The 72,089-nt window shown below is 33.5% G+C and overlaps 1 protein-coding gene and 1 non-coding gene across 4 annotated transcripts; both read right to left on the minus strand.

Moving 5' to 3' along the window:
* Nucleotides 1–23,027: 23,027 nt before the first annotated feature.
* Nucleotides 23,028–29,421, minus strand: LOC105768011 (TSL-kinase interacting protein 1). 3 transcript variants are annotated; one of them, XM_012587695.2, is made up of 13 exons: nucleotides 29,244–29,421; nucleotides 27,772–27,964; nucleotides 27,569–27,651; nucleotides 27,446–27,493; nucleotides 27,233–27,342; nucleotides 26,737–26,821; nucleotides 26,357–26,636; nucleotides 25,887–26,018; nucleotides 25,646–25,797; nucleotides 25,313–25,551; nucleotides 24,856–25,228; nucleotides 23,772–24,326; nucleotides 23,028–23,646 (listed from the first exon to the last, which is right to left on the minus strand). In XM_012587695.2, exons 2-13 carry the CDS (start codon nucleotides 27,896–27,898, stop codon nucleotides 23,422–23,424), a joined length of 2,409 nt encoding a protein of 802 aa, XP_012443149.1. In that variant the 5' UTR covers nucleotides 27,899–27,964; nucleotides 29,244–29,421; the 3' UTR covers nucleotides 23,028–23,421. The 3 variants fall into 3 exon arrangements, with proteins under 3 accessions (XP_012443149.1, XP_012443152.1, XP_052485374.1); XM_012587698.2 differs by having other exon boundaries at nucleotides 25,911–26,018; nucleotides 29,244–29,420; XM_052629414.1 differs by lacking the exon at nucleotides 29,244–29,421 and adding an exon at nucleotides 28,068–28,201.
* A 22,249-nt stretch (nucleotides 29,422–51,670) lies between these two features.
* On the minus strand, nucleotides 51,671–51,777 carry LOC128040740 (small nucleolar RNA R71). Its single transcript, XR_008195546.1, has one exon. It is a non-coding gene; the product is annotated as a small nucleolar RNA R71 (small nucleolar RNA).
* Nucleotides 51,778–72,089: the final 20,312 nt, after the last annotated feature.

Genomic DNA, 72,089 nt, shown 5'->3' on the forward strand with positions numbered 1-72,089 from the left:
CTGTACAATTGTAAGTTCAGATGAATTTAGTGAGATTCTATATCGTATAAATCAAAGACTCAATTTTTGGGTAAATAAGAATAATAGCACAAAATTAATCCATTCATTCCATATCAAACTTAATATAGACTTATTATAATACCCTAGAAATTTTCTTATGAATTAGCCTGTGATTATAAGACTCATTTGCTGTATTGAATTTGAGATTTGGCTGATACTTAATCACCTTGTTCTTTGTAGTCTTGTACTCATAAAATAGTCTCGCAGGACTTTTCCACTCTATACCATTTTACTAAGATACTTCCAGTACCAAATAGTTCCCGGCGGACTACCTCTTTCTTAGGTTTCCCTTAGTGACTTCCACATTTGATAGTCCCAAGTGGACTTCCTCACGCTATATAATCTTAACAAACTATCGTTTCTTTCGTTATTTCTTGGCAGACTTCCTAACCAAGATAGTCCTTGGCGGACTTCCCTTTTTAAAGAGTCTTCAGCTAACTTCAACTTTTTTGGCGACCTCTTTATCAACATCACTTAGGATTTCAAATCTAATAAACCATTATGTAAGCATTTAGCCTGTGATGGTTCTACATCAAATATTGCGGACTCTTAATAACAGATGCATATTAAAAATTCCTTGAAAAAAAATACCCTTTCCTTTCACATATATCGTGTTTTAAACATTTCTACCGGTTCTTCTTATATTTGCATTTTGGCGGATCCTGTAATTAGCATGCTTAGTCATTTTTTAGACGCACCATGATCATCTTGTCAAACTACTCGTCGCGCGAGTCATACAATAACCTCCCTTTTTATGCCCTGGCAGTCTTCTTTGTTCACTATCCTAGTAGACTCTATCTTTGCCATACTATGTACCTATTTGCTATTGGATCATGCCATAACTAACCATGGAATTTTGATTCCGAAGAATTAGTAAACCCCTTTCAAGCTATCACCCAGTAGACCTATATACTGTTTACACGGTGTCACCCTGAAGAACCTATATACCGTCATCATGGTGTCGCCCCGAAGGACCAGTAGATAACTATTTACACGTTGCCACCAAACTCCCTTAAATCCCATAACAATCTGCTTATTCCTCTATTACACCAAATTTTCTTTCTTTATTTACCATGTCAAAGTAACTCCTTCTGTGCACTGCATTTTATTAACATATGTTTCATGCAAAGCATTGTACTTATTACTATAACATACAATACACCATTTATCAATATTTCAATACATAACCACATTTGGCATCCAGAAACATACTTGCAAACATCCATATATTTCACAACTTTATGCATGCATGACATATTCATTCACCATGATCATACACAACCATGGAATTCAGATTGAGCTCATATCAGACTCACGAGCAGAACATTCCAACTCATCAACAATAAACACCCAAATGGAGTACAAAAACTCACCTTAAATCCATCATCCTCGTCAGCTTAGCTTATCCAAAATGCTAGAGCCTCCTTTGTCTTGGGAGCTAAGCATGACAATCATCTATATTGATTAAATCGAAGGTATTCAAACCTTAAAAACCCAAAATCCATTATTATATAGAAACTTTTTAGGAGTCCTTACTTCTCTCTTCTTCTAATTCACGAGTATAAAAAGACTTAGGAGTTTACCAACTTATTGGATTCTTTACTTTCTAGTCTCGAGTTTCATATCCACTGCCCCATGTAGAGCTTTCCTTAGCTTTTTCTTCTTTGGAGCAACTGAAGAAATTAGTGTCGATGAGAAGAAAAATATAAACAGAATTGAGAAGAATTTCTTTGCAGAAATATCCCTTCTCACACTCGCATATATATGCACCCCTATTTTGCATGGTCTCCAAGCCTCAATTAAGCCATCCATCAACAATCATTTTGTTTCCCACTATGGAACCAGTCGGGTCCAACTTAACCAAACCATAATTAAAACTCAACTGATTACCAATCAACTACCAAAATTTCCAAGTTTCCTAGTTGAGCCCGCCGGTTTACTATTTTATTCAATTAACTCCCAATTTTCCTTTAACTTAGGGACTTTACTAAAAATCGAGTGTGACAAAATTCTTATTTCTAATCCCTAATCATGATTTTAAAAACATCCTAAATAACATATCATAACAGATCTAAGCCATCATAATCATCTAATTTCTCGAATCTAAATTTTTGAAAAATTGATCATGTATGAACATTAAAAGAGGAAAACTCTCAATTCTTCAAAATTCTTTAACGGTTTATTAAATTGAGTCTACAAACCTTTTATTTAGATCAAAACAAGTTGAAAACCATTTAAAAACATTTGATTTAACTTAAAGATTTAGATTTCAACATTTTTAGCTAAATTTCATTTCAAAACTTTCGATATATGTAATTCTCAATATTGTTGATTAAATCTTGAATTGTAAAAACAAAAGCTTAGTTTTGATCATTAGAAATTAGAATATTACCTCAATTTGGGAAGAATGATGAATTGTAGATCTAATTCGATGAAGAATGTTTGAAAAGAAATGAAGAAATTGATGATGAAAACGAGGATTTTCTTTAAAATGGAAGGATGATTTGGTGTTTGGAAGGCTAGAAAGTTAGATTTGTTTGGGTAATTTGAGAGAAAAAGCTCTGATTTGTATTTGAGAAATTTTTTTTGCATGAAAGATGATAAAAGAGGGAAGAGACATCGGTTGTTTAAATAGGCAAAAGGGGAAAACAAATTTTAAATTTAGGGGAAATTGCCTTTTTAAAACTCAGTTTTGTCCCTTTTTCAAATCAATTCATTTTTTGTAAATTAAAACACATTTTCCTAATTAATTTCAAATTCAGTTTCATTTTATTCGTTTTAAGTTATTTAATAACCAAACACTTGATCCGAATTTCTCAACCTAATTTTTAGGCTTGATAATCATTATAATATTTTATTTTATTTATTAAAAACTTCTAACCTAATTCTAGTATCCAGATCAGATATCTGGTCCACTAACCCGATTCTACTAACTCAATTTTTGGGATGTGACAAAGTGTTTATTACCTAGATTAAAAATTTTGAATCATTCTTTTAAACCCCTAAAACCCAAAAGAACTTGAGAAACTAAAAATCACAATATTTAGGTTGGTTAAATTGCAAACCCAAAATCTAAGTCAATTGAGTTGCTGATAAAGATTTTTGGGGTTAGGATTAACTAAATTAGCCAACAAAAATTATGCCATCATACTATGCTACATAATCATCTGAGCAACTACAATCAAGTATACATTATACAACCATTTACACATACAAATAAGTATATTATGCCATCATACTATGCTACATAATCATTTCCAATTCTCATATGAACTTACAAAAGCTTTTTTGCTAACCCGAGGTTGAATTAGAACCAAATTGTAAAGTTTTCAAAATTTTGGGTCGACGTCATAACATCATCAATCCGTGAGTTACGTCACAACCTCAAACATCTCAACGTTGTAACCCTACTAACTGTTGATCTATGTCGCAACGTCGAGGACTCGTGGTCACGGCATTTCCCCTATTTTGGCAATGAACATATTGGAACATTTTTCATGCTTTTAATCAAACACCTATATATTTTCATACATCTTTTCACAATCAAGACACCACCATTCCATACCAATCAATACCAAATCAAGCCTATAAACATTCAAAATTAAACATTCAATTTAGTCCAAAATAAATATTCATCATCTAGACATATTCAACCCTTTATCGAACTAGCTATACAAAATTATTTCATTTCCAAATTCAAACATATCATACTTATGCAATTTGGGAGCCAAGCACTTAAATGAACTTAACATGAATCAAACAAAGAACACACAAAGTTATATTTCATGCTTAACATTCAAACATACCATTTCCAAACCATTCATCAACTTAGCTACCTTAACTACACTTTGTGACCTTTAACATGCTAAAGTCATGCAAGTTTAAGACCATTACTCATGCTAGCATTAAACATGACGAGCATCATGTATCAAATAAGTCATATGGCAAGCTTATCACACAAGATCAACCATAGCCACAATTGCCACATAACTATCCACCCGAAAATGACCATTTTCAGACCAAGGTGCCCTTATACATGCCATAATATTTAGACTCAAAACGAATATATTTCTACCATCTTTTTGATAATGTGTGCTTCGTGTTGATTCGACTTATCAAATTCTAAAAAGTGATGATCTATAAGTAGGGAAAACAACTAGAGTAAGCATACAAATTCTTAGTAAGTGCAAACGGAAAATATTATGCTTACCTTGTTCACATTTAAGCATATTAACTACAAAAGTTTTGGAATACATTTGGCTAACCTTGCCATATAATGTCAGAGCTAAACACATGCCAACATTGAAATTCAAATAGGTTAGACATATTACATATCAAGAATATCATCAATTCATACCAATTACTTACGTACAACTTATCAAGTTACCGAAATCATACCATTTCAATTTGAATCACAAATCATAACAACATATCAAATCAGTTCCTTTCCCTTTTTCAAATCTAACATCCAATTACACATTGTTCATTTCAATGTTACATTTTATTATTAATCTATATAATTACACCATTTACACATTATTCATTTCAATACATTTTCAAGTTTCCAATTTCAATTATAACGTTTTGCCCGATGGAACATTAGTAAAATGGAATTGAATACATAGGTTAACTACACCACACCAGGTAGCTCGTAAGAACTTAAACTACACCACACCAGGGCACTGAAGTGTAAATCCTGTAGGCATCATATGCAAATACATCCCTCGACCACACCAGGATCTCCGTAGAGGCATATAATGTTCGATGATCCGCAACAGATGCTGGATCTCGAGATAACCTTTAATAATCTTCGTACAATCACATATCTTGTATAAGCGTGCATAAGACCTTATTAGCATACTAATCGTATCCTAACATTTTAGTAAGTTCACATAGGCGTCAATTATACATATATACATTACCATTTCCTGTAAACAATCCTTTTCACATGAGTATACCCTATAATTATCAATATTTACAATCACACCCCTATAAATGATCACATTTTTCATTGCCATACCATGTATTTATTCAAATTTTCACATTTATATTGAGTATTATCTCATAATAGTCAATTAATATAACAACCCAATTTTAGATAAATCGAAATAGCGATTTTGGGACCACAAATCTAAGGTCCTAAAATTATTTTAATATTCTTTTGGTGTTTACAGCATATTATTTGATATGTGTGAAAATTTCGTGATTTAATTTTACCGCTTGTGTGCTTAATTTGATAAAAGGACTTAATCACGTAAAATGTAAAAGTGACTTTCTATTTGTTAAAGTACTTATTTGCTATGGTTTATTAATTTTAAAGTCCTTAAAATAGAATTAGGCCACTATTAAGGTTAGTGGATGGTAATGGACAAAATGACCTTATATTATATGATTTGCATGTTATATCATTAAGGCAATTAAGTAATTTGGTATTTAAGTTAGTCTTAATTTTTGAAATTTTGGATGATTGTGTGAAATGCCAATGATGAATATTCAATATTTTTATTGTTTGATGATGAAAATAAATATTTGATGTTAGATTATCATGTTTTGTAAAGTGATTTTGACAAAAAATAACAAATAGGGATTAAATTGAGAAATGTGTAAATTGAGTGGTTGAAATGTGAATTAAATTAAATTTTTGGGCTGCTAGGGACCTCTAATAAATTCGGCTAAGCATGGGTGTATTGAAATTTTGTGTAATTTGTGATTTTGTGAAATAGGGACTAAATTGAATAAATGTGAAACTTTAGGGGATAAAGTGAAAAAGTCCAAATAGGTTTTTGTGGATGAAATTGAATAAATAGGTGATTAAATAAGCTAAATTTGAATTTATTTAGATCAAGGAAGGAAGAAATCGAATTTGGATCGGAGAAAGTCGAAAGTTGTTGAATAGTTGTTCCGATCTATTCGTTTCCGTGGAGGTAAGTTCATAAGTAACTAAATGTATTTGAATTCAAAAATATATATTTTATGCATTGCTGAATTGAATTGTAAATGTATACTTATATTGCCGAATTGAATTGTATAGGTATACACCTATTGCCGAATTGAATTGTATATGTATACTTATATTGTCGAATTGAATTGTATAGGTATACACCTATTGTCGAATTGAATTGTATATGTACTTGTATTGTTGAATTGAATTGTATAGGTATAAACCTATTGCGAATTGAATTGTATATGTATACTTATATTGTTGAATTGAATTGTATACGTATACTTATATTCCGAATTGAATTGTATAGGTATACACCTATTGTCGAATTGAATTGTATATGTATACTTATATTGTCGAATTGAATTGTATATGTATACTTATATTGTCTAATTGAATTGTATAGGTATGCACCTATTTTTGAATTGAATTGTATATGTATACTTATATTGTCGAATTGAATTGTATAGGTATACACCTATTGTCCACTTGAATTGTATATGTATACTTATATTGTCGAATTGAATTGTATATGTATACTTATATTGCCAAATTGAATTGTATAGGTATAAACCTATTACCGAATTGAATTGTATATGTATACTTATATTGTCAATTGAATTGTATATGTATACTTATATTGCCGAATTGAATTGTGTAGGTATACACCTATTGTCGAATTTAATTGTATATGTATACTTATATTGCCAAATTGAATTGTATATATATACTTATGTTGTCGAATTGATTTGTATATTTATTTATATATTGCTGATTTGATTTGAGCATTGGATGACTGATTTCGTGCATGAATTGATTTAATTATTAAGTCGAAAGCCCCGAATGAACCTTAGGAAAAGTATAGGATACTGATGTCATGCCATTATGACTTCCGAGTTGTAATTTCATGTAAGATCATGTCTGGGACATTGGCATCGAAGTGAGAAAATGTGTAAGACCATGTTTGGGACATTAGCATCGTATATGATTCGTATAAGACCCTGTCTAGGACAGTGGCACTGGTATGTGTTAACATGTAAGACCATATCCGAGATATGGCATTGTACGAGCTTTACATGATTTACGAGTATCCTTAACAATTTCGAATGGTTCAACGGGCAATGTCAAATCGAAATCGAAGGTGAATTTGAGCTAAATGGTTCAGGTATGTGTGAAGTTTATATGTTCATGAAATATTAAGGTAAGTTTAATGCTTAATGTGGTAGTATAAATTTACATGAGTTAGTTGAATGTATATGTGTTTGAGATTTATTTAAATTCAATCTAGTTGAATTGAATTATAAATATCATTGAGATGATTTATTTGCTTATGGCTTACTAAGCTTCCAAAGCTTACTTTATGCATTCTTTCATTGTTTTATAGATTATCGAAGCTAGATCAGACTCAGTGATCGTTGGGAAACGTCATCACACTATCGAACATCTTGTTGGTACTTTTGAAGCTTTGTAAATATGGTATGTGGCATGTATAGGCTAGTGCACTTTTGCTACATTTTAAATTGTAAATTCTAGCTATGTGAGTTGGCTTGGTAATTGATGTGTACATATAATGGCTAAGTGTTTAGCATGCTTTTTATGATAGGTGATGCCCTTGAATTTGTTCAATTTGGTTTGGATGTCTTGATGATTAAATGATGCAATTGGTATGATATTGAGATGATAGATTGGTATGTAGTTGAGATATGAGTTGGTTGTTTAAGTATTGAGAAAATGCATGTTTGAACTTAAGATGAATTGATGATTATAGTAAGTTAAATTGATATACTTTTGAGTTAGTTTGTGGACATGAAATGAGTGGTAAATGAATGGTTATAAAATAGTATGAAATGTGCATAGAATGAGTGGTTTCGGCTGCCTATTATTATGTGAAGAAAAAAACTTTTAAGTTTTTTAGAAATTTTTATATGTGATCGGTTTAGTACGAAACCACTTTTAAAGCATGTTTAAGGTCTCGTAGACCTATTTAAGGGACATTGTGTATTTAATCAAATGTTATGTTTGATTGGTAATACTTTTTAACCCTAATTCGATGACGGACACGGGTTAGGGGTGTTATATTTTATTGGTATCAGAGTTATGGTTTAGTCAGTTCTAGGACTAACGTAGCCTGTGTAAGTCTAGCTATACATATTATATATATATAATCTGTGATAGTATGATGATTCCTAACAATTAAAATGTGTTTTCGTATAGCAAATGGATCCCGATTGAGCTGTAGCTGATGATATGGAATGTAATGCACCCGCTCCCACTCAAGGGGATGTGCAATCAGATTTTAAAGTTGTTGCTAGTAGCCACGAGGGAGAGGCTAAGCAAGCCTTCTTCCAGATGATGAACTAATGGTTCACACAGTATATCCAGATGAATCCAACTGCTTAACAACCTCCACCTTCACCTAATCCTCCTCAAATACCTGTGATACCTCAAGTTACTGATCCAATACGATTGAATAAGCCTTCGGCTGATAAAATTAGAAAATATGAGGTTGAAGAATTCAGAGCTACTATTGATGATGATGCCGAGCGAGCTGAATTCTCGCTTAATAATATGATTCAGGTATTCGATGAATTATCTTGTACTCCTGATGAATGTATCAAATGTGTTGTATCTTTCTTAAGGGACACTACATATCACTAGTGGAATACACTAGTATTAGTGGTTCTAAAAGAACGGGTTACCTGGGAGTTCTTTCAGACTGAGTTCCGGAAGAAATATATCAGTCAGAGATTCATAGATCAAAACGCAAAGAATTTCTCGAGTTAAAACAGGGTCGAATGACAGTGACAGAATATGAGCGGAAATTTGTGAGACTCAGCAAATATGCGTGGGGATGTGTTTCAACTGAAGCTATAATGTGTAAAAGATTTGAAGACGGTTTGAATGAAGATATTAAGCTATTAGTTGGGATTCTGAAAATAAAAGAGTTTGTGATACTCGTTGAACGAGCATGCAAAGTTGAGGAACTTGGGAAAGAGAAAAGAAAAGCTAACTTTGAAGCTAGAGATTCGCGAAAAAGATCATCGAGTAAGTCATTTCAGTCAGCATCAAAGAAGTTCCGAGATGATTTTAGTTGTTCAAAGGCTACTGTGGGTTATTTTAGACGAGATAGAGACAGACCACCTGTGAGTTCGAAAGCTACTTCAATGGCTAGTGTTGGAAATGTCAGATCAAATCATCCTGAGTGCAAACATTGCAGTAAACGACATCTAGAAAATTGTAGATTGAATAAGCGGGCTTGTTTCAAATGTGGATCATTAGATCATTTCATCTGTGAATGTCCTGAGTTGGCCGAGCAAGATATAGTGCAGAATATGAGGCCGAGTAACACTGCAGCTAGAGGTAGACCACCCAGAAACACGGGTAATGTGAGTGGTAGTCAGAGGGGAACTAAAGACACTGTTGTTAGATCTGAAGCCTGCGCATCTGCCAAAGCTTATGTTATTCACGCTCACGAAGAAAGTTCGTCTCCAGATGTTATTACTGGTACTTTCACTCTCTATGATACTAGTGTTGCTGCATTGATTGATCCAAGGTCAACTCATTCTTATGTATGTGAGACTTTAGTATCTAGTAAGACTTTGCCTGTAGAGTCTACTGAATTTGTGATTAGAGTATCGAACCCCTTAGGCAGGTGTGTTTTGGTTGATAAATTATGCAAGAACTGTCCGTTGATGACTCGAGATTTCTCTTTTTCGGCTGATCTGATGTTGTTGCCATTCGACGAATTCGATATAATTTTGGGTATGGATTGGTTAACACTACACGATGCTATTGTAAACTGCAAACAGAAGATAATTGATTTGAAATGTTAGAATAATGAGATTATTTGGATTGAATCAGATGATTTGAATGGTTTACCGGCTGTGATTTCTTCGATGTTAGCTTCAAAAATATATGAGAAAGGGTTGTGAAGCTTACTTTGCCTATGTACTCAACTCTAAAGTGACTGAAAAAAAGATTGAATCAGTACCAGTTGTGTGTGAATACCTGGATGTGTTTCCTGAAGAGTTACCTGGTTTGCCACCGATCAGAGAAGTTGAATTTGGTATTGAGTTAGTGCGGGGAACAACTCTGATATCGATAGCTCCATACAGAATGGCACTGACCAAATTAAAAAAGTTTAAAGCTCAGTTCCAGGAATTGACAAATAGAGGTTTCACATGGCCGAGTTATTCTCCCTAGGGTGCACTGGTTTTGTTTGTGAAAAAGAAAGACGGAAATATGAGAATGTGCATTGATTATCGATAGCTCAATAAAGCGACCATCAACAATAAATACCCTCTGCCACGAATAGACGATTTTTTCTATCAGCTGAAAGGGGCTACAGTGTTTTCTAAAATAGATTTGAGATCGGGTTATTATCAGCTGCGAGTTAAAGACTCAGATGTGTCGAAAACTGCTTTCCGAATGAGGTATGGGCATTATGAGTTTCTAGTTATGCCTTTCGGACTAACGAATGCACCTGCTATTTTTATGGACCTAATAAATCTGATCTTCAGACCGTATTTGGATAGATTTGTTGTTGTGTTTATAGATCACATCTTGATCTATTCCCGAGATGAATCTGAGCATGCTGAACATTTGAGAATAGTGTTACAGACTTTGCGAGATAAATAACTATTTGCAAAGTTCAGTAAATGTGAGTTCTAGTTACGAGAAGTTGGTTTTCTGGGCATATTATGTCAACATCGGGTATTCGAGTCGATCCGAGTAAAATTTCGACAATATTGGATTGAGAGTCTCCAAAAAATGTATCCGAAGTCTGAATTTTTCTAGGACTCACTGGTTATTACAGACAATTCATAAAAGGTTGCTCACTGATTGCAACTCCGTTGACGAGACTACTTCAGAAGGATGTTAAGTTCGAGTGGTCGGACAAGTGTTGGAAAAGTTTTGATCAGCTGAAAGCTCTTTTGACTGAAGCTCCAATGTCATTATAGCCAGAAACGGGTAAAGAATTCGTAATCTATAGTGATGCATTGTTGAATGGTTTGGGCGGTGTTTTGATGTAGGAAGGCAAAGTCATAGCTTATGCCTCGAGACAATTAAAGCCGCATGAAAAGAATTACCCGACACAATATTTGGAATTACCAGCTATTGTGTTTGCGTTGAAAATTTGGCGTCACTATTTGTTCGGTGAGAAATGTCATGTTTATTCTGTCACAAGAGGTTAAAATATTTGATGACTCAGAAAGATCTAAATCTGCGACAGCGAAGATGGTTCGAATTGTTAAAAGGTTACGAGCTAGTGATTGACTACCATCCGGGAAAGACCAATGTTGTTGCTGATGCTTTAAGTCAGAAATCTTTGTTTACTTTACGTACAATAAATACTCAGTTGGCTCTATCTGATGACGGCTCGATTATAGCTGAGTTGAAAGCAAGACTGTTATTTATATAGCAGATTTTCGAAGCTCAGAAGTTGATAATTAATTGTTAGCAAAACGAGCTCAATGTGATTTGAATTCTGATTTAGAATTTCAAGTTGATGCTGATAATTGTTTGAGATTCAGAGGTCGAATATGTTTGCCTAGAAATTCAGAGTTGATTCAGATGATTTTGAATAAAGCTCATAGTAGTCGTTTGTCTGTTCATCCGGGAAGTACGAAAATGTGTAACGATCTGAAATAGCTTTACTAGTGGTCTGGTATGAAACGTGACATCCCATAATTCGTTTCTAAATGTTTGATCTATCAGCAAGTTAAAGCTGAGCATCAGGTACCGTTTGGTTTATTGTAGCCGATTATGATACCCGAGTGGAAATGGGATACAGTGACTATGGATTTTGTGTCGGGATTGCCCCTATCCCCAAGAAAGAAAGATGCGATCTGGGTTATAGTTGACAGATTGACGAAATCAACTCATTTCATTCCAGTACAAACGGACTACTCACTTGATAAGTTAGCTGAGTTGTATATTTCCGAGGTTGTGAGATTGCATGGAGTACCTATTTCTATTATTTCGAATAGAGATCCGAGGTTCACATTGCGGTTTTGGAAGAAACTACAAGATGCACTAGGTACAAAGTTACACTTCAGTACCGCTTTTCACCCACAGACGAATGTACAATCCGAGTGAGTTATACAAATACTCGAGGATATGTTACAATGTTGCATTCTTGAGTTTGAAGGTACGTGGGAAAAGTATTTTCCGTTGCTTGAATTTGCGTATAATAATAGCTATCAATCGAGTATAAAATGGCACCTTACGAAGCTTTATACAGTCGCAAATGCCGAACACCTTTGTACTGGACCGAAATTAGTGAGAATTAGATTCACGGGGTCGATTTGATTAAAGAAACTGAATAGAAAGTGAAAGTGATTCGTGACAGTCTGAAAGCAGCGTTAGATCTTAAGAAATTGTACGCAGACTTGAAATGAAAAGATATTGAGTTTTAGATTGGGGATCAAGTATTTTTAAAAGTATCTTCGTGGAAGAAAATACAGATTTGGCAGAAAAGGCAGATTAAGTCCGAGATTCATCAAGCCGTATGAAATTATCGAGCGATCGGGCCAGTTGCTTATAGATTATTATTGCCACCTGAATTAGAAAAGATTCATAATGTATTTCATGTATCGATTCGATCCCTCACATGTAATTTCCTCGTCTGAGATTGAGATTCAGTCTGATATGACATACGAAGAAGAACCGATCTGAGTTATAGATCGCGAGGTTAAAGAATTGAAAAATAAGAAAATTTCATTTGTGAAAGTCTTATGGCATCGACATGGGGTTGAAGAAGCTACGTGGGAGCCCGAGGATGATATGAGTGAGCAATATCCAAACCTATTCACTAGTAAGACTTGCGGGGATGAAAATCCCTAAGGGGGGAGAGTTATAACAACCCGATTTTAGATAAATCAAAACAGTAGTTTTGAGACCACAAATCCGATGTCATAAAATTATTTTAATATTATTTTTAGTGTTTACAGCATGTTATTTGATATATGTGAAAATTTCGTGATTTAATTTTACCGTTTGTGTGCTTAATTTGATAAAAAAAGACTTAATTGCGTAAAATGCAAAAGTGGCTTTCTATTTGTTAAAGTACTTATTTTCTATGGTTTATTAATTGTAAAGTCCTTAAAATGGAATTAGGCCACTATTAAGGTTAGTGGACGAAAATGGACATAAATGACCTTATATTATATGATTTTCATGTTATATCATTAGGGCAATTATGTAATTTGGTATTTAAGTTAATAAAATTAAAACAAACAAATGATATTCATTTGTTCATCTTAGTTGGCCGAAATTGAAGAAGGATATGCCATTAAAATACCTTGAAGCATTCGACCATTGCATGATTCATTAGTAAGTTCGTTTTTGCTCGATTTTTGATGATTTTTACGTTTTTGAGGTCGTTGCTTCGTATACTAGCCAGCACGTGTCTTCATTTTTGAAATTTTTGATGATTGTGTGAAATGCCATTGATGAATATTCAAGCTTTTTGTTATTTGATGATGAAAAATAAATATTTGATGTTAGATTATCATGTTTTGTAAAGTGATTTTTGACAAAAAAATGTCAAATAGGGATTAAATTTAGAAATGTGTAAATTGAGTGGTTGAAATGTGAATTAAATTTAAGTTTTGGGCTGCTAGGGACCTCTAATAAATTCGGCTAAGCATGGGTGTATTGAAATTTTGTGTAATTTGTGCTTTTGTGAAATAGGGACTAAATTGAATAAATGTGAAACTTTAGGGGCTAAAGTTCAAAAATGTCCAAATAGGTATTTTTGGAAGAAATTGAATAAATAGGTGATTAAATAAGCTAAATTTGAATTTATTTAGATCAAGGAAGGAAGAAATCAGATTTGGATCGGGGAAAGTCGAAAGTTGTTGAATAGTCGTTCCAATCCGTTCGTTTCCGTACGAGGTAAGCTCATAAGTAAATAAATGTATTTGAATTCAAATATATATATTTTATGTATTGTCGAATTGAATTGTATATGTATACTTATATATCCGAATTGAATTGTATAGGTATAAACCTATTGGCGAATTAAATTGTATATGTATACTTATATTGCCGAATTGAATTTTATATTTATACTTATATTGTCTAATTGAATTGTATAGGTATGCACCTATTTCGAATTGCATTGTATATGTATACTTATATTGTCGAATTGAATTGTATAGGTATACACCTATTGTCGAATTGAATTGTATATGTATACTTATATTGTCGAATTGAATTGTATATGTATACTTATATTGTCGAATTGAATTGTATAGGTATAAACCTATTTCCAATTGAATTGTATATGTATACTTATATTGTCGAATTGAATTGTATATGTACACTTATATTGCGAATTGAATTGTATAGGTATACACCTATTGTCGAATTGAATTGTATATGTATACTTATATTGCCAAATTGAATTGTATATGTATGCTTATGTTGTCGAATTGATTTGTATATGTATTTATATATTGTTGATTTGATTTGAGCATTGGATGACTGATTTCGTGCATGAATTGATTTAATTATTAAGTCGAAAGCCCCGAATGAACCTTAGGAAAAGTATAGGATACTGATGTCATGACATTATGACTTCCGAGTTGCAATTTCATGTAAGACCATGTCTGGGACATTGGCGTCGAAGTGAGAAAATGTGTAAGACCATGTCTGGGACATTGGCATCGTATATGATCCGTATAACACCCTATCTGGGACAGTGGCATTAATATGTGTTAACATGTAAGACCATATCTGAGATATGGCATTGTACGAGCTTTACATAATTTACGAGTATCCTTAACAATTTTGAATGGTTCAACGGGCAATGTCAAGTCGAGACCGAAGGTGAGTTTGAGCTAAATGGTTCAGGTATGTGTGAAGTTTATATGTTCATGAAATATTAAGGTAAGTTTAATGCTTAATGTGGTAGTATGAATTTACATGAGTTAGTTGAATGTATATGTGTTTGAGATTTATTTAAATTCAATCTAGTTGAATTGAATTATAAATATCATTGAGATGATTTATTTGCTTATGGCTTACTAAGCTTCCAAAGCTTACTTTATGCATTCTTTCATTGTTTTATAGATTATCGAAGCTAGCTCAGACTCGGTGATCGTCGGAAAACGTCATCACACTATCGAACATCTTGTTGGTACTTTTGAAGCTTTGTAAATATGGTATATGGCATGTATAAGCTAGTGCATTTTTGGTACATTTTGAATTGTAAATTCTAGCCATGTAAGTTGGCTTGGTAATTGATGTGTATGTATAATGGCTAAGTGTTTAGCATGCTCTTTATGATAGGTGATGCCTTTGAATTTGTTCAGTTTGGTTTGGATGTCTTGATGATTAAATGATGTAATTGGTATGATTTTGAGATGATAGATTGGTATGTAGTTGAGATATGAGTTGGTTGTTTAACTGTTGAGAAAATGCATGTTTGAACTTAGGATGAATTGATGATTATAGTAAGCTAAATTGATATACTTTTGAGTTAGTTTGTGGACATGAAATGAGTGATAAATGAATAGTTATAAAATAGTATGAAATGTGCATAGAATGAGTGGTTTCAGTTGCCTATTATTATGTGAATTTTTTTTTAAGTTTTCTGAAAATTTTTATATGTGATCAGTTTAGTCCGAAACCACTTTTAAAGCATGTTCAAGGTCTTGTAGACCTATTTAAGGGACATTGTGTATGTTAATTAAATGTTGTGTTTGATTGATAATACTTCTTAACCCTAATTCGGCGACGGACACGGGTTAGGGGTGTTACAATTGTCACATAATATTTCAGTTCACTCCATTACTAGCCATATATACCAAATTCATTAATATTTCAAATTATACTAAAAAATATATATCAAATTAAACACAAGCATACATATCATACAAGATGAAATAGTATGTTCCTTATGAACTTACCTTTTCAAAGTACAAAATGAGTGGATCATTTAGGGACTAATTTTAGTTTTTCCCTTATTAGCTCCACCTTTGATCCAACTCTTTATCTATACAATTATTGCATATACCAAATCAATACCAAAAACTTGCACACATTATCATGAGATGCATGATCGTAGTAAATCTATTTTTTAATTTTTCCTACATATTTTACATTTTATTAAATTTAGCCCCTAAAGTCGGGATAGGCATAACTTTCAATTTTAATGCATGCATAGTAGCATCATGTTATTAAACGCTAAGTGGGCCTCTTGTTGGGCCAAGATCCAATCGTACATTACAATGGGCAAAGTTTTATTGGTTTTAATTGGGTTTTTGTCTCATTGGATCTTAGTGGGTCTTTAATGAAAGTAAAAAATGATGGGCTTAAAGAATCCAACCATGAAAATTGGCTCAAGTGTGGGGAGAACAAGTGCAAGAAGAGGAATGTCTTTGCTATCATATCAATTGGACCTTTGTTCAGAATTGGAAGCGTTGGAATTAAAGAAATCAACCATGGGCCAAATCCAGATATTGGGCTCCAACGTGTGAAGCCCAAATGTAAAATGAAACATTCAAATTTCAGTTTGAATTTTATGGACTCACTAATGATCCTATGCTCTATTTCTTATGTGTTACATTTTATGCGTTGAGTCATGTTTGTCATATATTTATTTTGCTTCCACAGTTTTTATGTCTTCATATCGTTTATGCTTAGTTCATTATTTCCATGCGTTATTTTGTTATGTGTGTTATTATAATAATTTTGTGATTATATTGTTGTGTGGTCGTAATGCTCATGTGTTGTGTCACACATCAATGTTGTTCATGCACATTAGGTTTATACATGTTTGTTTCATTTGTTTTGTTTATCATGATGTTTGTTTTTGTTTCATATAATGAGTCATATATGTTTTCCTAGTTGTTTCACTATTTATGTTCATGTGTCATTTGTGTTTCGTATTGTTGATGTCTAGTAAATTCTATGTGTTCATCTTTTCCTCAAGTGATACGTTACGTCTTTGATTTATTTTGAATTGAGACAATTATGATTATGTTTATTTATAATATTGTCAGGTACATTCGGTTGGCTATATGAGCAACAAAGCCCCTATGACCTTTCATATTACAACCAAAATTCATGCATTTGAATATCCAATTCACCTTTGGATTCATGTACTCAACCAAGGCCATGTGGTTCTTCATATTCCATCACCAATTCAAGGATTCTATACATGCATGCATGGCCGGTTTTAATGTATGAACTTACCATGAGTGGACAGTGTAATAAATGGGGCTAATGTAACTTATTGGCTCATGAACCTGACAAATTTCATGTACATACAAAGGGGTTGTATGGAATAAAATAAGGACATTGAACACACAAATGGATGCATGTTCAAGGGCCATGTATTTGACCATTCATGATTTCATGCACCGAAGGATACATGCACATACATTTAAGGAGAGTGCACTTTAAGATACATAATGGTAAAGAGGGATGCACTTGTCAAGGAGAAAGTAATGTGACTCTTCATGCATGCAAAGATACATGAACGTCCAAGAGAGATGAATATGACCTTTCGGTCATTCATTAAACATGGAGATGCATGTACTTATTTTGGTTCATGTACAGTTTGATACATGTATCACATTAATGGTCGGTTGTGGCTATTAGACTACCTAGCTAGTTCTATAAATAAGACTTCAATTGTAAGCCTTTCAGAACTTTTGATGAAATATATACATTTGAGAGTTTATTCTCTTTCGTACTTTGAGAACATATCTTAACTTATCAAGACACGAGTCTTGCGGCGTTCAACCAATCGATCTTATCACTTTCATTCTTATCCCTTTATGGAGTGAGGCGATCAACCATACCGTAGGTTCCTATCTCTATAGATAGCGAGTCTTGGTTCCTCTTCTTTGTTGATACTTCTGATTCCTTAACAAATTTTATAGAAAATGAGTCGGGTTCTTAATAACTTCAATTTTTTTCTGGGTTTGGCTAACGATTCGAAAGTCCGAATTGTACCTATTTTTTATTTATCTTTGTTTAATAACTTCTATTTCTATATTCTTACTTGTTTAGAATGATCGGGTAAACTTAGCGTTTTTGTAATTCATAACTTGATTACGAGCAAGCATTAAATTCCTAGCTTCAGATTAAAATCCAATTTCAAATCTTCTCATTAGGGACATTTTATTTTCTATTTCTAACATAATTTCATGACATGTTTTACATTTATTCAATTTGGCCCTTAATGTAACAAAATTAGCAAATAAGCTAAATTATATTTACAATTTAGTCCTTTTCATAATCTAAGATCAAAATATATCAATTTCAAGTATGATTCATCTATTAATCGTCAACGGTAACTTCTTAAAATTTCAAAAATTTATCAAATTGATATATGGACTAGCTAAATCAAGCTCCCATGATTACAAATCCATAAAAAATACAAGAAAAGGACTTAATTTTCAAACCTAACAATTGGCCGAGTGTAAAAGAGCAGCTTCAGAGTTTTCTTCAATTTTTGGTTATGGAGGACAATGACTTAATAAGGATGATGAAAAAATGCCACTAAGTTATGCTTTCATACCTTAATTAGTTACTAATTAACTTAGTTTAATTAATTTAACTATGATTTAATTAACATAATTATTTTTTAAACATATATAATGGAGGATGTCATCATCCTCCACTAGCTCCCTATAGAAAATGCTTTAATTACCATTTTGAACATTTAGTTAATTGTTATTCAGATCCCCAATGTAACACCTTATAACCGATCCGGCCACCAAATCCCGATACTGAGTGCCATAATTACCCGAATTTCTTAATAAGTTCCTAATTGATTATTTGCAAACCTAGCCAAATTATATACCCTTATCCGTTATACCTCTGCTACTCAATTTCATAAGTAATAATAATAACTTCTCATTTTAAACATTGAAATAACTATTCCATAATGTACTAAGCTCGTGTCGCCATTCCATATTAAGAGACTCGAACAATTATTATAGCTTAATAAGACTTATGACTTTGTTACAGTTTAGACGAACTTAGTGAGATTCCATTCAGTACTGTAGTGGTGGTCTATCGAATGATCCATCCCAATTGGCAGATTCTTACCGCGTTACCCTTACTATGTCCTTCTTGTGATTCGGCACGTGCTTGAACCTTCTTTTGGGGTAAAACCCCCTTTTCAATCATTCTCATCGGCCATCCTGCTTATGAGATTTAACGAATATGCAAACTCCCCATTCCTTGCGATTTCGTACTCGCATAATGACCCTATAGGACTTTTCCCAATTCTAGTTATCCTTTCATTACATTCTCGAGGTGTCAGACAATACCTAATGGCTAAATTTTCCTCAAGTTTTCCTTGGCAAACTTATTTGAAGTGCTCATGGCCCCATTCCATATTACCTTCGGCGAGTTCCCTTATTGTCTCGGTGGTCTATGCCTTTCGATCACTCGCTCATATACTTCTGACTTATTGCGCCAATCACGCTGCTCTTACAGATTCAGTTCCTGGTGTACCTCTTGAATGGAAAACTTCCCCATTGGGATTCCCATGACTTACATCTTGGCGGACTTCTCCGCTTTTACTGTCCATGCAGACTACCTATGATATCCTAGTGTCATACAGCCATGGTCATACTCTACCTAACCCCATGTTTATTGTCCTAGCAGGCTATCTATGCTTATGCCTCTATGGACTCTTTTGGTTGCCTAAGCCGAGCTAAGGTCTTACACCCTTCTCACCACGTATTCCCTTAGTCCTAGCGGACCACCCCGTGTTTATTATCTCGGTGGACTATCTGTTCTGTGTTTACTGTCTCAACGAACTATCTCTGTGGATGCCATGTAGTCTTTCATCCATGGTCTTACTCATTATACCTGGCTGCCATAGCATCTTTCATCTATGTTCTTACACCGTATACCTTATACTAGACTGCCATAACATACTTCATCTATGGTCTTACGCCATATACCATCGTCACAGTGTCAACCTGAATAACTAGTCGATATCGCAATCGTAATAAATACCTTTCTATGATTCTCATTTCCCAAATCCTCCTTCATTACCTCATTAACAACACCTAAAATTGATGCTTGAACATCACAATGTTCCCTCCACAAGGCTCAGAGCTTCACCTATGGCGGTATTTAACAGGGTTACCCTCTTTTCCCTTCCTAACTTCATCTATCCCCTTAGTGGTTTTCCCTGCAGTTATCATGCAGTACATGCAAGTATTTTCATATAACATAATAGCATGAAGTACATCAAACCCCAAAATAATACAATGATCATTTCATGCATACTGACATGCATTGGCGAATACTTATGTTACCATGCATACATGTCATACTAAAACAACAGAGATCATACCAACCGTGTTGGAGCATAGAATCTCACCTTTCTTCCTTATTCTTGGTATCTTAGCTTGTCAAACTTGTTAGAGCCTCCATCATCTTGGTAGCAATTCCTTATTTCTCTACTGCCAGACTTTGCTTCTCACAATGGTAACAACATGCAAAGCCTTCTATAGCTACATCCTCTTCTTCTTCAAATTGTCTGAAGAAGATGATACTTGGTTTAGAGAAGGAGAAGAAGGGTAAATAGAATTATGAAGAATTTGTTTCCAACTCGTCCTATTTATACTTATTTGGCATGATCTCCATAGGCCGTTGCCACCACTCAGTCCTAATTATTCTGTCTTCCACTATGGAACCAATCGATTCTAATCCAACCAAACTAGATTTGAGATCTAACTTTCCCTAACCTGCCACTTAAGTTTCTAAGTGTCTTGTTAGTGCTCGTGAATTTCTACTCCTATTCAATTATATCCCCAACTCTTCCTCGACTTTGGGTATTCAAGATAACCGGGTGTGACACCCAAGCCTTTTTATCAATTAAAACTCTATAGCGATTAAACTTCTACAATTTAGTCCCTAAGCCTTAAAAAACTATTAATTCGACAAAATTACTTGACCAATCTTCAATATATTTTTATATTAACTTTGTAAATAATATGATTTTATATTTACAAACTTGATTTATGGAAATAGGGTTCTGAAATCGCATTTTCTAGTATCATTGAAAATCGGGTTGTTACAACAATCATCCTACAATAAATATAATACTTAGTCAATAATTTCATTGGGTATTTTATACTTTCTACTTCACTAAGCGAAATCTATATTTATATGTTTATTTTGACAGTTAGATTTAACTAATTATTTAACTCAAAGAATTAACATAATTTTCAACCTTCTCATTCGACTATCCCCAAACAACTCTATACATAATCTTCTTGATACTAGAAATCATACAATCCTAAACATTGGAAATTTTGTTTCAAAATAATTAATTTTATTTTTTTAGTTTGAACATCCTAAGAACTTCTTCTCTTTGCTCGAAGTTGTATTAGAACTACATACCGACACCTTATTTCGATAGTAGCAATATATCACTCTTGAATCATTTTGTGATTTTGAGCTTCCAGTAAACATTCTGTTGCTTTTGGAATCAAAATCAAAATAAATTATAAGATTTAAATGAAAGATCGAGAGTGAATCACTTGAGTTTCAACCCTAAATCTTTTTTTGAAATTCCCTCTTCAACTTAATATCATGTTTGGGTAAATAATTGTAAAGGAAAAGAAAGAAAAGTAAAAGAAAAAAAAGGAAGGTTAAAGAAAGGAAATGATATATGTTTATTTTATTTGAATAGTTAAAATTAATAAAGGAAAGTGAAAAGTTAAAGAAATGATTATTTATAATATTTTTAACTATATCATTTTATAAAATAACTTACGTAAAAAGTTAATAGAATAAAATGGTATTAAACATCACTTTCCTTTTCTCAACTTTTCCCCTAAATTGGTGTAATTAAAAATTGTGTAACACAAGTAAAAGTAAAGGATAATCAACTTACTTTTCTTTCCCTTAAATAAAAATTGTTATCCAAGGGTAAAAAAGGAGGAGTGAACCATAGATGGAGATGGAGGAGATAGGTATATTTTTAAACAACTCTCTTCTCCAATCTTTGATATTGACCATCAGATTGACTTAGATCCAAGGTATATTTTTCTACTCGTCGATAGGTACTGATCCATTGTACCAATCATTGCTCGGAGCTCGCTAGTCGAACTTAAAAAAAAAAGAAGAAGAACTTAACAGCTAAGTGACTCAAATAAAAACTTTTAAATAGTTTAGTGACTATTTTTATAACTTTTTAAAGCTCTAGTGACCAAAACATAAACTTACTAAGAAATTAATGATCTTGAATATAGTTTTTAGAGAAATTTAGTTGGAGTGATTTAAAAAAAAAATTTGGTTTTATACGATTTAAAGCAGTTGTTTAAAATTTTCAATTAAAAAAAAGGATAGTTGAACCAGTAAATCAGTCTACTATTAATGGAACCGATTGATCTATTCCGGTTTCAAGAAAAGTGGTGATGATGCTACATTGATGGACCTTCTCACTTGTCAAAAGATGTTATGCCGTTAAGCATTTTGTGAGCAGATAAGAGTTGAGGTGGTTGTTTTGTGAAAAGATGTAGAGCATATCAAGTTACCTATTAACTGATTATGTTTAACTTTATGATTTATGCAAGGAAAGGAATTCTGTCCTCCATCGTGAGAAATTTGTAATAAATCATCTCTCGTTTTTTATAATCTGCTACTTGTCTGATTAGGGATTTTCTGTATTCCAAAGGAGCTCAACTTCAACTACAGATAGGGTGTTAGGTAGCAGCCTAAAATTATCAAATTTCTCTCGGTTGAGGGGTGGAATCAGATGAGTCAACTATTCTTTTTCTACTCTCTACGGGAACAATAATTCAGTTAAAAAAGATGATAATAAAATTTCTATATTTACTTTACAATTATTTTATCCAATAAAATATTTCGTTTGTATATCTATAATATATTGATTAAATACTAAATAATTAAATATTTTTTGTATTATAACTAATATCCATTAAAACAACCCAAGTTTCTTGCGAGTGAACGTTATATAAAAAAGTTATACATAATTTTCTTTTTTCTTTAAATATGGAAAAAGGATCAAGGGCAATGGAAAAACATTAAAAATGATTAAATAAACTTGTGGGGGTAATAAAAGAAATGTTCGATATGTCATTGTTGAGAGACTAAAAACAACAAACAGCCGATGTTAGTTATGGTTACATTGAAGATAGTGATAGCGTCACAAACAGAACGGTTCACCCTCGTCTATTTTTGAGTTGTATGGTTGATCATCATAAACAAGTGCTTTAGTTTTTGTACAAGTTGACGAGGCAGGCTCCATCAGGGAAGAATTCCACTAATAAACTCAGAATTGCCCTGCCCTGCCGCGCACCAACCTCCATCTTTCAGGTCAGGCGAACTTGTTATTCCTCACAGATTCAAACGTTTCCAACCTCAAAATCAGTTACTCTCAATTTGTCTACACAACGTGATGAAGGTTTTCAGCCCTCGCTGCCGATTTTGAAAGCCGGGGATGCAGTGTCCCGACCTTCAACTGTGGATGTAGATTCTTTCTTGTCCAAACCGAAAAATGAGCAATTTTGAAATGCATCTAGACTGCTGGCTATTAGACGGTTCAAACCTCCAAGGCTGTCCCCTAAAATCAAATCTTCACTATGATACTTGCGAGATGGTGCATCAAGATCTAATGGTCCTAATGAGTCAGCCTGCAATGTGGAGAACAAGAAAATCGGTCAGTTCTCTAAAGAATTTACCACTATTGACATATGCCCTAAGAACAAAACAAACCAGCTTTGCTAATGTAATCAAAGGCTTAGAAGAGCTAACACACCCAATAAATGTCAGTCAGCCCATTGAAATCCTTTTCTGTAGTACCCATGATGTGGGGATCAGATGCACGCTCATCTACGAGTTCTTCACAAGCAGAATTTTCCTTTGGCTCCTCTGGATCAGGTGATTGCACGAAAAGCTGCATATATTCTGATCCTGCAGAGTCTGATGTTGCAATCTGTTTGCAGGCAGCTGGGGAAGCATCGCCAGATAATCTAGCACTGTCCACACAAGGAATAGGATTCTTAGGAAATAAGAAGGCATCGCATGTTTCTTCGGCATCCCAAATAGACGACGCACGGGATGCCAATGATGGAACCCCCATCTTGTTTTGATGCCTAGATATATGAGCAGCAATAGCTGCGTCAAAAGAATCACAGCTGAATGGAATCTGCTGAAAACATAGTGAGCTTTCTGGAACAGGGTGGTCAACACAGTTATCATTGAAGTCCTGAGGCACTTCTGCAAGAAGATCTCCAACACTTATGTTTGTAAGACTGTCAGCCCACTCCCCAGCACATAATGCAGCACTGCTATTGTTCAATCTCTGATCATCCTAAGCAAACAAAAGAAAGTTAAAATGTCAGAAACACATGGGAGCTGAATATGAAGACTCTTCGTAACTAATAGAAGTTGGATGTCAAAGGTACGCACAGCACTTCTTTGAAACAAATCTATAAAACCAAATTAGACCAAGTGGGCAGAAGAGAAGAGTAAAGTTGCTTGACATCAGGCATGTTGGTCGAAAAGGGAAGCCAGCAAGCACAGAAAGGATAATGTGCAAGTGTCTAACAAGTCATATGCAACAAGATCCCATATCAGTGCTAACAGTGAAATTCATAAGAGATGATCCCTTGCACTAGCCAATAAGTTGTCGGTCATTTGGAGCAGACTATTTTGTGATACTCATGACAATGAATAAATTTGATTGATAAGTCTACACGAAGGCTACCAGACAACCAATTAGAATAACAAGCACAAGATGCAGAGCTTTGGGCTAGAACAGATTGGAAAGTTTTAAATCATAACTGACAACTGAAAATCTCAAACAGATTTGAACTCTTTAAGAAAGGATGGACACTTACCGTATCCTCCAACCTCCTCATGATAGCAACATTGCAAGTCTCACTTCTATCTGATGAGGCATTTCTTGCAGGAACAAGAGAATCCCCAAGATCATCTTTAGAACTAGTGTTAAGGTATGTATTAATCTCATCATGAGGATCAGTTAAAGAAGGTTCAAGGACTAGATTTTCTTTCTGTATCATTGGCTGATTCTTGTACCGATCATTAAGTTCCTTACGTTGATCACTGGTACATGAGACAGCTTGTACTTCTTCGACAATCTGGCCATTCCTATTTTCTACATTCATATTATGCACACTTGGAATGTAGGGCAAGGAAACAGGTGCTTGCCAGGACAAAGATGCAACTTCAGTATCAGAAAACCAACCATACCTTCAAAAAAGCTTATAAATCACCAATTGTCCTTACAAACCAAGCATAGCAACAAGATGAGACCAAAAATAGACAGGAAAGTACCTTAGGCGAAATACTTGGGGGCTTCCAGCCATTGCAAATACATCTGCTGCACTGACAGTGGTTGCTTGATTCCATCTCTGATGACCCCTAAGGTTTTCTCTTTGAACACCATAAGGGAAAAGCATAAGTTCTCCTGATGCTATACTCGAATGTCCCCATTTTCGATTCAGATGCTCCAATACCGATGATATCTTCTTTCGAGTACTAAGAGTGAGTTCCAAATGTGGATTGTGTTTATCCTGACAAGAGCGGAAGACCAATTATTTAACACTCCCAACTGATAAGCTTAATGTTTTATAAAATCATCAAATATAATTTCCTTTCGGTGCTCACCATTTCCAAGGCTCTTCTAGTACTGTCATCAATTGGAAACAGTTGAAGCTTAAGTTTCCCAGTAGCATGTATGTAGTTTTCCGTGAAAGGATTATGTGAGAAAGATGGCAAAGGAAGTTGATTATTTTCAACTGGGTCATGTTGGCCAGGACCTGCAGTAGAGAAAAAAATAGGAGTTGAGGAATGGTAATTTCAATTCCTTTTAAGGAAATAATTGGTAAATTGATAAAGTTCAATGCACCTCTGGTATCTAGCTCATGCTCACCTCCATTATCATTAATCGTTTTCTCCAAATGCTCAGCAGCATCAGCAACCAAAGAAACCCCAGCAATTGCAGCCTTTTCCCATTTTTTATATGCAGATGATGAGGCACCTGCCAAGCATTGTATAGCAATACAAGTTTACCTAAATTTGAATGGGAAAAAGAACATTGAACAGAGAGAATACCCGTACTACACCTTGAAAGCTCTAAATATTAATACCAAACAAGAACAATGGGAAAAATGTAAAATGAAGGTCACTATTACTAATAAACACCGGTCTTGAAACTTGACATCAACAACAATTCTTATTATAATTCAGAACATCTATAACATCGTGATATAACTATATAAAATTAAAAGCAAATTTGTAAACCCAATTGCGCTATTGTGCTACAAGAAATAGATGTTTAGTTATCTACTTATTTTTGGGGAAGAGGAATTGAATTACCTGGTTTCTGCCGTTGCCTTGCAGGTTTCATGGTATTTGACTCTCCTTTACTATTGCTACGGTTGACACCTACATTGTTATTACGCTTAAATGACCCTTTTCCAGGTCCTAATTTCTGAATGTTTTGACTGTCTACAAGAAATAGTTTGACTGTACGAGCATCCTGTCCTGAAGCCCTACTCTGATTTGTGACACTGTTTGGAGATGTAGGCGAGCTATTCTCCCCTTGGGAGGGTCGTTTTCTTACGGTCTTCTTCCGGTCCTTCAAAAGTTGATGCTCCTTCATTGGGACAACAGAGCAGTCAGTCCAGGGCAAGCATAAAAAGTCACGTTACATGTAGAGAGGTTAAAAAGCACTACAAAAGATTATTTTGACTAACCAAAGCTTCAACAAAAATTTTAAATCTTCGGGGTTTAAGATGAAGTTTTGAGGCTCTGCAGCTATACTTTTCCAGCAGAGACCACCTGCAAAAGAAGACTTGCATTTTGAATAAAAATAATAATACATTGAGCCCCTGTTAATGTAGCATTGTCATAGTATGATACCATAAAAAATCCTTAATTAAGATTCTAAAACTCATGCTTAACAAGGGGCCACAAAGAAAATGCTTGTCATTTGCCCTCAAGACGGATATTAATTGAAGGTTCAACATAGTTATACACCTAACATATTCAAAGGGTATCTAACACTTGCAGATAAGCAACCTTTTGCATAGGAGTGGGTCATCCCAGCTCAACAAATCTGCTCTCAATAGAAATTACTGATGCATTATCAGCATAATATAGTTAGCAGTGATGTAATAATGAATCCTCCACATAATATAATTGAATTTATCTAACGGAATTTTAAGATGAAGGCAAAGTTCCCAGCATTACCAGCGAAGCATTGCTGCATTAGTATCTTTAGAGTTTTTGGCATCCAAACATAACCGTGGACCCAGAAGCTTGTTCATGCGCCTCACAAGACGATAGTAATAATGTCTGACCTGCAAATTTCAAAAAGAAAAAGAAAAACCAAAACATTTACAAGGGAATGTCCGACTTAAATCAATAATGAGGCAACCAGAACAACGTCTAGTGGCAAATCACCTGATCTTTGTTTTTACTTTGCACACGGCATGTGATCTTCTCAAAATTCTGCAAGTAATGCATGTGTCAAGAAATATTTTGCGGAAACAGTTAAAAGCCAAAAGAAAAGTAACCTTGACATACCTTCCCAACTTGTCGTAATGCAGTGAAGAAACTCTCTTCCTCTTGACGTGTCCAAGCAGCCCATTGCCGAGTTGGTTTTTTAGCTGCATTAGATCAATTCACACAAAAATTAAAGATACAATCACTATTTTCCATAGAAGGAGATGATGCATAGAAAGAACAATCAAAATCTTAATAAGGAGCATCAAACTGCATTCACATACCAGGTTGTTCTGGCACCGTATTATTCGAGGTGGATGAGGCTACATCGAGATCTCCAACTTGAATAGGAACATTTTCTTGATTATGTTGTGCCTCAGAGGGTAAGGAGACCAGTGACTCTGTCTGCATGTTGACGGCATCACATGAAAACTAATACCTTCTCCCTCTTCAGATTTGTATAGAAATCAAGAAGCTCTGTCACAGGGAAATTAAGTTTAAGATCATACAGAAAACCCAGAAAGACAAAGAATAAAGGAACACAAATCTTTATGTGGTCATAATAAGCAGGCTGAAGCACCTCAAGAAAATGCAGTTAAGGATAAATGTCCCCTTCCTCAGGAAAATAGTGAAAAAAGAAGTTGACCCTCTTTGAACCCCAACAAATACCAGAGATTATTATTGAAAGATAGGATCATGAATTTCATGGCCAAACTGCACAGAGCATATCAACAGCAATATAGCTTATGGTTTTCACAAGATCAGCTTCCTGTCATCTCCCATTATGTTGCAAGTCTTCACATCAATCAAGGCATTTAAAAACATCTTCTCTTCGGTAAATGGTAGAAAATAAATTTTATATGCTAGTGGCACAAAGGCTTAACCCGATAATACCCTTTGAAGACTTAAAACTTTTCTCTAATTTGGATCAGAAGCTTGTTGTCATAATTAGAAACATGAACTCCAACATCAAACATGCAACTAAGTGAACACTAAGCACCCTGCTATCCACCAATGTGACTACCATAGCCAATGTGTTAATGGTTTAATATATAAGCAATTGATTAATCCTTTTCTCCGGTTTATTAAACTCTTCTTTCAAATTTATATTATCAATAAACAAAATATGCAGAACAGTATTAGTATATATTCAACAATAATGAAACTAAATAATCCATTTCAATTCATCACACAATGGATCTCAATGTTAGAAGAAACTAAGAATTTCATACCAAAAAAAACTATCTTTCTTAACCATTCATTATTTATCTTGAGAAAATTTGAAATTCCTTATAATAATAAACCCTAAAACCAACAAATTCTACCTCCGGATATGTCAGCTGACAATAGAATTCAACAAATACGAGAAAACCTTACAGCTTTAAAATACGCAGCCTTAAAAAAGGGGGGAAAAGAACCCTCTGTCTACTTGCTATGAAATGCGATAAATCTAAAAAAACGAAAACTTCGAGCTTAATTTGTTTCAAGCGCATGAGATCCCATAGAGAACAAAAAATTTAAAGTCAACCGTACAACTGATGGACCAAATATAATTCCATTTTTCCACATCAAAATAAACTAAATCGGACGGGGGAACATAAGAACATAGAATAATTTAAATTTCCCGACAGCCAAACAAAATCTAGGGTTTCGAACTACAGTATATATTGATCGGAGAAAGCTTAATAACATACCAAAAAAAAAAAAGAAAGAAAATAAGAAAATGAAGAAGAAACTAAATTTAATTTGAACATACCTGAAACAGAAAAAAGAGATCCGGAGGAATCGAAGAGGCTAAGATTTTGAACAAAGAAGAAAATCATTGATACCGGAAGAAACTTCCGACAGACGTATACGGTAGAAAAAAATTGGAAACGAATTTTCCTTTAATTTTTTTTATTATTCTTTTTACTTTGAAGAAAAAGAAAGAGACCCCTCCCCCCCCCCCCCAAAAAAAAAAGTTTATTTGGTAATTTGAAAGATGATAAAAATAAATAAATAAATTGATTTTAACTTGGTACCTTAGAGTTATAATTAAAATTGAACGTCAGCAAAAAAGAAATAAATAACTGGACCGACTCACCAAATTTTTTCTATTATTATGTTCACGTAAAAGGTAAAAGTGGAATATTTCATTTTTATTTTTATATATATATATATATATTTGTTTATTTGTTTATGTATTTACTGAAGATTTCAATCAATAATTTTAAACATGAAAATACATGTACACGTGATTGAAAAATAAGTAACGGTTCTAATAACATTAAAAATAATAATACATGGTAATACAAATATATATGATTATATATAAAATTTATATAGAATAAATTATTACTAAATATAATAAAATAATGATATTATATGAATGGTCGAACTAACATGTGTACTCATGATGTAGCAGAAATAGGGCACATGACGTGCTTAGAAGTAAATTGGATTATTTAGTTAAATATGAAACTAATAATCATTTGTTCAATTAAAGCGAATTTAATGAAATTTTTTAATATTTTGGTACACAATGCGTTTTTTTTAAATATTTTTCAATTCTCAACTCTGTTAGTGGAATATAAAACTTGATTAACAATAAATTAAATATTTATTTATTTTTAATTTTTTTAAGAAAAGGTTGTTGGAATTAGTTGTCAAAATTGATGAAAAGATATTAAGGGTGGCAAAACAAAATTGGACCGACTTATATAATATGTGACTGATATTTACGTTGTTAAATTTTTTTTATCTTTATAATAATTCAACACTTTTCTTAATTTTAACACCTTTTATTTGGATTTGTCCTTTACTTCTCTTTTAATTATTCCTTTGTTTTTTATATACGCATCATTATTTATTTATCCTTTCAGTTTTATAAAATTATTTATTTTTATTTTATTTTATTTAATTTTTCATTCTTTTTAATTTTGAAGTTATATTATTTATCAAATCAACTTAAAATAAATCGAAAAGTCAAAATCTATTAATTTTAATGTGACATTCATGTACATACCACGAAGCAATTAATTAATTTTTAGAATTAAAAATATTAAAATATTAAAATTTTAATATCTTTTAATAATTTTAATAATTTTTAAATTATTTTTAAAATTTTAAAATTAATTAATTATTGACATGATATCCAAATGACAATTCACATGTATGCCGATAAAAAAATTAGCAGACATTAACTTTTTCATCTATTTTGGGGTGATTTGATAAATAACTCAAGTTTAAAAAAAAAAAATTAAAAATTAAATAAAGAACTAAAATTTTTTTTAAATGGAAGACCAAATAAATCATTATAATGAATATGTCAATGTACTATTTAACCCAAAACATGTTTTTAACTCAGGGTTTCTAATGATGGAACACTTTAACTCGAAATTTTCCTCACCGAAGTTCCGCATTAATAATTTTAAGGTTCTAATCATTTTCATGATGGCTATTTACAATACATGAAAGTGGAACACCAAAGGAGTTGACTTCCAACTTTATCAATCTTGATCAGTTTGACGGTGACAATTTTCGACGATGACAGAAAAAGTTGCACTTATTCTTATCAACTTTGAAGATTGTTTATGTTTTGGATACTCCAAGACCGGAAGAGAGTAGAAACGAATATGTTGCTGCAACTTGAATTGGTGTATGTTTAAATGGCATTATGGTTGATTATATGTTATCTCACCTTGTTGTTGTGACTTGCCATGTTAGGCAAACTTTGCCAATCTAATTAGCTTGTTATGTTTAATTGTAAGATAAGGCAAGTTTCTTGTTTAAATACCTATAAACTTACTAAGCATTGTATATGCTTACCCCATTATTTCTCTTCCCTTGTAGACTGTCAACTTGCAAAACGTGTCTATTGGATCGTCGAGAAGCTTACACTATCCCGTTATTGATATGATAGCTTTTCAATCATTTTAAAATTTGATTTTGTGGCATGTACATATGTGTTTCTATATGTTAACTTGAAATGATAAGTTTTAGCTTGCAACCTTTATAGTGCTTGATTTTGGTAAGGATAAAGCCTACATGAAACGAAATATTTTTGGTAATGTGAATAAGTTATGTATGGTACTTAAATAAGCATGGTTGAACATAAATTGCAAAGATGATAAGTTGATTGTTGAATGTTTAGTTGGTTAGATAAATGCTTATAGTTGAACAATTTAAAATGGTATGATTTGTGCTAAAATGAAGCTATAATGAATTGGTTGATTAGAAATGATTCAATGGTTTGTTTTGGCATGTTTTTCGTAGGGTTGATTCAATTTAAATTAGTGAATTGTTGAGTTGAATGTGCAAGTTTGAGAAAATCTTAGAAATAGGTACCAAATGGAATTTTACCTAAAACATGGATTTAGTAGACTATTTTTGATATTGCGATACCACATCCTAGGTATCGCGATACCTACTTGTCATATTTTATAAACTTTGCAATTTGTTCCCCAGGTTGAGAAGTTTGGTTACTGTCTTCGAGATCGTGATACCAAGCCCTGGATATCGCAATACCCACTTGACATATTTTGATGTTTGGAAACTTTCTTTTGGATTGCGATACCAAGCCTTGGATATTGTGGTACCCTCTTTTCATATTTTTAAAACTTCCGTAAGCTCGATTAAGACCTGGAAATGATTGTTTAACATATTTTGAACTTAATTAACACTTAATCATATGTATTAATGCTTGTGTGTTGTTTGATTTATCCTAATTTCTCCAGCAATGAATGTAGTATCCTATAGTTTGGACCCGACGATTAGGTCGGGTGAGGGTGTTACATGTATCCTCCATTATATACAAACTTCCTCCATTTGGAAAGACTTTAAAAGAAGTCTAAAAAATAAGAAAGAGGAAATATCTCTTGAAGCTTTGGCAAATTATCTTCGTATTAAACAAGAATATCGTTAGGAAGATAAGAACCTAGATTCTGAAAATGCCAAAGTGCATGTTACGGATGAAGTATAGACTACTAAACCATCCAAGGGAAAGTTTAAATAGACTAATAGAGCACCTAAGTTCAAAAAGAAACAGAAGGGCTCATGCTACCATTGTGGTAAGTTGGGACATTTCAAGAATGAATGTCAATTTTTAAAGAAATATTCTTTAAAGACTGATATGCCGCAATTCATTGTAGCAGATTATACTACTTTTCGTACTGAATGAGCTCGTAGGAAATTAATTTAGTTATGTTTTTGTTTAGTTTTCATTTTTAGTTTGTAAATAATAAAATAAGCAATTTTGACTATTTATATGACCATGTAGGCAAAGAGAGGCATAAAGGTAGACTAACCTATTCAGTGAGTATGTAGCACACCATTTGGAGGCCTGGAGATAGTAAACCACCTGCGATGTTGCAACACGGAGCTTCAATGTCGCAACATAACAAACAGAATACTCAAAAGGAACTGACTGCCTTCGGTGTCGTGACACCGACGTAACAAGGTCAATTAATGTGCCAAAGGTTTTTTCGTCCACACAATAACATTTAATGAGAAATAGTCAACCAAATTAGGTGAAGGACCGACGACCAACCCTAGGCCTATAAATAAGATTACTATGCTCAATTTAAAGACAATTTTTACTTAAGTTTTATTTTGCGTTTCCTATTTAGTTTATTTTCTATTTGTAAATTAGGTTTCTTTTCAGTTGTGATTCTAATTAGTTTATTTCGTTCTTCGTGGAATTCAGATTGTGGATTCACCAAACTATTTGACAGATTACTGTTTGGACTGCTATAAATATATCATGATTTTTCTAAACTCTCTTCTTGATTTATTTCTAATGCTTATCATTCTAATCAACTTTATGATGTTTGCTAAATCTATGGGGAACTAATTTGTTAATAGGAGATTAACAAATGTACGTAGGACTAATTAACTTCTTTGTAGGGTTTCTTAGTGGATCAGCTAGTTGGGATAGGAATAACCTTAACGACCTTAGGAAGTTATATAGGTGGAAATTAACCCAAAATTGATATTGCCTATCTATGAAAACTTTACCCCAATCTGGTTTGGACTGTGAGGTCGAGAGATAAGTCGTTCTTGCTGACTCATTAGGTTAGTAGGAGGTCGAGAGGCCCTGCTAAGTTAATAACTAGTTGATTGGATATAACTCGAAATAAGAGTTAGTTGTGGACACCAAATTGAGTTAATCTTCTGTTGATTAGATTTGATAAAATCTGTTCTTTAGGGTTTTCTATAAACTATTATTTTTCATCACTTTAGGATTAATCATAATATAGTTTAACTAAATTACTAATTAGACCTGTTAGTGTAGGGATTAGGATTAATTTAATCTTGCCTCCCTTGGGTACGATCCTCAAAGTACTTCTATACTTCGTTGTAAAATTATATTACAACCTAGCCCGTATACTTATGGAAATTGCCGAACAGTTATATTTTGGTTGCAGTATTCACACTCTAGACGTTAGTACGTCCAGAGGTGATCAAGTTGTTGGCATCATTTTCGGAGAGGCAACACCACTAAGTTAATTTTGATTTTAATTTTTGTGCTTAATAGGATAGTTAGGAAATTTTTGAATTATAGATACGATTTGTATTTTTTCTTTTATTAATTTAGTTTATTAACTTCTTTCTTTTTCTCTGGAAGGATTATATGAAAAATGAGAGATTATGGAGAATAAAAAATTATTTATGATAGAGTTGAGCCAACGAGGAAACGAAGCTTCAACAAACCAGTGGAGTAATGACCAAGGCACTGAGATAGTTGAACATCCACAAGAGTCCACTAGTAAGTTGTATGAGGACATTGAAGAAGGTCATGATATGCCTGAACATTTAGACAAGCCTCCCTGTGATTTGTATGAGATGCCTTCATGTGAAACCACTAAGGCGTTCAGCTCTGAGGTATTATCGAACATGTCAGACATAATGGCACAAATGATGAAAATGGTTCAAGAAATATCTAAAGCACTGCCTCCAAGAAAAGAGGTTGTGCCTGATTTTCAAAATTTGATTATGAGGACCCCTATACTATCGTCAACCATGATGAGATTCATGGTAAAATTCAACGAGAGCTTGGAACCAGAGATCATAGGAATAAGTTGAATATAGTTGAAATGGTCTCTGATCCAATTGACATAGTAGCAGATGTAATTGTAGAGGTAGAAGTGAAAGATAAACTAACAATTGACACAAAGCTTCAACCGATTTTAAATGAAAGTGTTGAAAAGTCAATACACTTTTTGATTATAGTTGGAGAGGTGCTGTAACACCCCATATTCAGTCTGATCACCCAACCTGAGCTAAGGAATGCCACATTAACCACTTAAGTGACTCTCTATTTAAAACCAACGTAGCCTCCAACACACCACAAGTTAAAACATAAAATATGCTTAAATTACTAATATGTAATGGAATATCATATTAGTACTTTCATCAATACAGTTAAACTAACTTTTATTCAGATGGTATTCTAAGTTTAAGTTATCTCATTAGCTATATGATACACATCTCAACATCAAGGTTTGCACCTAGTGTAGCTCGCACATTCTAAGTCTTTGCAGAGTAAGTTTCTTTAAACAGGGTAAGTTTATGAACAACCCCTACATATTTAGATATTGCTGACACAGTTCGTAGGGTTTCTCCTATTCTGTATATTAAATTTATTAAGGGTTCACGGGTAGCAGTTCGCCAATTGCTAGGGTTCACACTTAGCACAATTCGACAACCCTGTCACTTCGTAGCAACTTTGGTGAATTCTGTATAAGTTAGTTTTGATTATTTCATGCTTTTGCTTATGACGGACACTTTGATAGAAATTAAATGCTTAAGTATGAACTTGTAAATTAAGAAAACATCAAATCTGACTTGGACTATATTTATATACTTAAAATTTAGGAATGTATATATATAGTTTTATTGGTTTGCAATAGGTATTAAAAAAACATAAAGAGGAACATAAACATAAAGAGAAACATAAAACCTAAGCCCTAGAGCAATCGACGAAGTCAACATATAGAAAGAAAATATCTCTAAGCCCAAATGGAGTCCCACAGTGCCTTTATGTCTAGAGTTTGCTTGCACTACCTTTCCAGTGTTTATGCTTCACCTGGATCACTCGCCTCGCCACTATGCATCGTGTGATCTAACTACCTGCAATGTTTAAAAGGAGAGTGTGAGCTCTTCCGAACTCAGTGAATACACAGGAAGGAAAAACCATATAACTTGCACAAAATATAAGTTAAACAAAAGCTTTGGCAAGATCATTGAACTACGAATTGGGTTCGCCATACTTACGCGAAGTCTGGTTCATAGTTACTCACTGTCAGTTAGCTTAAAATAGTAAAACATAATATTTCGAAAAACACAATCTTATTCACATGTTCTTTTTTGTTGGATAAGCGGATCTCCTTATAACTCATCACTTTAACTCAAAGAGTCTTAACATGTCCCATAAGTGTAACATAAAGCTAAACACTCTTCAAACACACCAACATATCCCATTGAATTAAGCTTAGCTTGACATTCTCTTATCTCACCAAACATATCCCAGTGCCTCTTTCCCAAATCACAAAACATAAAGGTGAGTACTCACAATCCTATGTAATGCCATTATATCTAACAGTTTCAGAAGATCATAGTGTCAAAACATTTACTTAAACATAGAGCTCGCAGGTCATGAGGAGCTCGCAAAACACTGTTCATAATTAGCTCACATATCACTGTTCATAAAAACACATATATAATCACAAAACAAAGTTTTAGAGACGGCTTACTTTTAGAACTTAGGTTAAATCCCTAAGCTTCTGATTAACTCTATGGTTCGCACATACAAATGACGACCCCTGAACACTCACCAATTTGCTGAAAGCTTTAAACAAGCTTCATTTTTCCCTTGTCTTTGTTTGTTGACAGTTATGTCAGGTTCGCAATTTCACAAACATATACAAGTCACTAATAGCACATTAAAATCATACATAAACACAAGCGAGCCTAGGTTCACATATGCTAGTCTTTTGGCAACCTAGTTTCCTTTATTGCGAACTTTTTTAACTTTCTTCTAAACATCAACACAATAGAGAAATAGAGTCTTACCTTAAATCCTAAAAGCTAAGTTCTGGGTTCTTTTTTTTTAATAAAAACTTGACAACAAGATAATCGATGAAAAAAATTTGAGGGAGTTTTGTTGTTTAAAAGAATATGGAATTTTCAATTAAAAGAGCTTAATTTATAGGTACTAGGTGTTTTGATGTTCTTAAGAGGCCCTAGTAACAATAGAAGTAGGAAAGATTTACGTGCATGAATGGTGTTTTGAAGAGGAAAATAAGTTGACTTCCTAATTTTGGTATAATTACCATTTGGCTACTCCTACTTTTGACTCTTGACCTAAACTAGTTGGCGAAGCCCAACTCGCAAGGCCCATTAGCGTCCACAGCTCGCTAGGCGCACTAGTGACCCCAACTTGTCAGACTGGTGACCCCGACTCGTTAGACTGGTGAACCCCAGCTTGCTATACCTACTAGCGACCCTAGCTTGTTAGGCTCAAACTTTTAGGCTATTTTGGGATGTTACGACTCTTCTCCTTTTAAAGGATTTCATCCTCAAAATTACCTGTATTAGAAAAGATGGGGTTACTGACATCTCATTACTTCTTCTGTCTTTCAAGTGGCTTTGCTAGTTTTCTTATTTCGCTACAACATTTTGACTAATGGAATTTTATTGTTTCGCAAGATTTTTTCCTTGTGACCTATAATTTCAACTGGTTCCTTATCATAAGTTAAATTAGGTCACACCTGAATTTCATCTACTGTCACTAAATGTGATGGGCCTGTACGATATTTCCTTAGCATGGACACATGTAAAACATCATGGATTTGCTCAAGTTTTGGAGACAACTTGAGTCGATAGGCCATTGGACCAATCCTTTCAACCAATTTATATGGATAGATGAATCTTACACTTAATTTCCCTTTCTGCCCAAACCTTAAAACTTTTTTCTATAGTGAGACCTTTAAGAACACTCGCCCTTCTACTTTGTATTCAGTACCTCGTCGTTTTAAATCAGCGTAGGATTATTGTCTATCTAAAGCAATTTTCAGTCATTCGCATATCATCTTTACCTTTTCCTCTATTTTGCAAACTAAATATGGTCCAACTATCCATCTTTTATCTCGTTCCGCCCAACACAAGGGGGTTCTACACTTTCTTTCATAGAACGCTTCGAAAGGTGTCATTTGAATGCTTGCTTGACAACTATTGTTGTATGCAAACACTATTAAAGGTAGATAACGTTCCCAACTACCTGCGAACTCTAACACACAACTTTGCAGCATGTTTTCCAATACTTATCACCCTCTCTGTTTGGGCATCTGTTTGTAGATGATAAGCAGTACTGAAGTTAAGTATTGTACCCAAAGCTTCTTATAAACTTTTTCAGAATCTTGAGGTGAATCAATGATCTCGATCTAAGGGACTAGGATGCCATGGAGTTGCACTATCTCTGCGATGTACAATTCTGTTAGTTTTTGCAATGTATAATTTGTGCGAACTGCTAAGAAGTGCGAACACTTTGTAAGTCGATCCACAATCACCCATATCCATATTTCTTTGTTGATGTTAGGGGCAAGCCTGAAACAAAGTCAATGGTGATCCTTTCCCACTTCCATTCCGGAATTTTGAGTGGTTATAGCAATCTTGAGGGAAATTGATACTCTACTTTCACCTTTTAACAGGCTAAGCACTTCGCCGCAAAGTTTGTGACATCTTGCTTCAACCCAGGCCACCAATATAGTTTACCGAGGTCACGGTACATCTTATTGATCCTGGGTGCATTGCATAAGGACTACTGTGAGCTTCAATAAGGATTGCATGTCTAAGCTCTTCGTCACTATAGCAACCCATTTTTTGGTGGTGTCGAAAATAATGGTTTCGAGACCACAAATCCGGTGAGTAAGTTCGTATAATTATTTTTCAAATTATATGAGTTAATAATAATTTTATATTGAATTTTGATTTGATGAATTTAAATTAATTGAATTAGTGGTTAGTATAAGTGATTTAGTCGAAAAGTCAAGTGGTTGTCGAAAATGAGGTTTTGGGGCCTCGTTTTTGTAATTTAAGGTCGTAAATATTTTTATTAAATATTTACAAAGTCACATTATAGGTGAATTGAAGTTTGGTCCAATAATTTTGACGATTGGTTGCTTAATTAAGGTAAACTGATTAAATTGTAAAAGAGGTAAAAGTTAATTGCTATAGATTTAAAATACTAAAGTGACCAAAATGGTGATTAAACCATGGTCACAGAGTCCAATGGGTGGTGACATGATTAAATCCACTAACTTTTGGGCTATTTGCTCATTAGTCCTAATTAGTTTAGGGTTAAATTAAAATAAAATTTAATTAGTTAAAAATTTAATATAATTGAAGGGCCACTTATGTAATTAAACCTTCCTTAGTTGGTAATTATATCATAAATTTAAATTATGGACAATTTTGGACGTATGTTAGTGATATTTTAAGTTTAAATTAAAGGTTAATTTTGTAAATAAGTAAATAAGTTAATTAAAATGAAAAGATTTCTAAATAAGTTATCATCTTCCTTTCTTTTATTTTGGGGGAACCGAATAGCCATGGATATGGAGGAGCAAGTTTTCGACCAAGATTGTGGTGCTTTGTTTGTTAGGTAAACCTTGCTTGTTTTTAGTAATTTTTATGTTTTTGAGCTCGTATTAGCTCGATCTAGCTAATGCAATGACTAATTTTTAAAACTGTTAAACGCTGTGGATTATGCCATTGATGTGTTGTATTTATTCTTGAAGTTTTATGATGAATTATTAAGTTCAGTTGTTAAATAGGGCTATTTTGTAAAGTAGTTTTGTTAATTTTAATGTTAAAAGACTAAAATGTTAAAGTGATAAAATGTAAGGAATTGAGGTGAAATAATAGAAATTATGGGTTATAATGAGACCTAATACCATTCTGAATTTGGTTTTAATGAAAATTGGTTAAATTGCAAGTTTTAAGCTTAAGGACTAAATGGAATAAAAGTAAAATGTTGGGGAAATTTTGTAAAATGTCTAAAATGACTAAATTGCATAAAATGAGTTAATTTTTCGTGGAATTAGTGAATTGAATGAAATTATTATTTTAGATCAAGAACGAATGGAAAATTGAGGAAGAGAAAATTTTAAAATAGTCGTTGTACTTTGTCGTTGTTGTAGTTTAGTCCGTAAGTTTGTTCATTTAATTTAAGTACATTTTTAAAGATATTATATGAACATAATTACATAAAGTTAGATTATATTGATGTGTGTAAATGAAAATGGAAATAATGAATTGATACAACGTTGATCACTGATTGAGATACTCTAAACGGTTACTGCAAATCAGTCTTGTAAGTTCGAACTATAATTTTATGTTTATAAGGATTCTTACGTATTACATTTTTATTATAATTAGATCCAATGTTGTACTTAACTATTGAATAATTGAGAATAATAATAAATGAATATTATTAGTACGTGATGGACCTGAATATTAGGCTTTGTGCCGGTGTTATTTATCAGGCTTTGTGCCAAGCAGAATTTGTGCTAGTGTATTTATCAGGCTTTGTGCGGTGTGTTTATCGGGCTTTATGCCTAGCAGGCTTTGTGCTAGTATTGTCTATCAGGTCTTGAGTCGGTGATACAGACCGTAACGATGACTTAAGATCCTATATATGTTGCAGATTCTCTGCAGCTTGTGTGAGTAGCATTATGAGCTGGGGATTAATTAGTAGGTACTATGTACTGGTGATACAGACCATAACGATGACTTGAGATCCTATATATGTTGTAGATTCTCTGCAGCTTGTGTGAGTATTATCTACTGAAGTAAGTTGTCTTTCTCGCAATGTAAACGTTCTTTACAATACCACTTATCTTCAGTTTAAACTTTAGACAATCAATGAGCTAATATTTGCTTGTGACAATTTCGCTATGCATGCAAAATATAAAAGACATAAATACAAAAGAGTGAAATTTACTTTATTTATTTATTCATCATTCAAATAAATAGAAAACAATTACATGTTTACTACAATATGAGCACATTTCCCAACACATAAAGCTTTACACTTTAATAACATTCTTCGACTATCTCTACTCTAAAATTGCCTCGCTCTTTTTCAAGTCTACGCGAACTTCCTCCACTGAAACCACATAACCAAGAATGTCACCTCCTTTAACCAAAATTCACACTTGATGTGTTTTACGAACAGTTGCTTCTTTCATAGAATCTATAACACAGTTTTTAGGTAAGCATCATGCTTTTCTTCGGTTCACGAGTACACCAGAATGTCATCTATGAAGACCATTATAAAATGATCCAACTACTCATGGAACACTCGATTCATCAAGTCCATGAACGCATCAAGTGTATTACTTAAGCCGAAAGGCATGACCAGAAATTCATAATGCCCATACCTTGTTCTAAATGTTGTCTTCAAAACGTTTGACTCCTTCACTTTAAGTTGGTAATATCCTAATCACAAGTCTATTTTTGAGAACATCGTGGCACCTCGTATTTGGTTGAAAATGTCATTAATTTATGGTAGTGGGTACTTGTGTTTGATGGTCAATTTATTTAACTGTCTATAGTCGATACACATCCTCAAGCTACCATCTTTCTTCTTCACAAACAGAACTAGGGATCCCTAAGGTGATACACTTGGTCAAATAAAACCACTGTCAAGCAACTCCCATAGTTGTATCTTCAATTCTTTAAGCTCTTTTGGTGCCATACAATAAGGTGTATTAGACATTGGTGAACTACCAGGGTATAATTTAATGCCAAACTCTATTGGATTGCCGATATGCCTCGTGGCGCAGTGGAGAAATTATTCCAGCAATCATCAACCACAGATGTTGAAGATATACCTTTTAAAATTGAAAATGGTGAATAATGTTGTTTGTTGAAATCCTTTACGCAATGTCAATTCTAGCCGCAACAAAGTGTCTCAACCTCTACGTAGTCCACCCTGTAACAACCTGATTTTGACCCTATTCAGAACGGTGGTTTCAGGACCATGAATCCGAGTCAAAAAAATATTTTAAAATTATTTTTGGTGTTTTTACTGTGTGAATTTGTGTGTGCTAAATTTTCGTTTTGAAATTTTATCGTTTGAGTGCCCGATTTAATAAAAAGGACTTAATCGCATAAAATGAAAAAGTGACTTGCTAATTGTTAAAGTGCTATATTGCTAAGTTCTTTTAATTTTTAAGTATTTATATTATTTCATTAAGGTTAAAAAGGTAAAATGGCATATTAATAAGAAATAAAATAAAACAAAAACATAAAATGGCCATTATATTCATCTTTTGGCCGAATAAAGAAGAGAAAAAGAAACATTTGAAAGCTTTAAAGATTCGGCACTTTGAAGCTCAAACTGAGGTATAAATTTTGCTCGGTTTTTGATGATTTTTATATTTCTAAGATCATTGCTTCGAATATTACTCGACCCATGCTTGAATTTTTGAATTTTATGATGATTTTGTGTTTTATCATTGTTGAAAGCTTTTTATTTTTGTTTTTTGATGCTATAAAATAAAAGATATGAAATGGATAAACATATGTTGTATTTGAATTTTTGATGATTTTGAGTAATTAGAGCTAAATTGCAAAAATAATAAATTGAGGGACTAAAATGTGAAATAAATGAAATGCATGGATTTATATGAGCTTAGTGAATATTCGACCAAGCTATTGTGCAATGAAATTTTGTTTATTTTGTATTTTTGTGAAATAGGGACTAATTTGTGAAAAATGTAAAATGTTATGGGCAAAAGTGTAATTTTCCCATTTGTGTGTTTTTGTATGAATTTGATTGAATATGTGATTTAATAAGTTTAAATTGTACTAATTTAGATCAAGAAAAGAGGAAATTGAAATTGGATTAGGGGGAATCTAAAGTTGTGGAATAGTCGTCCTGGTTCGTCCGTCTTTGTCTGAGGTAAGTTTATAAGCATATAAATGTTGTTAATTTTGAATACATGTAAACTTAAAATGTTGAATTGTATTTATATGCATATATATAAGTTAGCCAAATGTATATATATTTATGGAAACAATGTGTACAAGTTTGATTTGATCGAAATACGACGTCCGAAAGTCTCGTACGAATCATAGGAATTTCAGTAACTGTTCTTGTGTAAAACCCTGTGTGGGATAGAGGCAACAAGATGTGGTTTCGAGTAAGACCCTGTGTGGGACAGCGGCATCGTTACGTGATTACATGTAAGACCACGTTTGGGACGTTGGCATTGTACGATATGTGTGATTATCCTAGTATACTATTTAATTCCAAATGGTTCAACGGGCAGTGATAAATGTGATCGAATGCGTAATACGAGCTAAAATGATCAGGTATGTGATAATTATTACCTATTTGAAAATAAGGTAAGTTTTGGTAGTTGAAATGATGTTTTATGTTATACATGTTATAAAGTAAACTATATGTGTTTAAAATACAAGTTTAAATTCGGCCAAATGATATATGTGTATGAAATTAAAGTGTGATATATGTGTTTACTCGTATAAATGTGCATATATTCGATTTTGTGATGCGAAAGTAATTTTGAAGTAAATGATAATTCGTGATTGAATATATAAGTATTCAGTCTTAAGACTATGAAATGTGAAAGTTTATGAAATGTTATACGAATTATATACATGATTAGATGTTCTTGATTGAGATTAAATTAATTTGACCTTACTAAAATAATGTTATTGTGTATTCGTTGTTATATATTTGCTTATGACTTACTATGCTATAATAGCTTATTTTGTGTGGGTATGTTTGTCTCTGTTTTATAGATTTTGGAGGTTACTTACGGGCTCGGGGATCTTCAGTGAAGTTTATCACACTATCGTTTGTTTATCGGTACTTTAAAAAATTAAATTTCGAAGCTATGGCATGTATAAGCTATACTACCTTTTGGATTTATGTTTGAATGTTGTGTATATAATATGCCATGCAAAAATGGCTTATTATTTTGATGTGTGGATTATAATGTTTAAGTTATGATAGTTTAGTATTGGTAAGTATGTGTGAAGTGTTTAATGTAATTGTCAATGACTTTGAATTATTCGGTCATGGTTTATATTTATGATATGTTTTGGAAATCCTTAGGATTTATTTTGTTGACTTAGTTGGTGTTCATTTTGATAAGAGTATTAAATGACATAAGTGAATATAAGGTAATAAATAAATGTGTTGTATTGGATGATTTGGATAAATAATTTATGTGTGATGGTTATGAACTAGTTGTGATTTGGCATATGTACCTATGAGTTTGATAAATGGTTTGTTAGTTGGTTCATTTTATCTTGGTAAAATAAAATGTAGGTTGATTGAAACATAGTATTTGAGTTTAAAATTTAATAGTGGTTATGCTTGATTTTGGTATTGGTATATAGAAGGAATTGATAAAAATTTTGGTTATATGTTTAATTATGTATTAGTCGAATATGACATCATTAAATTAGTCTTGTATATGACCTTTATTATATATTTCATGATAGGTAATATTATCATGTATGGATTCGATTTTGGCTAGTTAAAGTGTTAATCAAAATGGTTATTATGTATTATGCATATATGTACATTTGTGATGAGTTAATGAGAAAGGCAAATTATGTTTGATATATGGGTTTGGTTCTTTGAAATGTTTTGACTTGTTAAAAGTTTGAGTTAAATTGATAGTGGACATTGTTAAAGCATAAATATTAAATATATTTTCATTTGGCTCAAGCTTTGGAAAAATTACCAAATGAATAGTAACATATGTTAATTATTGATAATGAGTAGTTTGAGTACATGCTTATATTCGGTCAAATAGTATGATATTATGGTGATGTGTTTATTTTAATATTTAATGACATGTAATGTTTTTATTTAGTATTATTATTTATGAAAGCGAGTTAAAGAAAATGGTAATTATGTTTTGAGGTATTAATATATACAAGGAGTAATGCTATTTAATAGACCATGTTTTCACGAATCTTTGCCGCTTATGTTATTAATCAATCTATTTTGATATATGCTATATTAGATGGTAATAAATGCATGATTATAATGTAATATTCAAATTTTATAAGGTGATTAGTTAAATGTAAGAAAGTTGTGTATTGTCCGGTAATGCCTCGTAACCCCATTCTAGCGACGGATATGGGTTAGGGGTGTTACACACCCAGTCAATCACGAACATAAAACTGTTTTGAACTTTTCAAAGAGTATCCAAACTTTTGGCTGCTAGACCTAGTTTTATTTTTTTACTCACACTTACATAATACGAGAATTTTATTCCTTTTAATAATATCTTGTATATTAAATACAAAATAATTCCCTTTTACTTTTCAGAGAAAATCATGGAAGATATGGAAATTATATTCTTTACAAAAGAATACTAAATTCTATAAATATTAACTCTGGTAAGAAGTTGTGAATCGCATCAACCAGCTGTGAATCGTATCCGTCAGGTAACACTGTCCCCCAAGTGATACTATTCTTCAGGAGATGCTGTCCCATGGGAGATACTGTCCACTAGGCAATACTATTCGCTAGGCGAAACTGTCTGCTAGGCAAAACTGTCCACCACATGATACTCATCCGCCAATTATAAGAATCTGCCATAGTTGTATGTAGGAAGGTATATTCCCATACTATTGGTGTGAAGTCTGTTCGCTTTAACCATAGGGTGTAACCCTATAGGTTCTTGTAACGTTGGTAATAATACTAGAACATTTCTAATGTTACAAGCAATGAGTGACATCTAGCAATGCATCATTGCTACCCAAGTTACAAGAAGTCGAGATTCGACATAACCTTTTTCTGTGATAAACATTTTATGTATTATATTCTTTTATCCTTTAAATCTAGATTGGACACAAGTCATGGTTTAGTCTCAATTGTATAGTTCAATCTCATATTTCTTGATATTCTGAGTAGACTACAATAAACAAATAAGTGTGATATCTCATATTAGCTTATTTGAGCATGGCCATGCATTTTTGGACCAAATTTTAATATGACAGTAATGACCTCGTAAATATTAAATAATTAATATTTACATACTCACACATCAAAACTGTGATCCCAAAACCACTGTTTCCAATACCACAGGAAAACGGGTTGTTATAATTCTTTTACACCATTTCAATTGATGATCAAACTAAACATTTTATATCATGCTTTCTAATGACAAATATGCAACCATTTCCATATCCATTTCATATATTCGTGTATGCATCAATATGACATTTGATATCATTTTCATCCAATGTTTTTTAATCATTTTTTTATGATTTCATTCCTTTACTTGAGTCTACTGACTCGTTCAATTTCAATTTACCCCTTAGGGCTTGTTTTAATGCGACTCACACGGTCTTTCACATGCTATCATTTTTCTAGATATAACATTTATTCAATCATGCTAATTCAATCTCATCCATCTCATTTACTACTTACCAATTCATATTTATATAACCCTAATAACTAGGCGAACTTAGAATGGATACGTGGATCTAATACTCTATCACCCCAGGTTGCTCGGCAATGATGACTCTGAAACACGTACATACTACCGCCTCGGGTTTCCCAACAACAATGGTTTTCATAATATGATTTTTCTACCACCCCAAGTAGCCCGACAACAATGGTTTCAATCATTATACCTAACCCTATGGCATATAAATTATATCCGAACTTGTCCGAACAACTAATAGGGTAATCAATGTTCCTATTACATTATTTAACCAATTTGTATATCATCATTATCAATTCATATATAAAACCAATACCACATGTCACAATTCTAACCATTTTAATATCACAGATTAAGTCCCAACATAATCATGCTATTTTATATTTTATTCAATTCAATCCATTATCTCGATATTTAGTATCTATCACTACAAATCAAATCATATGACCAATATATAATCACCTCAATATTCAATCATGAAATTAACAGGAATATGAAAATAATGAAATTGATCTCGAATCATTAAGGTACAAACCGAAATCTCGCGTCAGTCATCAACAACTCTCGCTTTTCCTTTCCCTCTCGATGGCTCGGCGTCGTCTTTAGCTACGAATGATAATTCAACAAATAAACAATATCAATTTTTATCAAATTGAAAATCAAATATAAAGTCAAAAATATTTTACATTCTATTCAATTTAACCCCTAAACACGGGATAAGCATATCTTTCGATATTTAACATCAGATTAAAATATGCTTTCACATTCTTTTATTAGGGACACTAGAATTTCTATTCCTAACATAATTTCATGATAGGTTTTAAATTTATTCAATTTGGTCCCTAATGTAAAAAAGTTAAAAACCAAGCTTATTGAGCTTTACGATTTAGTCTTTATCATAATCTATGCTTAATTTCTATCAATTTCAAGCCTAATTCATCAATTTCACAATAATGGAAACTTTCTAAAATTTCAAAAATTGAAAAAATGGTACATAGGCTAACTAAATCAAGCTCCCATGATTTAATTTCCATAACCAATTAAAGAAAAATGGCATAGGGGGACTTACTTGAATAGATGGCTTTATATCTAAAGCTTCAACAATGGAGTTTGGTTTTCTTCTTTTGGATGAAGGGTGGAAGAAGATGATAAATCATCTTTCTTTCCATTATCAAACTATTCATACTATGATTAATCTTAATTAATTAAATCAATCGTGTTTTAATTTACTAATTAACTAAACTAAGTGGCCATCATCAAAATCATCCACTAAGACATGCTAAAATTTGGTTTATTTACCATTTTGGTCAATTGGATAATTGCTATCTAAGTTCCCAAGCCTTTTTTAATTAAAACTCTATAGTAATTAGACTTTTACAATTTAGTCCTTGAGCCTTAATTAACCATTTTTTTGGCTAAATTACTTAATCGAACTTCAAAATGTTTTTATATTAACTCTGTAAATATTACTATTTTATATTTACGGGCTTGGTTTACAGAAATGGGGTTCTGAAATCGTATTTTTTGACACCACTAAAAAGTAGGTCGTTACATTTTTGCATCCATAAACTTAACCAAACAATAAAATGGGATCATTAGAATCCTTATATTTGTGTTTATCCTCTTTATTATTTGATTAATTCAAGTAGTTAAATTACTTTAAACAAAAATTAATTAATGTTTATATAATTAAAATGAATATTATAATTAAAATGAATTTATTTTATAATACGTATATTATTATATTTAGTACATATTATATTATAAAAAGTTAGTATACATACATGGTTAACTACGATTAATTTAGGTAAATATGCTAAAAAAATTGGAAAAATAGGTTGAATTCAAACATATTTATCGATCTATGTTGTTTTTATTCTCTCTCCTCTAGCATGTTTCGATTATGGATCTGATTTATTAATTAAGAAATTATTTACCTAAAATTGAGAATTTATTCAAGAGTACTTAGTATAATAGGGAGTGACGCCCCTAGGAGAATATCGAGAAAGGTGAGACCGAGAGGGTATCCGTATGCCTAGGAAGAGATCGAAAGGGTGACTTAGGTGGTAATCCTTAGTGAGGATGAGACTGAGAGGGTATTCTTAGTTAAGGGTGGTAAATAACTCAATTGAGGGTAATTAGCGACTTAATTGATAATTAGTGATTTAATCGATAATAGGCCGAGAACTTGCATCATCAACACTAGGAATAGGAACTTCCATTAAGTTATTTTAGATTAATTAATTTTATTAGGATATTTTAGGATAATTAATTTAATTAGTTTAATTAATATTTTAATTTGAATTTGCACTACTAACTTGTAAATCGGTTAGATTAGTAATTATTTTTGGTAATTAATTTAATAATAAATTTCTCTAATCCGTAATCCCTTGGGTACGATCCTTGACATACTTACTAGTGTTCCATTTTAACAAAAATCCATATTACAATTTGACATGTTTGCTTGCAGATACCGTACCTAATTTCCATATATTTATTTGAACGATTTTAACTCTAAATGTTCACACGTTTGGAGGCGGTCAAGTTGTTGGCATTGTTACCGGGGATTGCGATGATGAAAATTATTATTGAGTTAATTGTTTTGTAAAATAATATTAATCGAAAGACGAACAATTACATAGTGTGCTAATTTTTATTTTTCATTTTTTAGTTATTTTTATTTTATTTTATATTTAGCTACCTTGTTGACGGATTAATTTAATCATGGATCAGGTTGATTACAAGTTTGATGATAATAACAGTTAGGATGAGGAACACGAAATGTCTACATTGTATGACGAAAAAGTGTACGAGGAAGGATTTTACGAAGAATGAGAGATCGAGAAAAACCAAAGATCGCTCATGATGGATCTGCAACAAACCCCATTAGATAAGGTCGTGCATGATGTTCCCAACTTGGATTATGAAGAATCATGTGTTGCTGCTAACCATCTTGAACTAGATTGTCCAAAATCATTTGATGGAAATAGTAACGAAGCATCCAGTTGGATGAATGGAGCCTCGACAACCGAATAGAGTTATTCTAAAAAATATAACATGTCTAAATATTCAGTTCAATGGGAACTGGATTTATTATGGATGACAATATATATAGGTGTAAAATTTAAAATATATAGATATTTCATCACTCTTTTGTGTACAATTTATGCAGATTCCGAGTAACTAAATAACATTTTTTTGTGTTTTTTCACTTAATTTCATGACATTTTATTATTTTCATAAGAATGTGTTAATTTTGTGAATTTTATGTTAAATACATGTTATTTTGCTAATTTTTGGTAATAATTGGGTTAAGAAAAAGGATGGAAAAATTTTGGTCGTATTTGGGTCTTTAACATGTACAGGTTGAAAGATTCACAATGCAGTCACATAGGCTTTAAAATGGTGTTGATCCAGAATTAATTTTACCGAGCACCAGTATTGTGTAAATTAGAGGCCCAAAACCATTCCACTTACCCACTTGACAATGAAATAAAATGGCAACATCCACTGCTAAAATTAGCAGTCCCTAACCGACCATTCAATTCCTAAATATAATAAATTTGACCCCAATATTCACCAAATAAAAATTAGCATGATATTCCCCTTGAAATAAGCTTCAACTGTCACAAACTACCACCGTTGACCACTCATTGACCGGCCACACGTGGAGGAAAATAAGCTAACTACCTTGCTAAATTTAGCAAGTCAAAAACCAATCCTCCACCATGAAAGGAATGATATCAAGGGAAGAGTAAATCAAGCTAACTTTCTTGCTAAAATTAGCATGGAAGCAACCATTCATCCACCATAAAAGGGACGACACAAGTAGAGGAGAGAATCAAGGATTCACTTTGCTATTATTAGCAAGAAAAGTTGGGGGCTAGAGGTTATAAAAAGGGACTTCATTTTCATTCATCAACACACCACACTAGAGAGAGATACACGCCACACACCATTGAGGATACATCATTTCTTTTCTAAAGTGTTCTTGACATACTCATGGCTTGTTAAACACTTTATTTCCACAAAATAAGTAAAAAACTTGCCGAAATAAGAGCAGCTATGAGGATGACTTGAAAATGTCTAGATAATTTGCATAAAGATGAGGAGGAGAGCCACCATGGGAAGCCGCAATGAACAATCATAGATAACCCCCTGCAGTTAACTATTTCCTCTTCTTATTGTGAATTGGTTGTGGATAATCCCCCTCGGCCAATCTTTCCTTCCCTTCTCTTTACTGTTAATTATTGTTTTCTATGTCGAGAGATAATATTGCATCTCAGATTTAAGTTTTCAGTTTGATATGACATGACTTAATGAATCTTGATTTGAGTAAATTGGTTTTTGTTTTCTGAATATTTTGTGCAAATGATATTTCATTCATTTAGGTTTAATTCATGATTATACTTGTTAATGTATGACCAACATTTTTAGGTTAATTAATGAATTGTTTAATCTGAAAAGAGGTAATGGTTAATTGACAAAAGACCTAAATGGTGCATATCATGTCGATATCGAAAGATAATTTTTGTATGCATAAACTGTGTAAATGCCCGAAAGGGTGATTTCCAGGTTGGTTTTGACATAGGCATATGCTAATTAGCTTGGGGACATAATAGCACTTCAAGAGAAGCCTATTCCTTAAATAAAATGGGTTTAATGAATTTTCATATTGTCACGATCCTTCCTGATATTCTTTCTATAAATACCAATAAATTCTTGTTAAGTGAAATATTTATTTTAGTCTATTCATGTTGTGTTATATTAAATCTTGTGTTTATTTCTGTTGTGATTATCTTATGCAAGGTATGTTGTTTATTTTGTGGGTCGTTGAATTCGTATTTCTTCCTTATTAACTTAAATTACGATTCTCATCAACACTATTCTCTTTTATTTGTTTTCTTCCAAATTGATTAAAATTGACATTGCAAATAATTCACACAATAGTCCCTGTGGAGACGATACTCTTCACTTACTACTTATTACTTGTACAATCGTGTACAGTTGCACATAATCACACGACACAAGTTTTTGGCGCAGTTGCCGGAGATCTTATTATATTGTTATTTGTGAAGATAATTATTTTTTAGTTTGGATTATTTTTATTTTTTATTTTTTCTATTATTAATTTTAACTTTATTTTTTTTTGATTTTTCAGGGTTTATGAAAATAGACCAAATTATCAATCTATTGCCAATTGATCTAGAAATTGAAAGTACTTTTAGAAAAATAAGAAGGGAACAATTAGCCCAAAGAGAAGTCGAAAAAATGAATCAAAATCCAAGAGAAGATGCAGCCTGTAATAGTCAAAATCTGATCTTTGTTCCTAATGACAAAGATCGAGTGATTAGTCAGTATGATGTGCCCTTATTCAACGAACTCAATCTAAGGATTGTAAGACTCGAGATTGGGGCCCCTCATTTTGATTTAAAAACTAGTGATGTCCTAGATGTTGTAAATAATGGGATAGTTTAGTGGGATGCTTGTTGAATATCCGCATTTACACCTCCGCTTATTTATGGAAGTGACTCTTTCAAGTTACCAGATATCTGAAGATGCCTTAAGAATGAAGATTTTCTCATATTTGTGTCCAGATCATGCATGAGCATGGTTGAGTTCCTTACCACTCAGTTCTATTTTCACATGGCAATAATTGGCAGAACTTTTTCTAATGAAGTATTTTGCACTAAGCTAGAATGCTAAGCTCAGAAATGAAATTACCACATTTCAACAGTCGGATGATGAGTCCTTGTATGAGGCATGAGAACGATTTAAAGAGTTATTAAGAAAATGCCTTCATCATGGTATTCCTCATTGCATTCAACTAGAGACCTATAATGGTGTCAACGCCTATATGAGAATAGTGGTAGACGCTTCAGCTAATGGAACTATTCTTTCGAACTCATACAATGAAGCATATAAGATTCTAGAAAGAATTTCAAGTAATAACTGCCAATGGCCTACCCATCGAGTAGCCACAAGAAGAAGAATAGCGAGAGTTCACGAAGTTGATGCTTTTAAGTCTTTAGCAGCTCAGGTATCTACTATGACTTCCATGCTTAAAAATATTTCTTTTAATGGTTGCAACACTAACATGACAGGCCTGCAACCAAGTCAGGTCGAGAACATCGTATGTGTTTATTGTGGTGATGGTCACACATTTGAAGAATACCCATCAAACCTTGAATCTATCACTATGTGGGAAACCAACATCAAAATAGGAATAGTCGAGGTCCACAATCAAACCACTATAACCCTTCATGCGAAATCATCCCAATTTCTCTTAGAATGACCAAGGGACTAGTCCAAGTAATTCCTATATGCCTTATCGTTCAAATAATTTGCCAGGTTTTTTTGAACAGATGCAAAAACCTCAGCCAGCCAAGTATTTAAATAGTTTGGAGAACCTATTGAAAACATATATACTAAAAATGATGCGACTCTAGGGAATCTGGAGAACCAGATGGAATAGTTAGCTAATGAGTTAAGAAACAAACCTCAGGGTGCTTTGACAAGTGATACGGAGAATCTCAGAAGCATAGGCAAAGAACAGTGTATAACTATTATTTTGAGGAGTGGAAAGGTGTTGGAACCAACAATTATTGAATCCAAAGATGAGCCTGTTGTTGTCCAAAATCAAGAGGAAGTTCAACCAGAAATTGAATCTCTTACAGTGCAAAATCCTGCTCATGTGACCCCCATTAAGGCACAACCACAGTAGAGTAGTCTTGAAAAATTAATACCCATGGTGAATGCATAACCAACACTACCTCTGAAAAGTTGTCCAGTTAAGGTAAAAAATCCACCACCTCCTTACCCACAGAGATTCCAGAAGTAATGACAAGAGGTACAATTTAAGAAATTCTTAGATGTATTTAAGTAGTTACATATCAACATTTTGTTGGTAGAGGCTCTGGAACAAATGTCAAATTATGTAAAATTCATGAAAGATATCCTCTCTAAGAAGAGATGGTTGGGAGAATTTGAAACAGTAGCTTTGACCAAGGAGTTGAAGAAACGATTAATTTTAGTTCCCATCATTATTACCCCAGATTGGAGTTCACCATTTGAACTGATTTGCGACACGAACGACTATGCAGTAGGAGTTTTGTTGGGACAACGGAGGAATAAGATTTTCCATCCCATTTACTTTTCTAGTTGAACCTTGACGGGAGCACAATTAAATTATACGATAACAAAAAAAGAACTACTAACTGTTGTTTTTGCCTTTGATAAATTTTGTTCATATCTTGTAGGTACAAAGGTGACAGTTTATACTGATCACACATCCATTAAATATTTATTTTTAAAGAAAGATTCAAAACCACGATTGATTCGTTGGGTTTCATTAGTCCAAGAATTTGATTTGGTGATACATGATAGGGAAGGAGTAGAGAATCAAGTGGAAAACCATCTACCCAAAGTAGAGCAAAAAGATGATACCCGCTACTTAGTTCCTATTAATGAGTACTTTCCAGACGAACACATCTTTGAGGCAAGTCACTTCTATAATACACATTGGTTTGCTAATTATACTAATTTTTTAGCTAATGGTTTAATGTTGCCCAAATTGGCATATCAACAAAGGAGGAAATTCCTTCATAATGTTAGATATTATTTTTAGGAGGAACCATATTTGTTTGAGCAACGTACATACCAGATGATTAGAAGGTGTGTAGCCGAGAGAGAAGTAGTAGATATTTTGTACCATTGCCATTCATCCTCGAGTGGGGGACATTTTGGAGGGTCACGAACTACAGCTAAAGTATTACAAGCCAATTTTTTTTGGCTGACCCTTTTTAAAGATGCATATACTTATGGGAAAGATTGTGATCAATGCTGAAGAGTCGGAAACGTGGCTAGAAGGAATGAGATGACAGTAACCAACAATCTCAAGGTAAAGTTAGTTGATGTTTGGGGTATTGACTTTCTACATCATTTTCCTTCTTCTTATGGTAACAAGTACATCTTGGTAGCCATTGATTATGCATCCAAATGGGTGAAAGTCAAGGCATATCTGACTAATGATGCCAAGGTAGTGACGTGGTTTCTTCGAAAACATATATTTAAGAGATTCGAGACTCTTAGAGCTATAATCAGCGATGAAAGATCCCATTTTGTGAATAAATGGCTAATGTGGTTATTAGATAAGTACAATGTAAAGCATAAAGTAGCTACAACTTACCATCCCCAAATGAATGGCCAAGCTGAGTTTGCAAATAAAGAAATAAATGACATACTTGAGAAAGTAGTACGTCCAACTCGAAAAGATTGGTCTCGAGACTTGATAATGCTTTATGGGCCTACCGAACGACATTTAAGACTCCTTTAAGGATGTCTCCTTACAGTTTAGTGTATGAAAAAGCTTGTCATTTACCATTGGAACTTCAACATAAGGCCAATTAGGCTCTTAAGCAACTCAATCTAGACTCGAAATCTGTCAGATACAAATAGATGTTACAACTCAATGAGTTGGAAGAGATGAGATTGTTCTCTAATGAGAACACCAAAATTTTCAAAGAACAATAAAAAAGATGGTATGAGAAGCACATTCGTCCATGTGTGTTCGAAGTTGATTAACATGTCCTTCTATTCCATTCTTGATTGAAGTTCTTTTCAAGTAAAGTTAAATCCTGATGGTCATGACCCTTTACGATTAACCAGGTTTTTCCATACGGAGTAGTTGAACTCCGAGACAATAAAGGAGGTATGTTTAAGGTTAATGGTCAATTACTGAAACATTACTTGACCGGTGAAGTTGAGTGGAAAAACACCTCACTCATTTTAACCGAGCCATGAAATTTTGTTTATGTAGGAAGATTATTATTTTCTTTGTAAATAAATAAGTTTTATGTTTATGTTTATTTTTATTTTTATTTTCATCTTATTTTCATTTATTTAATCTTAATCTTAATTTTAATTTCATTTTATTTTTAATTAGTTGTCAACAAAATAAGTACGTTTTGTAAATAAATAAAAGGTAACTAGGTATAATAATACTAATAAAACTCTTAATTATAAATTAGGTTAAATTCTTAACCTAAATAAAATTAGGCTTAATTTATTACTATTATTTTTCCTATTTTATTTTTCCTTCTTGTTTATTTCTTTTCAGCTACCGCCTTCCTAATTGTCGTGGCTGTCCATTCCTTCATCGGCCATCGCACCCCGCCACGCTGTGCTCCATTTACCCGGCCTTACGGTCGCATGGTTGTCAGCCTTGTGTAATCCGTAGCCCAGCAGCACTATTCACCCCCACGTGCAGCAAGGCCTTGCGCGATCAGCCACTCTATACCCTAGCGTGCGTCCTTTGACCACACAGCAGTAATCCCCCATGCGCTCCAATGCCGCACACCATGGACCCCTGTCGAGTGCTTGTGGTAGCCATCGAATCTTATCAAATACAATCGGTGAACATCGGTTGCTTGCGGCCATCATCGATCCTATCGAGCCTTGTGCGCCACTAGCCGATAGCACCAGTAGCGTCCTTCGGCAGTTGGAATTTATTTTTCTACTAAAGTGCTTTTTTTCTCGATTGTTTCTAAAGACTAAGAATGAATTGGAAAAAGAAGAATTCAGAGATTGAAGGTGATGAGTTTCAGCCTTGGTTTCGAACCCCTGGAATAAAAGCAAGATACATAGAATTTTCAAGAAAAAACCCATGTTTCCAGAAAAGGGTTTTCAACTTGATAGTAAGTATGTTGTACCAACAGTCATACGGGAAATTATTGAGAAACGAGGATGGAAGTTTTTGTGTGGTATCTGATCTTCTCCTGATGAAGACATTGTTAGAGAGTTTTATGTTCACTTGAATTCATCAACTTTGACAACACTCCAAGTGTGAAGAAAATAATTATCTTTATCATCAATAATGATCAATACCTTATTCAGTTTGTCTGATATTGATAATGATGACTATTTTTGTCATGGTAGTGATTGCCAGTAAAGAGATGATTTAAGACATTCTGAGAATTGCAACGACTCAAGGAGCCAAATGGACATTTAGATACAAGGTACTCATTACTGCCGAAAGGAATATTTCACATAAGAGGCAAAGGCATGGTTCTATTTCATTCGAACAATTATTATACCAGCATCTTTCAGTTCCACTGTTTCGATAACTCAAATGATTCTCCTATATTATATATTGATAGGAAAATCAATTAATGCGAGGAGAATAATACTTAATGAAATTCGAGAGTGTGCACTAGAAAAAACAGGTTATTGCTATTTCCATCACTCATCACTCTGATGTGTCGCCAAACAAATATATCGATGCGAGACATTGAAAATCCCTTACAACATAGGTACTATTACTGCCTATGACATCTCTAGGGAAGTAGCTGACATCACTAGAAAAAGAAAGATAATTCAGATTAACGAGGATAAGATGGTATAACCAAAAGCTGATTCAAGTAGTACCAACCCACCTGATGATTCCGCACCTACTTTCATGTCTACTCAGCCTTCTGGCAATTTGATAACAAGGGCAAATATTATGGATCTACTACAACATATGAATAAGCACCAACAAGTATACTAGAAGTATGCCAAAATTCAAGAATAATCGAATCTAACTGCTTTTTAGAGCTTATTTAAATATTTTGATGTTCTTCCTGAGTTTTCAGATTCTATATTCAAGCCATGGAACCCAACTCACGCAACCGATCTTGAGGATTCCGTCACACGTAGGCAAGATATTAATAACATGGAGGGGGAGGTAGACACTAGACCTGTCCATGGGCCGGGCCCGGAAAAAATTTTCGGCCCGGCCCAAAATATGGGCCTGAAATTTTTCCCAAGCCCAGCCCAGGAAAAATATCATAAAAAAATATATATTTATTATATTCGGGCCGGGCCGGCCCGGGCTGGTGCCCGAGGCCTGGCCCGTTTTTTAAACGGGCCTCGGTTTTTTGCCCAAGCCCATATTTCGGGCTTATATTTTTACCCGAACCCTCCCATATTTCTAAGGGCTGTCGGGTCGGGTAGGCCGCCTACCATGGGCAGTCTAGTAGACACAAGCAGTGATGGGTTAATAAATAAATGATGGGGTTTTTCTTTATTTAAAGAAATTTATTTTTGTTGGTTTTTTTTTCTTTTTAAGACATTACCTTTTATTTTAATTTAATATAATTTTTTAAAATAAATTATAGCTGCACTTAAGAATAAATTTTCAAGTCTTTTTCTTATTTCTTCTCTGATGAATGTTTTGAACAATGAGGACATTGTTCCTCTTAAGTTTGGGGGATCGTGCCTCAATTTCTTTTTTATTTTTTGCCTTAGTTTTTGTGGAAGATGAATTTGTGTAGGGAGGCAAATAAGCAGAAAAGATGCTCAATATTAATTTTGTATGGTATGTTAGTCCAAATTCAAGTATGATCTTTTATTTATTTCAAGTATTTTTATGTTAAGTAAATTATGAGACGAATGTTAAGTTTATTGAGTATGTGTGGATTCACCATAACTATTTTATATTCCTTAGAAATTAAGCATGCATGAGGATTTAGTCTCTAGAATTGGTTTGGTACTTTCCTTGAGGCTAAATCCTAGGTAGCATAGCGGGTTTAAAAATGATATAGGCATATTTTCTTTGGATAGATTAAGCCTTTCAAGCCTACCCTATTAATTGAATCCCTTGAAAACCACATTTGAGTTGTTTGGCCTATATTTTTTTAGGGATAACCAATAAATAAGTAGCTCTTCCCAAATAATTATTTCTTTGACCTCTTAGACCACTGAATCTTAGCCTTGCTTACTTTGGAAGTGTTCGAAGTTTAAGTTTTGAGGAATCTAAGAGAAATATTGGGTGTCTATTATAAATCACTCAAAGATGAGTTACATATAAAGACATGCTCTAAAAGGTACTCTGAGTAAAAGAAAGTACCATTGGGCACATGCGCTGAAAAGAGTTGGTTATTTCGTGGGCAGTTACAATTTTTGAAGGCCAAGGTAATCTAAGTTTAAGGTTATTGAACTTAAAATATCTATTTTCTCCATACCTTAACCTTATCCCCGTTATAACCTTTATTAAGACCTATTGATTTAAACAGCTAAGCTAACTACATTAATAGAAAGGGAAATATTGAATTCAACATATGAAGACATTTGTTAAATCCAATGAATGATTCTTAGTTAAATTAGGGAAATTAATCTTTTGTGGAATTGAACTTACTCTACTCTTAAAACTATCTATTCAGTTCATGATTTGTTACTCTAAAAACTAGTTGTTCAATTCATCATTTGTTAGCATTTAGACACTTGAATAAATATTGGATGATATGTTCCATATGAACTACATATTTGTAGAATTAATTTAAGAGTATAATTTTTGTATTTCCATGACTGCTTGGATGAATAAAATTCTACATTATAACATGTTTTTAGCATTGCTCGGGATGAGCAATGATTTAAGTTTGCGGGTGTGCAAACTCTAAAATATATAGATATTTCAGCACTCTTTTATGTACAATTTATGCAAATTTTGAGTAAATAAATAACACTTTCTGTGGTTTTTCACTTAATTTACAAACCTTATTAAGACTTGTTGATTTAAACCGCTAAGCTAACTACATTAATGGAGAGGGAAGTATTGAATTCAACATATGAAGACATGTGTTAAATTCGAGGAATAATGCTTAGTTAAATTAGGGAAAATTGATCTTTTATGGGATTGAACTTGCTTTACTCTTAAAATTAGTTGTTCAATTCATGATTTGTTAGCATTTAGACACTTAAATAAATATTGGATGATATGTTGTATATGAACTACATATTTGTAGAATTAATTTGAGAGTATAATTTTTTTCCCATGACTGTTTGGATGAATAAAATTCTACATTATAACATGTTTTTAGCATTGCTTGGGATGAGCAATAATTTAAGTTTATGGGTGTGCAAACTCTAAAATATATAGATATTTCAACACTCTTTTATGTACAATTTATGCAAATTACGAGTAAATAAATAACACTTTCTATGGTTTTTCACTTAATTTCATTATATTTTATTATTTCCATGAGAATGTGTTAAGTTTGTGAATTTTATGTTAAATACATGTTATCTTGCTATTTTTCGGTAATAATTGGGCTAAGGGAAATGATGGCATAATTTTGGTCATATTTGGGTCATAGATAAGTACAAGTTGAAAGATTCACAATGCAATCACACGGGTTTAAAAATGGTGTTGATCCCTAAGTTAATTTTGAGGAGGCCCAATATTGTCTAAATTGGAGGCCCAAAACCATTCCACTTACCCACTTTACCATGAAATAAAATGGCAACATCCACTGCTCAAATTAGCAGTCCCTAACCGACCATTCAATTCCCAAATATAAAAAATTTGAGCCCTATATTCACCGAATAAAAATCAACATGATATTCCCATTGAAAAAAGCTTTAACCATCCACCTACTACTAAGAATAGCAGTCACAAACTACCAAATTTTGACAACTCATTGGTCGGCCACGCATGGAGAAAAATAAGCTAACTCCCTTGCTAAATTTAGCAAGTCAACAACCACCCCTCCACCATAAAAGGAACGACATCAAAGGGAGAGTAAATCAAGCTAGCTTCCTTACTAAAATCAACAAGGAAGAAACCAATCCTCCATTATACAAGGGACGACACAAGTAGAGGAGAGAATCAAGGATTCACTTTGCTATTATTAGCAAGAGAAGTTCGGGGCTAGAGGCTATAAAAAGGGACTTCATTTTCATTCATCAACACAGCACACTAGAGAGAGATACACGCCACACACCATTAAGCATACATTATTTCTTTTCTAAAGTTTTCTTGCCATTCTCATGGCTTGCTAAACACTTGATTTCCTCAAAATAGGGCAAACACTTGTCGAAATAAGAGCAGCTAAAAGGATGACTTGAAGATGCCTAGAAGATTTAACATAAAGACGAGGAGGAGAGCCACCATGGGAAGCCGTAAGGAGCAGTCATAGATAACCTATTGTAGTCAATTGTTTTTCTTATCATGAAATAGACGTGGATAACCCCCCTCAACCACTCTTTCCTTCATTTCTCTTTACTGTTAATTTTTTTTATGTCGAGAGACAAGATTGCATCTCATATTTAAGTTTTCAATTTCATATGACATGCTTAATTTTGTTTATTCAAAATGGATATGAATTTTGGTTTGAGTTAATTGGTTTTTGTTTTCTAAATATTTTGTGCAAATGATTATTTCATTCATTTAGGTTTAATTCATGATTATACTTGTAAATGTATGACTAACATTTGTAGGTTAATGAATTAACTGCTTAATCTAAGAAGAGGTAATGGTTAATTGACAAAAGACCTAAATGGTGTATATCATGTCTATATCGAAGATGATTGTTGTATACATAAACTATGTAAATGCCTAAGAGGGTGATTTCGTGTTAGTTTTTATATAGACATATTTTAATTAACTCGGGACATAATATTCTTTCTATAAATACCAATAAATTCTTGTTATGTAAAATATTTATTTTATTCTATTCATGTTTCATCATATTAAATCATGTGTTTATTTCTTGTTGTGATTATTTTCGCAAGGTATGTTGTTTTATTTTGTGGATCTTTGAATTCTTGTTTCTTCTTTATTAACTTAAATTTTCTATTCTCATCACCACTATTCTCTTTTATTTGTTTTTTTCCAAATTGAGTAAAATTGACATTGCAAATAATTCACACAACAGTCCATGTGGAGACGATACTCTTTACTCACTTCTTATTACTTGTACGATCGTGTACACTTGCACATAATCACACGACACAAGTTTTTGGCGCAGTTGCCGGAGATTTTATTTTATTGTCATTTGTGAATATATTTATTTTTCAGTTTGGATTATTTTTATTTTTATATTTTTTTCTATTCTTAATTTTAACTTTATTATTTTTGTGTTTTTTAGGGTTACTCCAACAAAGGTATGAATCAATGATCCCATTGACTAATTTCGTACATGTTGTCGCTAATTGCAATTATGATACTTGCCATGGCACCATCAATCATCCAGAATTCAAGTGCGAAAGTCAGCAAAAGGTTGGAATCGAGGACTGGAAAGAATTGAAGTTTGTCAAAGAAGTCTCCTATCTAATTAAATTAGTTGTAGATGTAACATTAACCACTAAATTGGAGTTTCAATAGATTTTAAATGAAAGTGTGTATAAGCTGACACACCTTCTAAACAAAGTTGAGGAAATGTCAACCAGAAGATTCGTTCTCATTCGATGACGGAGATGAAATTCGAGTAACCAAATATTCTCGCGACATGGAGGTGAGGCGGCTCGAGTCAATAATACCCCAAAAAATAATTTTGGGTTGGTTTGAGTTTGAGGTTAAATGGCTAGTAATGTGGATGTTGCGTCGGTCGAAGATAAATCAACATCAATGGAATGAACTGAGGCTATAGGTTTACATATCTCAATGTATGAACAAGCGACTGATCAAAGTTTTGAGAACTAGCTGGAAGTTTCTCTTTGTGGGTGATACAAATTGTCCTAATTCTGAAAAAGACATTTTCGTTTAAATTCTTTTAATTTAAAACTTCAATTTTCATTTAAAGTATGTGTAATTATTTTGTTAAAGTCTATAGTTATAGTATGTTAGGTGTATTTGCTAGGGTGGATGAGCTCGTGAAAGGGGGAGCAATGAACAAGTTGAAAAGTCAAAAATTTGTATGTGAGGTGATCGAAAGAATGTGTAATCGTGACAAGGAAGTCGCGTCGTTGCATCGAACTACCCATATCCTGAAGAGGCTTTGCAATGTCATGATGAGAAGGCCATAACGAGGAAACAAACAATGAGTGGCTTCGCGATGTGAGTTATCGTGATGACGTGATGAGAAGGCCCAAGTCGCAATGAGACTAAGTTGATGTTGTGACGAGTCGTGACGAGCTGTGACGTAACTGCCTCAAAAAATGTAACGATGACACGAAAATATAAAAGGGTCTTGTCATGACGAGCACTAATAGTGTCACCCAAATGAATGTTTTTCACTGCCTTCGCCGTTCTCCTCCACCGCCGCTTCTCAACCACTGTTTCTTTAAGTTTTTATTTAGTAATAAACAATAATCTTACATTTTAATCAAACGCCCTCCCCATTTTCAGATTAGATCAAATCTTCATCAAGCTTCAATCCTCTCTGGAAAAAACACCCATGGCAGCCAACGTGGAAACATGGCAGCACCGACATTGTAACATCAGCAAATACCTGGTGATATCACTCTCTTTTCTAGCTTTTATAATATATTCATATTGATTTTGTTTCTGATAAATAGATTAAAGAACCGAGAAATTTGTTGCATCAATATTAGTGGATTTATTGGGAGTAGAAATTGGAATAGAGTTAAGCATGCCTCCTAGCAAACGACTAGCCTCTCGGTGAATTGAGGAATGTGATATTCCCGATGAACCGAGGAGACAATTTGTCTCCACCGATGCTGCTAATCAAGGCTGAAATTTCGTGAACGTGGCTTCAATTTTTCCATGTAAAATTTTTAAGATCCTATAATAATAAGGATCACAGAGATGTGTTGGCAACCTGGTGTGACGATTGATCCCAAGGAATCGAAGGGCATTTAAACGATGTCATCTATGCATGGTTCTATAATCAGAACATTGATCAGGTGGAGCAGCGAAACGAGGAGGTGGGAACACACCGTGAGTATTTGAGGGACCCTGGGCTCCAAAAACAGATGGAGACATCCCAACCTGTACCACGATATGTACACCGATCTCAGAAGGTTCTAATAGATCCAATGAGCAAGGAGTGGTTAAAACACATTGCGGCCCACGTCATGTTCCAGACACAGTGGATGTCCCAACATGACGAGGAAGCAGGCCAAGTCGATTTTGGAAGGCCACCGTACTGGGTCCTCTCAACAAGTGCAGTACCACCCATTCCACCGTCTAGTGCCTCTTAACCTACGCCAGTCGGACCATCCACATAGAGAGAGGATGTGGCGAGAGTTGTTTCGGACAAGGACGATTGTAACACCCCTAACACTTATTTGTTGCCAGAACAGGGTTACGGAGCATTACCAAACTTTTTAGATCAAGAACGAGCATTTCATAACATAAAATATTCATATTAGATACTAATAAAAAATCACTCATATTGTCCCTTATATGAGCCCTCGAGGCCTAAAATACACGTTAGAAATGAATCAGGACTAAATTGGAAACTCAGAGAATTTTTTGCAAAATTCCAAAATTTTCCTAGATGCAGGGACACACGCTCGTGTGGCCAAGCCGTGTCGCTTACATGGCCAAGCCACACGTCCGTGTGAGCATACTAACTTGTGAAATTAAGGTGCAGGGGTCACATGGCCAAGCAACGTCCGTGTGGTAGGTCGTGTGAAAATAGTTGGGTATTCTGTTTCTCAATTTTAAGGACGCAGGGGACACACGGCCAAACTACACGCCCATGTGCTAGGTCATGTGTCACACATGGCTGAGACACACGCCTGTGTCTCTGCCCGTGTGCACAAAAATAGGCCATTTTATGGCCACATTTCTCTTCTATTTTCTATTTCAACCTAACCACTTCAAATTTCATACTCATAGGCCATAACAAGACCTTCAATAAACTCAACTCAAGCTTTAAGCCTGACATATTAACTCTTATATCCTAGTATTTCAAACCTTACCATATTAATCAAACATATATATGTATATATTTGCATGCTTATACCATCTATACCATACTATCTCATTCACCAACATGCTTATAATCTATCCTTCAATTAATCACACTAAACCATAAATCAAGCATGATAAAATTACACCTACATATATAAGTACCAACTTAACAAAACAAAATGCCATATAAACCAAGTACGATAAAACTAAACAAAATGTAATTAATAAAATTTACACAAACCAACTTTACTCAAAACCATTCCAACCCTATACATGCCATATAAACCATAGTGTACGTTTTAAAAGCTACTAGAATAAGCTGGATAATGCGACTTGATGTGGTAATCCAATCTCCCAACTTCACGATAATCTACAGAGACATTAAACAACACAAGTAAGCTTAATAAAGCTTAGTAAGTTCGATGGGTTAAACATAAATCTTACCGAACTTACTACAACACAATATAGACTCCTTGCCAATCACAACTTCAACTGATGAATTCACTTATTTCAGATCAATACCAATAATATTCAATAAGTCTTCCAATTCTAATTTCATAAGTCACTTACCAAATCTTACCAAATTGGAGAATGACTTACAGATAAGAGTACATCATTTTTAGAAGCCCGAAGGCTGAACAGAAGCTCATGAGAGCTAAACAGAAACCCATAAGGGTTGAATAGAAGCTCGTAAGAGCTAAACGAAAACCTATAAGGGTTAAACAAAAGCTCAAAAGAGCTGAACGAAAACTCGTATCAGTTGAACAGAAGCTCGTAAGAGCTAAATGGAAAGTAAACACGAAAGTTCGCAACAAATACTAAACCTCGGTTTACTTGGGTAATTTGCTGTCACTTTCCTCCAATGTCATCAATTCATCAATTGTTGAATCTACTCATGTCCCGTATTCCATTTAAATCCGAACATTCAGTTCAATTTTGTAACTTTAACAATATTTCATTTTCAACAATAGAATAAATACATACTGCCATTCATCAAATTAGTCCTTTTTAACTAATTATAAATATTTATGGCTCGGTTTATAGAATCGAGGTGTGGATACCTCATTTTCTAAACCGCTTGACCTAATAAATCTTTATAAAACAAAAATTATTAATTCAAATATCTTTCTAAAACCACATTTGACTCGTAAATACTAAATATTAAAATTTACGTGCTTACTTGTCGAATTTAGTGGCCTCGAACCACTATTTTTGACGCCACTGAAAATCAGGTTGTTATAACTCTTCCCCCTTTAGGAAATTTCGTCCTTGAAATTGGTTACCTGAGAATAGGTTCAGATATTGTGATCTCATTGATTCTTCAGTTTCCAAGGTAGCTTCCTCTGAACCATGTCAATGCCACAAGACTTTTACCAATGGTACTCGTTTATTCCGCAACTCTTTAGCCTCTCGAGCTAAAATTCTCACTGGTTCTTTTGAATATGTCATATTTAGCTGTAGATCAATCTCATTATGAGGAATCACATGTGAAGGACCACATCTGTACTGTCTCAACATCGATACATGGAACACATTATGACTGTTCTTAAGTTCAGGAGGCAAAGAGCCGATTCTTACAACAATTTCATACGGTCCGATAAATCTTGGACTCAGTTTCCCTATTCTGTCTAACCGTAATACTTTCTTCCACGAAGAGACCTTTAAGAATACTCGATCACCAATAGCAAATTCAATATCTTTTCTTTTTAGATCCGCATATGACTTCTGACGATCTGATGTAGCTTTCAAACTGTCTCGAATAATTCAAACTTTATCTTTAGTCTCTCGGATCAAATCAACTCCTACTAGTTTGGATTTATTTAATTCAGACCAATACAATGGTGTTTTACATTTCCTCCCATAAAGAGCTTCAAATGATGCCATTTTTATACCGAATTGATAGCTATTATTATATGCAAATTTAGCGAACGGTAAATACCTTTCCCAGCTACCTCCAAACTCAAGTATACAACATCTCAACATATCTTCTAGAATTTGAATCACTCGTTCTGATTGCCCATCAGTCTGAGGATGAAACGCTGTACTGAAATTTAGCTTTGTACCTAGAGCCTCTAGCAGTTTACTCCAAAATTTCAATGTAAATCTCGGATCTCGATCTGAAATAATAGATGTTGGAACCCTATGTAACTTCACGATTTTAGATATATATAGTTCCGTTAATTTCTCAAGGGTAAAGTCTGTTTTGACTGGAATAAAATGTACCGACTTAATCAATCTATCAACAATCACCCAGATCGAATCTTTCATTTGTTGAAAAATTAAGCACTTAGCTACAAATTCACAAATTTCCCTTTTCATACCCGGCCACCAATACATCTGTTTCAAATCACCATATATCTTCGTACTACCCGAATGAATAGAGTACATGCTACTATGAGCTTCAGAAAGAATATCGTTTTTTAAATCCATATTATTTGGAACACAAATTCTATTGCGATAACATAACATACCACTATCATCAGTGCTATACTTTGAATTTAGATTTTTTTAACCATTTGTCGTTTCAACACCAATTTCGGGTCATCATATTGCAATTCCCGAATTCTTTGGAGAAACAGAGGTTTCGTTCTTAACTCTGCTAATACAGAACCATCTTCATTAAGAGATAAATGAGCGTTCAACACTCGGAGTGCAAACAATGACGAATTTCGACTAAGTGCATCCGCAACTATATTAGCCTTTCCTAGGTGGTAGTCAATAACCAGATCATAATCTTTTAGTAGTTTTAGCCACCGTCTCTCTCTCAAATTCAATTATTTTTGAGTCATCAAACACTTCAAGCTGTTGTGATCCATAAACACGTAAAATTTCTCGCCGTATAAATAATGTCTCTAAATCTTCAAAGAGAATACAATTGCAGCCAAATCAAGATCATGTGTAGGATAATTCATCTCGTGCAGCTTTAATTGTTGAGAAGCATAGGCCACTACATTTCCTGACTGCATCAATACACAACCAAAACCATTTAATGAGGCATCACTATGCACAATATACGGTATGCCAAATTCTGGCTGAGTTAAGATCGGAGCTTCCATCAATATCTTTTTCAACTGATCAAAACTCTGCTGACACTCATTAGACCAAACAAATTCAACATTTTTCTGTAATAATCAGGTCAACGGCGAAGCAATCATCGAATTTTTTTTGACAAAACATTGATAATAACCTGCTAGACCCAGAAAACTTCACACTTCTGAAACATTTTTTGGAATTTTCCAATTTACCATAACATATACTTTATTCGGATCAACTCGAATCCCATCAACTGATACTATATGACCTAAAAATCCAACCTCATGAAGCTAGAATTCACATTTGCTAAACCAATCATCAAATGTTGTGCATGCTCGGATTCTGTCTTGGAATAGATCAGTATATCATTAATAAACACAACTACAAATTTATCCACATAAGGTTGAAAAATTCGATTCATTAAATCCATGAAAGAAACAAGAGCATTAGTCAAGCCAAATGGCATTACCAGAAACTCATAATGACCAGATCGAGTTCTGAAAGAAGTCTTTGGCACATCACACTCTTTAACCTTCAACTGATAATACCCGAATCTAATGTCTATCTTTGAAAACCCTGCAGCACCTTTCAGTTGATCAAACAGATCGTCGATACATGGTAAAGGATATTTATTTTTAATTGTGACCTTGTTCAACTGTCTGTAATCTATGCACAGTCTCAAAGAACCGTCTTTCTTTTTCAGAAATAAAACAGGTGTAGCCCAGGTAGACGTACTCGATCTAATAACTCTTGCAACTGTGCCTTCAATTCTTTTAATTCAGCTGATGCCATACGATATGGTGTTACTGATATCAAAGAAGTTCCAAGAATCACATCAATTACAAACTCAACTTCACAATCAGGCGGTAAACTCGACAATTCCTCAGGAAATACATCAACAAACGGACTAACAACCGGTAACTGGTCTAGCTTTGATTCTAAATCCTGAGTATCAAGGATGTATGCTAAAAATGCCTCATTACCTTTTCGCATCAATCTATGAGCAGAAAAAGCTGAAATGATTCTAACGATTTCTTTATGATTTTCAGACTCAACTGAAATTATCTCTCCTGTCTAACATTTCAAATCAATCTGTTTCTGTCTATAATTTACCACAACATCATGTAAAAATAACCAATCCATTCCCAGAATAACATCAAATTCCCTAAAGGGTAGCAACATCAAATTAGCAGGGAATTCACAACCTTTCACTTTCAGTGGACAATTACGACAACTAAATTAACTATTACACTTTGACCTAATGGATTAGTAACTTGAATATCATAATCAGTAGATTCAATAGACAACTTATTTTTTTTACTAATGCAGTGCAAATATATGAATGAGTTGACCCAAGGTCGACCAATACATACACATTAATGTCAAAGAGATAGAATGTACCAGCAATCACATCTTGAATAGTGGCGTCCTCTCTTGCTCGAATGGCTTAGGTACACGCAGATGCTCTAACCTCTGACCGAGCAGTAGTATCTTTCATACTCGAACGAGCAGTCCCAGTGACACTCTTTTGGCCCGAATGTCTACTTCTCTGAGAAGTACCCAGTTGCTTTTCTTTCTGTTCTGCATCCTCTTTTTGCAGTTGAAAACAATTTCGGATAAAATGATCAGTTACTCCACATTTGTGACAAGCGCCCACTTTACTTCTACACTCACCAGGGTGGTATTTCCCACAATATCTGCATTTAGGCTTAGGAGCATTCTGCACACTACCTACACTAACAGCGGGTCTAGTAGTTCCTCCAAAATCTTGTTGAAGCATCTTGTTTTTATTTGAACGTTTAGGCATTGAGGTAGCTCCACTGAAATCATATTTAGAATTTTTCGCAGGTAATGCCAAAAATGATTTAGAAGAACCTCTTCCATCTTCTGTGCACGATCTAACAAAATAACAAATTCTCGTATTTTAGTGCCTCCAATATCATTCGGAATTCATCATTCAACCCTTTTTCAAACTGGATGCACATTTATTCTTCGGTTGGCACAATTTTCCAGGCATCTTTACTGAGGTACACAAATTCCCTCTCATACTCGGCTACTAATTTGTTCTCTTGGCACAACACAAGGAATTCCCCCTTTTTTTTCTTATCTAAATACATTTTTCCGACATATTTCTTTTTAAATTCACTCTAGAAGAATTCCTAGGAAATTCTCTTTTGGTACGATAGTCACTATTGTTGACCAAAAATTACATGCTTCCTCTTTCAATAATGAAATAGCACATCTCAGATAATCATCAAGGGAGCAAGCCATTTCTTCTAAGACCCTTATTTTATTTTGAAGTCAATAATCAGCCTTAACTAGATCATCTTTTGACCTAACCTGAAATTTTTCAGCCCCACACTTTCTAAGTTTCTCAATAGGAGTACGTTTACTAGATTCAGTCACTGGAGGAGGTGGAGGTGCAACTGGAAGCACTATAGGCGGTACAGTAGGGGGTGGAGGTTGCTGAGTCAGATTTCTTCCCTGCATGAACTCACTAAACCACTAGGTCATATATCCAAAGAACATGTTTTTAAGTTTTTGTTCTTGAGCCTGAGGAATCGGGACATTACTACTCGTCCCAGGTTCAGAACTCTATACTCTACTATTAACTTCATCATTGTCAGCATGTTCAGACTCGTCTGACATCTTTGCAATCTATAAGAAAATAAAGGTTAGATCGGATCATACACATCACACTATCACAGATTTATATGGCATGTATTTCTAGACATTTCACATGCTACATTCCCTCCGAGAATCGGCTAAACTGAAGCTTTGATACCACTAAATATAACACTCGAACCCTTATCCGTCGCCAGAACAGGGTTACGAAACATTACCAGACTTTTCAGATCAAGAACGAGCATTTCATAACATAAAAGATACATATCAGATACTAATCATAAATCATTCATATTGTCTATTGTATGAGCCCTCGATGCCCAAAATACACGTTAAAAATGAATCGGGACTAAACCGAAACTCAGAGAATTTTTTGCAAAATTTCAAAATTTTCTTAGGTGTAGGGGATACACGTCCGTGTCGTAGGCCGTGTCGGCATTCGAAGTGGGGCACTCGACCATGTCCCAGCCCGTGTAACTCTCTGACTTGGGTCACATGGCCAAGCCACACGCCTATGTGCTAGGCCGTGTGAAAATACCTAGACATTCTGATTCTCAATTTTAAAGATGTAGGGGACACACGGCCAGACCACACGCCCATGACACACGGCTGAGGCACACGCCCGTATCTCTGCCCGTGTGGACAAAAATAGGACATTTTAAGGCCACTTTTCTCACCCATTTTTTATTTCAACCTAAGCACTTCAAAATTCATACTCATAGGCCATAGCAAGACCTTCAATAAACTCAACTCAAGCTTTAAGCATGGCATATTAACTCTTATATCCTAGTATTTCAAACCTTACCATATTAATCAAACATTTATAGATTTGTATGCTTATACCATCTATACCATACTATCTCATTCACCAATATGCTTATAATCTATCCTTCAATTAATCACACTCAACCATAAATCAAGCATGATAAAACTACACATACATATAAAAGTTTGATTGGAAATATCAACAAAACGTAATTCATAATATTTACATATACCAACTTTACTCAAAATCATTCCAACCCTATACATGCCATATAAACCATAGTGTACGTTTCAAAAGCTACCAGAATAAGTTGGATAGTGTGACTTGATGTGCTAATCCAATCTCCCAACCTCACGATAATCTACAAGGACATTAAACAACACAAGTAAGCTTAATAAAGCTTAGTAAGTTCGATGGGTTAAACATAAATCTTACCGAACTTACTACAACACATCAATTAAATAAAATCATTCAATATCAAGTCCCTGCCAATCACAACGTCAACCGATGAATTCACTTATTTCAGACCAATACCAATAATAATCAATAAGTCTTCCAATTCTAATTTCATAAGTCACTTACCAAATCTTACCAAATTGGAAAACGGCTTACAGATAAGAGTACATTGTTTTCAGAAGCCCAAAGGCTGAACAGAAGCTCATGAGAGCTAAATAGAAACCCATAAAGGTTGAACAGAAGCTCGTAAGAGCTAAACGGAAACCCATAAGGTTTAAACAGAAGTTCAAAAGAGTTGAATGAAAACTCATATGAGTTGAACAGAAGCTCGTGAGAGCTAAAGGGAAAGTAAACATGAAAGTTCGTAACAAATGCTGAACCTCGATTTACTTGAGTAATTTGCTGTCACTTTCCTTCAATGTCGTCAATTCATCAATTTGCATATCCTGCGTTCCATTTAAATTTGAACATTCAATTCAATTTTATAACTTTAACAATATTTCATTTTCAACAGTAGAATAAATACATAATACCATTCATCAAATTAATATCAATATAAATATTTAATTTTAACCATACGAACTTACCTAAGTTAAATTGTGATATTTGCAGGAGTTTAGGGACTATTATGCTAATTTTCCTTTCTCACAAGTATCTACGGGCTCTTGATTTGAAGTAAAAATATGAAAAAACAGCTTAATGAGCTCTCCTATGGCTGTTTTTGGTTGAGAACTAAAGAAGAATTGCCTAGAAACTCTTTTAATTTTGAATTTGTATGTTTAATTTCACTTTATTTACAATATTGCCATTAATTACATTATTTTATTATTTTTCTTTCTTATTCCACCTCTAATATATAATTTGGGCATATTTGTCCTTTAAGTCCTCCCTATTTACCATTTAAGTCATTTAATCACTATTTCTTTTAATTAGCAAGTTTTGCACCATTTTCAATTTAGTCCTTTTACCTAATTAACTATCAAAACGTTAAAATTTTCTAACTAAACTTTAATACTACCTTAATGACACTCCATAAATATTTATAAATAAATATTTATGACTCGGTTTATAGAATCGAGGTCTCAATACCTCATTTTCTAAATCGCTTAACCTAATAAATCTTTATAAAACACAAATTACTAATTCAAATATCTTTCTAAAACCACATTTGACTTGTAAATGCTAAATATTAAAATTTACGAGCTTACTCGTCGAATTTAGTGGCCTCGAACCACTATTTTCAATGTCACTAAAAATCAAGCTGTTACAACGATAACGACATGGATGAGTTCGAAGACGACATCTTTGGCAATTTATGAGGGAGTTTATTATAATATTTTATGTTTTTGTTATTTTAGTTTCTTTAAAAAATAAAAAAATATTATTATATATATATTTCTTTTTGTGTTTTCTTTTTCTATGTAAGAACCCCACAAGTTATGAAGCACTACAATTTCGAGCCAATATTGCAAGGAAAAGCTAGTCCTACCATTTAAGATGGACTTTTAACGTTAATCGGGTAATCTCTTTCCTTTATATTTTTATTGCATATTAGGGACAATGTGCTAATAAAGTGTGGGGGACAGATGAATTTTTTTCTTAAAA

This window comes from Gossypium raimondii, chromosome 4, assembly GCF_025698545.1.
Source record: "Gossypium raimondii isolate GPD5lz chromosome 4, ASM2569854v1, whole genome shotgun sequence".
Classification (NCBI taxonomy): domain Eukaryota; kingdom Viridiplantae; phylum Streptophyta; class Magnoliopsida; order Malvales; family Malvaceae; genus Gossypium; species Gossypium raimondii.

What these genes read in the sequence shown, in the direction of transcription:
- LOC105768011 (XM_012587695.2), bottom strand. Translation starts at nt 27,898, where the DNA reads ATGCAGACAGAGTCACTGGTCTCCTTACCCTCTGAGGCACAACATAAT. An exon ending in AAAGTAAAAACAAAGATCAG is followed by an intron (nt 27,343 to 27,445) that starts GTGATTTGCCAC and finishes TGAAATTTGCAG; the next exon opens with GTCAGACATTATTACTATCG. An exon ending in CTAGAAGAGCCTTGGAAATG is followed by an intron (nt 25,552 to 25,645) that starts GTGAGCACCGAA and finishes CGCTCTTGTCAG; the next exon opens with GATAAACACAATCCACATTT.